A 60948-nucleotide genomic window follows, 5' to 3' on the forward strand; every position below is an offset into this window, starting at 1 on the left:
GGACATTGTCTGCTTTATTAGTTTTAATCAGAGCTGTATTGGGTATCATGAAGGAAAAGGCACGGCTTTCCATGTATCATAGCCAAGAAGCTGACATGTCTCATGCCTTTCTCTTCCATTAGAGACATGCTATGCCTCCAGATGCTTGAGTCTGGATTTAGGGGCATATACTGCTCTTTCACAAATAAGAGTTGCATATGTTACGAGTTAATTCCATTTTGTTGTGTTCTCCTGCACATGGCATTTTGAAACAGTTAAGTGGAAAATATTTTTAGTTTGCCATCGTGTACTGAAATATTCTTGCATTATTAAATACAACCTAAATCCCTAAGTGATACGTTCTATGGCTAAAATGCACAAATGCATAACATAGGCAAAATGCCCATGAGGGAACTGCAGAAATTCAGATGGAGTCTCCACGTACTGTATTTTGCATGTGTGTCTCAGGCAGCTGAAAAGCGTGCCAAAAATATACCCCTTATTTGCTACACAGCTGATCTTCAGCAAGTTCAAAGTGCTAGGCACTTTATGTTTGGAAAATAGGGGATAAAGAATAAATAGGCTTCATGATTTTATTGTGGGCATATACTTTAGATGAAATATAGGAGATAGGCACCAATAAAAAGAGGAATGTGGCTCCTGAGAGTCATTTGGTATGCCAAAGTCTGATATGTACACTTGGATGTTGTGAAGGCTCCTCAAAGACAGCCCCTGGAATGGCTTATTGAACCCACCGTGAGTCCTATCTGTATTGCCGTGCAAGTGTGATGCCTAACAAAGCATAATGAATACAAATATCTTGAAAAGGCTCTTTTCAAGAAGCGGTGCAATATAGTCACAGCACATCAACAAGGCTACATTTGGTTTTGTGAAAACAAAATAAAATAAATTACCCAAATAAATTTGTTAGTCCCCCTAAGGTACTCTGCTTGGACCATCTGTAAAGATACTGCAGAACTTCCCTAATTTTTTAAACATCAGTAGTATCACGGGCTCCAAAAAGCATAACTTCCTGAATACGATCATGTTTTTGAAACAGCTACAACTTCATCTTTTGGTGATCCGCCTCCAAATTAAGCTAATATTTTTAAAGGGAATCCAGCTTGCTATTTTTTCACATTTAATTTTTGGGTAAGATGAAACATCAGAATCTAAAATGATTATTTCAAAAATTGGTTACTTTGTATTTGGTTTCTCCTCTGCAGTATCTGTTATTAGCGTTATCTGACATTAAATGCTGAGGGCTACAATGCAAATATGCCTAAAAAACTACAAAAAGCTACATGTGATTTTTTTCTGTTTCCTACGGCTACTATTAATTACTGTCCCAACCCTGCAAATGCTTCTGGTCGAGCAAATCGCTGTGAACGCAAACAGGACTCTGTAAAAATGCAGGAGTACTCCCACGTAAAGCAATTGAAATGAATAGAGCCTGAGCTCCTCAGGGTGATGAATATCATTCTCTCCTGAATACTTGCTAGTTCTGGCTTTCTGCTCCGAGTCTAGAGCTCATCACACTGTAAATCACAGGCATATATACCTGTAGAGTAGGTGACATAATCCCAGCAGCTATTAAAACCTAGATACTGTGTAGTTATTTATGCTTGGTGCATTCATCCATGCATATGCGTCTTTTTCTCATTCCAGAGCTGAAAAAATTAGAAGTGGTGAGGAATATGTGCTGCAAGCTGTATTTTCCTCATTCACGTGCAAAAGAGGTGATGAAGATTAGGGACTTATCACACTGCTACCATCCTCCGATGGAAGCAGAATTATGAAATATGCCCCCTGCTGCTGGTCCTGGAAGGGCCCGGGAACATCAGCCAGGGAACAATAAATAGCTCAGGTAATGGTAGGATTTTTCTTCTTTACTTTGGTCTTTGCAAAGTGAGGACGCTGTTTATTTGTCTGGTAAGCAGGCATAAGTCTTAGTGGGAAACATTTGATGCACAAACATCTGAGTCAGCTGCATTGTTTATTCTGGGTAATCAAGTATCATCAGCAAAACTATTAACTGCACAGTAAGAAGTGCTGGTAAAATTTAAAGGGTTCAAAATGCACTTAGCTCTGTTTCCATATGCATCGGTGTATATTTTGATGGGGGATCTGGTGAAATGTCTTTTGAGCAGTTGTCAAAATCCACAGTGCAAACTACATTAAATAATGAAATGGACAATATGAAAAAAAACAAGGCTTTTTCCCTCTATGATTAGTAATTTTAATAGGAGAATTGACTGAGTATAATGTCTAACTGTCAAGATCTGAAGAAAACAAAATGGAAAACATATTTTTCAGGCATCATTGGCTTGCCTGCACATGCACTTCAAATACATTTCTAAATACAAATGAGAGATATGGATCATTAAAACACCCTACAAGGATTGAGATAACTGTTTTTTATGTCTGAGTTCTTAAGCAGATATAATACTGAAAAGAACCGAACAGTTAGTGAGCTGTGATGTAACATGCATATTGGGAAAGAAATGTCATTGTGCAAGACAGTTTAGTCTGCAAATAAATTATCATCTATTTAAGACATACAAGCACACACCATGGCTTTGAAGAGAAATTGTTCTGGGGCTTCTGAGTATCTAATGCGGAATGCAGTTTCCCCATAGTTTAAACTCTAAAAGCGTTCCTGAACATCATCATTCAGGTGTGAAGCCTCAAGTACATTCACCATTTTACTGTTTCATCGGTTTATTTAAAATAAATAAGAAGTGTAAGATATTTTACTGGCTGGAGTGGGTTGGCAATTCAAATAACTTTTAATGATGTAATGCAAAGTTGTAAATCATTTTCAGTGAGGGCCTCATAGTTCAGCACAACTTTTATGTAATACACTAAATTGCTGGCATAGCTTTAAAATTCGTAATACTTGGAGATCATGAAAATTAGAACGGAATCCATATGTATCCAGGAGAAGTAGCTGAAAATATGGATTTGGGCTTAACGTTTTTATAGATATGTTGTAGTCTTTAAACAAAAAATTGTGTTTGATAAGTGTTAAACCAATGCACATGTAAATGTTAAAGAGAGTGAACTGGAAGAACACAACAGAAATGCAGTGCTAAAGTTATGCGGTACACTTTGAGGCAGTATAACTTCTCAAAAAAGTACCCCTGTTTTTCTGGTGAGTCACCAAGAAGACACTGATATGCCACTGATTTATGAATGGTAAATATGATTATCAGTGTCTTTAACTAGGCAGGGATTAGGCATTTCTGACAAATCAGCCAACCAATTATTCATTCTCTGTGCAAGGATTTTCAGTTAAGGCATCCAAGCATCACTGAAATGATGCATAATCCCCTGGCTTTATTGCTGCTTGTATCTGTAGGTTTCCATCGCAGCACAGGTATCGAGAGAAACAAATTATATTGCCTCCATGGGACTTAGGCAGGGGAAATTTAGGAAAAAGAAAAGGCTGAAAATAAACATACATCTGTTGTGAATCTGGATTGGCTCTAAGGTTAAATAATGATGCCTGCCTTCACCAAATTGCCATGGAAAAATACGAACTGATCATAATTACAGTACAATAAAATCTCGTCCTCTTGCTCTGGTAGGCTCTTGAGTACAATAAAATCTTTGGCTAAAATAAACTGAATTCATATTTGTTAGCTTTCTCTTTGACAGCGAGGAGAATGTTCTCAAATGGCATAAATTGCCACCTTTGTGCAGACTTCAGCAAAGTTAGGGCAGTTTACCCCACCGGAACAGTGGTCCCCAAGTAGGACCGTCTGATTTTCTCGTCCTATGCGCACTGGAAAGAAATGTTTGAGAATCTTACTTACATTCTGGTATTGCTTGGGAAGATGGTGCGTTTAGCCTCCAACGTAAAGTACAGAGCAAGGCAACTGAAGTCCTGAAGCAAAAAATTGTGCGCTGGTTCATTCAGGTCAATTTTATATGATCTCTTTTGCCATAAATCGTAAGTTAAAAAAGGAAACAACAACCGCAACCAAAAAACACAAAGCAAATGCAAATATTAGCCCTTATATGAAAATATAAATGATGTTCCAAACTGCGTTGGCTCCAGATGTTTTTATGAGTTAAACGGTTTACTGTTTTCATATTTAAAACATGCTATTTTTTTTCACTTGATGTTATAAGCTTTGGGCAAACTTGCTGGCATTGATTTAAGTAATGCTTTTGTACCATATGTAGGTCAAACACACATTCTAAAAAGATACAGTATGAACAAGAATCCAACCATTTACATTAAGAGGTAATAGCTGCTTACACTTTCTTCAATAATTATTGCACCGAGAAGCTTTGCACTGAAGCTTTCTTTCGCTGAAAACATCACAAACGTTTACAAAGTATGGCATCGCGTAACCATAGTTATTCGATATCTCTGTTCAGAAACTTTCTGGATTGCTCCAGTAAATGTCTGTTTATTTGCCTCATCGTGAGTTGTCTGTGACTGCACTGTCCTTATATCGTTTAAAATGAAAGCACAACGCTTCACTGAGGTTTGCTTTTCCAGTTCTTGTGTGCTTCAAAGCGCTGACGGAAGCAGTGCTAAGAACACTTGATGTGGGACTTGTGTATGTACTGGGGGACACCAGCGCCAAAGGAAATGCAGCCCCACATATTCACGTTTGGTTCTGAAGCTGATGGCAAAGAAGTTGCCGTGCCATTATGGCTTTGTTACCGCATTCCTCTTCTTTTGTATTTCTTCACCTTTTCGAGCCTCTTCTACCTCTCCCTAAAAAGCGTGATTTGGCTCCATCTCTTACCTTCTCTTGGAAACACAATCTTTCTCCCTCCCCCTCGCACCCTCTCGCTTTGCTTCACTTATCCCCCCTTTTCTTATTCCGTGCGAGAAATCTTGTGCAGCCATGCCCTAGAATTAAAGGACAAAAAAAAAAAAAAAAAAAAAAAAAAAAAAGCAAAAAAAAAAAAAGCACTTTCACAGTACTTTGGGTCCGGGACTACCCCGGCCCCTTCGCATCCATGCCGGTGTCAAAGCTCCGGCAGCGGCCGCCCTTGCAGGACGGGTCCCTTCATTCCTTCCCCCCCCGCCACGCGGCCCCGACCCCGGCCCCGGCCCCAGCCCCCACGACGGCGTCTCGCCCCCGCGGCCGGGGCGGGCGGACTGACAGCAGCAGGTTGGAGAGCCGCAGAGCGCAGCGGGACCGGACGGCCGCTCCCCGCGCCCACCTGGGGCCGCCCGCAGCGGGGAGATGAGACCGGAGCCGGCGGGGCCGGCGGCTCCGTGCTTTGGTGGCACTCCCCGTTGCGGTGACAGAGGCATCACCGCGCCCACGGCCCGGAGGGTTCGCGGAACCAGGAGCACTTCAGCCACTGCGCTTTCTTTGTAGTCTTTTCTTCTTCCTTTTTTTTTTTTTTTTTTTTTTTTTTTTTTAATATTAGAGCACATATTGAAACGATAAACACAATGAAAAGCACAAAATATTTCATCAGTGTTGTAACTGTATATTTCCTTTATTCTGAAGAAATATCAAGTTTTGAACAGTGCACGGAGGCAGCGACTTCTGCTTTGGACGCCGCTCCCTTTTTAAAGACCTCATTATTACAGTTAAATCTAGAGACAATACTTAAAAAGCATTAGATGGCAGAAAAGGGGGGAAAGTCTTACCGTCGAAAGGCTGCTGCAGGTTCCAGCTCAGCCTGAAACTGCAAGGAAAAGCGGAGCAGCTGCTGAACAAAAGTTTTAGATTTTTTTTTTTTTTTCCCCCAGAAAGTCTGCAAAACTAATTTCCCACAAAATAGGACTCAATTTCCGTTTAAGAAACCAGCTCTTGCAAATCTCATACAATTCCTGATTTTTTCCAATGGCAATTCGAATTCATTTTATCTTTCGCACATGGACCCAAGAGTTTAGACTGAAATGACAGAGCGCGGTGCTTTTTCTTTTTCCTTTTATTTTTTATTTATTTATTTATTTATTTCCTTTTCACTTCAAGTTTGGTTTGCGGGGAGGACGAGGAAGGTAGAGCGAAGAGAAAGGGAGAAGGAACTCAGCGGGCATCTCTTTGGGCAGCGTTCTGTAAGCGCTTTATCCTAATATAAACCCGTATACAGCCTTCCTCGGCGCTACTGCTAATCCCACGACACGCGCAGCCCGGGCTGTCCCTCTCCAGGTTGTCCCACTATAAAGGCTGCAATGTAGCAAATGGAGAAGCAGAGAAGTTGGGTAAACTGCGCTTTTGGAGGGGCAAAAGGGGCGACTTGTCTATGTTCGAAAACACGTGGCGGCTCGCTGAGCGCCGGGAGTTTAGTTGTAGACCCACAGGCACTGGTGGTCCCTCCTGTCCTTAAGGGCGAGGTGTGCGCGGAGGTGACTGCGGGGCTGCGCTAGGCAGAACAGCCTCGCACAGCCGGGCCGTGCCGTGCCCAGGTACGCTGGGAGCTCAGGTGGGGCTGCAGCCCCGCGCCCTCCAGGTGTATTTGATTTCTCCCACACTTCGCCCCTGTGCACATCCCGCTGGGTGTCCTTTATCGCGCTCCCTTCTGGGAGAGGTGCGGTGCGGGGATGGCCCCATGGGGCCCAGGACGCCCCCCGCCTCGCCCCGCATCCGTCCGGAGGGGGGAGCGGACAGCCCCGGCGGAGCGGCGGACGCGCTCCTCGCGTCGAGGGGGAGGAGAAGCCGCTGCTCCCCTCCGGGCCGCCCCCGGCCACCCCACCCCACCCCACCCCCCCCCCCCCGCCGCCGCCCGGGGCGCGCAGCGCTGCCGCCCGCTGCCGGAGCCGCTCGGCGCGGGGATGGCGCTGGCGTTTTGGAGGGAGTTTGCATGTGGTCAGTGCTGTGCCGCTAAGCCAGCCCCCAGCTCACATTACACACTACTGTATTTATAACCTCTCGGAGCCGTTTCCCCCTTCAAGCAGTTCTCTGGGACCACCTTCTATTGGCTTCAACCTCTCCCACTTCTTGACATCCGAGCGGCTCTGAGAAAGGCTCATCTAGGTCCGAGTGTTTATGCAGCGGAGACTGGCCGCTAGGGCTAAAGACCTGGATTATCTGAGCTCAGTCGCCTGCTGCAAAGTCGGTCGTTGCCGTTTTGGAAAAAAAAATCCCAGCCCCGATCTGTTTACAGTGAAAGTTGACAAAGGGTGGTGAAGTTGGATCCTTCCTAAACTCTCCTGCCTGGAACCTGAGACTTGCATGCCATGGATCACACACTCTTTGGCTGCCTGCGCAGCCCCCATGCCACCGCGCAGAGCTTGCACCCTTTCTCCCAGTCTTCTCTTGCCCTGCATGGAAGATCCGACCACATGTCCTACCCCGATCTGTCTTCTTCTTCTTCCTCTTGCATAATAACGGGATACCCCAATGAGGAGGGCATGTTTGCCAGCCAGCATCATAGGGGGCACCACCATCACCACCATCATCACCACCACCACCACCAGCAACAGCAGCACCAGGCTTTGCAGACGAACTGGCACATCCCTCAGATGTCGTCTCCTCCCGCCGCGGCCAGGCACAGCCTCTGCCTCCAGCCGGACTCAGGAGGACCCCCGGAGCTGGGCAGCAGCCCCCCCGTGCTGTGTTCGAACTCCTCCAGCCTGGGCACTACCACCCCTACGGGGGCAGCGTGTGCGCCGGGGGACTATGGCAGGCAGGCTCTGTCCCCTGTGGAAACGGAGAAGAGAACTGGGAAGAGGAAAAGCGACAGCTCAGGTAACGGCGGCTTTCCCTGCGGGGAGGGAACCCCGGGCGGAGGGTGTCGGGGAGCTGCGCTGCCGGGCCCCGGCTGTCTCGGCTCGGCCCTGCTCCGTTTGCAGCGGGGCTGCCACCGGGCTGCCCTCGGCCGCGTTCTTGGGATGTCCGTCATTAAGGGCAGCTTTATTAGGGCCGCGGGGGGGGGAGAAATAAAAAGGAAAAATCCAGCACGTGATAGCGCATGAAGTAGTGAAGGTGGCGGTGGCGGGAGGAAAGTTTCCATCCGACAGGGCGAGAGCTTTCGTAGTTTCGGAATGGATTTTAGCATCTGGCCCCTCGTCCCCCTCCCTCTTGCCGATCCGCCACCTCTGCTTCGAAGCTGGGGACGGGACACGCTCGTTGCCTCCGCCCTGACCGCGGGCTGCGGCATCGCGGCGCTGAAGAGGGAGATCGCAGCGTGGGGCTGCACGGGACGGTCCGAAGCTTTTGCGCTCCGTGCGTAGGATCTGGCCGTGCGTGCAGCTCGGTCCTCGGCGTGGAAGGGGAGAAAACTGGGGTCCGTAGGCCAAACGGGTGATTGAAAGCTTTAGAAAGTTGCTAGTACCGGGGGCGGAGGGAAGGAAGGAGCTGTCTGACTTTTCACTACACCACAACTCTTGCTTAAAGACGAGCAGAAAAACATATAGAGGCGCAGTTATTTTAGGAGGGTGATTCAGGAGCTCTGAGCGCGCAAAAGCCTTGACATAATCTCTGCTTAAGCCGGCTGAGCCTGGCATGGGCAGCTCTGACCGAAGGCGTGCGGTGCAGGCGATGTGAAGATAGCACACACAAACCAAAGGGCCGTCAGGGATGCAGCGAGGGGGCAGTGGGCACTTGGGAAGGAAAGGACTCGGTGCTCTGAGAGCTCCTGAGCGGGCGTAGCGAATTGTATATTATCAAGGAAGAGAAAGTGAAAGGCTTTTCCACAGAGCTGTGGAGTTCCCAATCGAAACCGTGACCTCTTGCAGCCAAAATGTTGTTGGCTCAGTAGAGTGGTGGACGATTGGAACCGTTTAGGAAAATGACCCCAAAGGATACCATCATTACATTTATAAATTAATTTTGTCATTCAAGATAGGATTAGTTGAGTTTTATCTCATGTAGCCGGGCTGAAAAGTCTTCCAGGAATGAAAGCTGTACTTTGTCAAACAGCGGTGGTGAATTCCATCATTGCATCTTCCTTACGCTTTATGAAATAAAAGGAATTGTCAGATTTTTGTGCGGCAGATGGGGAGTGCTACAATTTGAGTCCCTGTTACTACTGAAAAATGCCTGTCGGTGTAGGGATTTATTGTATTTGTCAGTGTACTTAAAGCTGAAGGGAAAAAAAGGAAATGGGTCCCTTTCACTGACAGGGAAGTATCCGTATTGCTTTCTGTTTATTTAATTTTGTGATGCATACAAAAAAACACACTGAGGAATGTCACAGATTGTATCCTGAAATGACTGCAGCCTTCCATTGGATTTAGTGGACACGGGTGGGAACCTCAAGTTGCGATTGTGCTTACATTGATAGCACTGTGCTACACACCTCACTTTCTGAGACTTTCAGAAGACCAAAGTAGTTAACTGCTGATTGCCCCCTTCTCTCTCCGAGGAAGAAAGCGTTCTGTCCATTCACACATTGAGGAACTTCACAAACTGAAAATAGGCACCTTCTGACAGCAGCTGGGTAGCTCCAATGTCTTTGGTTTTTCTTCAGGAAAAGGCAGAATTTTGGACCAACCATTTAACCCCACCCCTTTATTAATCCTAAGCTCTGATGCTACTTAATGCCATCCTAATGTATGGCAGCAAGAACTGTTGTTAGTCGCTGCATTTCTATATTTGTAATCCATAATCGCCCCTCATTAGATTAAAAATCACTCCCTTTATTTCTCATTAATCTGCTTTTTTAAACAAATGGACGTCCTTTAAAGCATTTCATCCCCCCTCCCTAATTTTTGGTGACAGATTCATCACACTTGGAACCACTTCAATAAGTGTTTGTATAAAATCCTAATAGTAAATAACTAAGAAGTAAAGAGAGGCTGTTTAAGTTTCAGTGCCAGTATTCTGAGACAATTATTAATGCTCCTGCTTATTTACAGATATATTTCCTCCTCCGAAGCGTATCACATAAAGCCACAGAATGTTCAGGGTTTTCTTGAGCGCTGAATCTATTCCGTACATCAGATGTGCATTAACCTTAGGCCACCCCTTCCTTGCACTGTGCTGCTTTAATCGTAGCATGCTTAAGATCAGCAACGATGGTTCATAAAACCGAGTTTCTGGATGGTTATAAGAAAGTGAAACATCAATGGTACTTGTGTCATTTATCTCCCAAACTAGTAATTGTTGCTTAGCTATGTAGATACACCAAAGAAGTATCTTCTTTACCAGAAGAAGTGCCCATTTTTGCTTACTTGTTGTAATGACATTAGAGTAGTTTTTCAGTTAAGAAGGAACTCCAGAGGGCAGGCAGAATACCGGGCAGTGGGTCGTGTGCTTGTTCCTGTGTTTACTCTTTTTCCTTGAGATTCACATCTTGCAAAGGAATGGGAGGAGAGAGACACTGTTTGCGCTACGCTTTGTTACACTTATGCTTGGAAGCAAAAAGCCAGGTGAAATGTGCTTGCATAGTACTTCTGTGTAATCTGTCTCACTTACAGTTCTCTTTTGCCCTAACCCAGGTTTTAAAAATATCCTCAGAATCTATTGACTCGGCTGCTACAGGACAGGGTGACACTGCCAACTGTTCTTGTTATAGAGGACTGGGAAATACGGCTTGCGTAGCCATTAACTCATGCACACTACAGTTGTCAGTGTCTCCATGTTCTGCAGTTGCTCTCACTATCTCAGGACATTCCTTTCAACCTTCATAGGCACAGCAGTGGCTCCGTAGATGTGCAGACGAGCTGAAGGGATGCGCTCAGATCTATAGACACAAGATTTCTGCAGCGAGTATTGCTGTCTGCAGTCTTCCCAGCTCAGCTCTGCTTATGGCAAGGATGGCGGAGGAAAGGGATGATAGTAAAACTGAAGATAGGTTGCAAGTAAATCACTTATTTTAAAGCACACTAATGGTCAGGATTATCTGTGTGCTAACGAGGTGCAGATGAAAACCATGTTGAGTGTATGAAAAACATATTCTTGGAGCACTTTCTTGCTTTGTGTTGTGAGTCGTGTATGGTATATTTTGATTTATTGTTATTATTATTTTAATTTCTCCCCTTCTCATTAGCTGCTTGTGACTTTTAAGACCATTTTCTTTCTGTTTTCTTTATTGAGTAGGTTTTGTTTCTCAGAAGATACAGTATACATCAGATGCAAGACTACTACTGCGGTTGTGTCAGTTGGCTTAGTTCAGTCCCAGATTTCCTAAAGCTTCGCTCAGGAGAAAAGCCTACGTAGAAATGAAATCTGAGTTTACTGAGAAATGCAAAAAGAAAGTGAATGTGTCTTAAGAAAGCCTAAAATTCAGTATCGAGCTGCAAAGCTTAGTGGGAGGGTGAGTCCTAGTGAAGGAGTTCTTCTAGGCATTGCAACTCCTCAAACATGGAACTGCAATAGGTAAATATATGTTAAATATATGTTAATAGGAATTTTTATTCCAGTGAGCTAAAGTTTAATGTAATTAAACACACCTCCAGACATGAGAAGTCTTTTTTTTTAAATTTTAATTTAATTTTATTTTATTTTTAATTTGTCTTGGAAAAATGTTTCAGTATGGCATAATTTTCCAATGGGAGGCTAGCAGGTAATAGCATCCATTCCTATTTAGGCTGTATTTACAATAATGTCATATAGAAACACTACTGTTAAACCTACAAAAACATCTCAGGAATCCAGTGTTTCAATGCCTGTTTGGATGGGTTTTGTTCATTGAGAAATGGTGCAAAAAGAAAACAGTACTATTTTCTGCAGTGTTTTAACATCTTTTATAGCCTACCTATTCTCAACAAGCATGCAGTAAAAGTAACATCTCCAGGGAATTTATTTTAAACACAACTAAATATCATAAATCATATACACTTGTTTGAAAGGGCCTCTAAAAAGCAGGTCATTTTGATAAATGATTGTAAATACTGTGAAATCATTGGTTTTGAGGACTTCTGATTGGTTTCTGAAACACATCAGTAAGAAAAATGAGCTGCACACTTGTAGTCAAAAAAGACTGTGTAACTGATTCATCAATGTGTCTGTGCTTTTCAGCATGGTTGTAAACGGAAGCAGGAAAAATATATAATAAAGCACAGTTTTTCTGAAAAGAGTTAATTTACTTGGTATCCATTATCAGAGCATTGCTTACCATTGTACAGGAAAACAACAACAACCAAAAGATGTTGTAGATTTAATAAACGAAGCAAGTTCCAAATTTGGTGGACAATAATAGCAATCTTAGGAGAGAAAGAATAAGATGGAATGATTAGCAGGCACTGGGTTACACTATGGGGTACTTGCTCAGTCATTTACCTGATGAAAATTGCTATATGTTCACATTGTTCTCAAGAAATATAAACTTCAAATTTTCTAGAACTGTAAACATTTCAAACATTTTACTGGTGAATTTGAAAAAAACAAAACAAACCACACTTTTCCCCATAGTAATTTTGTCAGGACAACAATAAGTATGACCTCTAAATATGTATTTCTGTCTGTTTACTTATGTTATTCAGCAGGATTTACTCTTCCCCCTTCCATATAAGCACCGAGGTCTCAATGTAGCCGTTCTCTGGAGCACAAATGTTTTTGTGAGAAGGTCTATTGACTCCAGTGCAACTGCTTAAGCTCTGGAGGCTTTTTAAGCCCTTGGAGATTAACTCTGTTACTCTGGTTTGAATATTTTGGCACAGAAATGTAACTTCATGTTATTCTTTTATTATTTGGTATTAAGCACTATCAAGGATCCAGTCTTCAAAGCAAAGTCACAGAGGGGTCTGGATGAGTAAGAAACGTGGTGCTAGAATCAAATGCAGAAAGAGATATGGACACATGTGGATTAAAGATAGGAATAATCTGGCAGAAGAACTGCAAATTTCACTGAAACTGACTCAAGAAATTGTGACTGTAGTTATCCTTTAGCATTTTTAATCTAATGTTGTATGGTAGGGAAAAAACTTTGTAATTCTTCCAAATATTGACTGATAAAATACTGGGACAGTTTGAGCATTGCCAATCCTGCGCTCTATACATAAAGTGAATTTTAATTTCATTGGTATTAGCAGCATAAGGCAAATTTTAACCTGACATATTTAGCATAACTTCTTTAGTATTTTGCACACTAAGTAATCAGATTCCGGAGTTTTGTTGTTGTTTGCTCTCAGACTTACTGCCTTTTCATATAACGCTGGTTATTTCATAAGTAGATTTTAATTGAGCCTTTTAATCTGCGTAGATTTTGACATTCGTAAATGTTCATCCTTCAGTAATAGGGTGACTCAGTACTCTGTACTATTGAAATTCTCAAGAGTAGGACTGGGTTCTGTGTCTTGAAATATAAGGGAAGGTGACAACATTATCTTTGCTGCTGTCTGCTAATAATTTGATATTGCGCATAGGACTATTGCTTCCAGCAAAGACAAAGTTACATGACAGTATAGCGGTCACTGCAGAATGTTTCTTTCAGTAGCAGAATGAACTTTATCCAACCAGTTTTTCTAGTCTCCAGAAGGGAAGCAAATTAAGTCTGGTTTTATATACCAGAAAGAACAAAGTTGAAATCCAGCGATAAAATGCAGTTCTAGTGTAGTTGGGTTCAGTCTTTTTTTTTTTTTTTCCATGCTATTGTGTGTCCTTGTTCTAATACACTTAAGAATGCAACTTGAAAGAACGTGAAGGGAAAGTCATATTTTTAAAATATAAATACTTGCATATGTCGCTAATAAGGTTTGTAACTAAAATAGTGTGGTGTTAGAAAAGTTTGATAAACAGTGCTCGAGGCTACTTCATTACATCAGAGCACAGCTGGGCACCGAACCCAGCCTTAGGATCTGTTTGAGCCTGTGCCCCACTCATTTATTTTATGCCTGTGTTCCTAGTCCATGCAATGGCAATGCCAGTACCCTCCTTCCATTTGCAAAATGCTATAAGCTTTTATTAAATGAAAAGCTTTGTGTGAGTGTGCGTGTGCTTTTTTAGGAGGCTTTAAAGACTTCCAGATCTGCATCACCATTTCTCAAGCACTACTGGTGGCAGGGTGTAGCTATGAGCAGCACGGGGCACAGCCACCTCACAGAAAGCCTTTTGCCCACTACTCAGCAGGCGCTGACATCACTTTACCTCTGTCTGCATAGGTACACACAGCAAGAAGTCATTTAGACCTCTAAAGTTTGTGTCTGGAGTCTCTGGTGCCTCTATGGCTGCTTTTGAATTGGATTTGATGAAAGTTTAATTCAAAAATAGCCAAACATGATGATAGTGGTACATGTGCATAGTCCACTCTTGTATGCATTTGAAGCATTTGAATCACCAAAAAAATGTTAATAAAGTAAATGATTTATAAACATATGTGTCTAGTGAAATTTCACCTGGAAGAAACTGATGACAGAACTCCTACTGATTTTTGATAGGGCCAAATTTTAAGAAGCATGTTCTTACTGTGAACTTAGCTTGGGCAAAGGAGGCAGACCAGATAGCCATGGTTGTGCTTATGCTTTCTGTGATCTGCTGTGCTCCCATGGACAGAGAAGAGAGCAGTGAAGGAATATTCATTTAAAGAAGGACTGCTGCCTTGGGTCTTAATTTTCTAGTAAGGTGGAAAATATATACGCTGTCATTATTTAGTAATGTATATTAAAAATACGTATCCTGTGAGATGTTCACCTAGCCCATATTCATTTGAAATGATATTTTAGTAGACAAAAAGTTAAATATAATTTACAGCAACACTGGTCACTCTCTGCAATTAAATATATATACGGAATATCACAAACACGGAGTTATACTGTTATATCCTCACATTCACAGAGTTCTGCAAAGTGGAAAAAAAATCATTTATATAATGTGGTTAAACAGTAGACAGTTTGGTGCCATTATGTTAGGATCTGCTTCTGAAGCGTTCTAATATACATTGTAAATAGGCAATTTAGATTGTCAAAATTTGCCAGTGTTAAAACATGTATTAAATGTGCAGTATTCACTGTAGATGAGAGAGGATTTCCTTCATTATGAGATCTTGGAGCTCCAGCAGACAATAGCATGAGTTTATTGTCCATATAGAATCCTGGATTTTACAGATACTTTTAGGGGTAGGTTACTCAACTGGAACTTATGCATATTACTAAATAGGCATGCAATTTATATATCAAAGGAACAATCAGAAATCACATTTAGTAGTTAGTATTTTGTTGTTTAACAATTAATGTAATCCTTCAATACTATGCTGTCTGCAGTCAATTGAGCCTCCTGCTTATTACTTAAGTAAAACAACAGCTGAACTTTGCACTGAAAATTACCTATGCCAAACAAGCCTTGCAAGAAATAGTACCAAGGGTAATTACAATGAGTGAACAGAAGAAAACATACACGAAAACTTAATGTTCATCTGAAAGAGAAGTTATTTTGTACTTGAACCTATGTTTCCTTTTATCTTTCTTTTCAACAAATGGAAAAAACAAATAATTGACCAAACAGCAGAAGAAACAAGTCTCAAAGGAAGGAGGCAAATCTTTCATGTATGATAGAAGAGCATAGTTTTACTAAACCAATAAAATCTAGTGCATTATGAAACTTTAACTGCAGTCTTTTCTTTCTTTCTTTCTTTCTTTCTTTCTTTCTTTCTTTCTTTCTTTCTTTCTTTCTTTCTTTCTTTCTTTCTTTCTTTCTTTCTTTCTTTCTTTCTTTCTTTCTTTCTTTCTTTCTTTCTTTCTTTCTTTCTTTCTTTCTTTCTTTCTTTCTCTCTTTCTCTCTTTCTCTCTTTCTCTCTTTCTCTCTTTCTCTCTTTCTTTCTTTCTTTTTCTATTTGTTTCTATATTTTTCTGTTTATTTTTCTATCTTTTCCTGTCATCTTTTTCTTTCTCTCCCTCTCCCTCCTTCTCTCTTTTGCACTTTCCCTTTATTTTTTATAAAATTGCTTCTTGGACTGGAGAGAAGTTGGTTGAGTGGGCATTATTTTATAGCAAATAGGGTATGAAAAACTAAAACTGAAACTCATTACTGCAAGCTTTTAAAAGTCCTTCATTCTCTCAGATCTATAATAGCTATTTTTTATTTTTAGCAAATAAGTCCAAAGAAACACTGCCTTACATAAGTTGTGTTAGGTGCACTTCAGAGTCCTTTGCCACAACGGTGAGTTTTGTTGATTGTGATCATATAGTGATGCCAGTATGCATTTAATTTGGGGTGTTAGGAGATGAATGAAAACCTGGGTGTGCTGAAGTGGAAGCTAAGTCCTGACTGGAGCCAGGGCTTCACATCACGCATCAGTAGTTGGATTACTTTGATACGAACACACCTGATGTTAAGTGGATGATCATGCATTTTGTTGAACTGGGGGCATTAGTCACTTAAATTTACCAAGCAGAAACAAAACAAAACAAAACAAAAACACCAACCCACAACAGTTTCCTACTTTGGCCCTTCTAAAAATAGATACTAAAAATCTGTTGGACATATGTGAACCAGCAGTATAGCCGTGAAGGGAGTGGAGAGAACTGTGGGGCTTTCTACCTGCTATGGGGAAAATGGCATGTCCTAGAAGTCTGCAACGTATGGAGAGTATGTGCAGTGGCTTCTTTGGAAGGGGGGTTCTGAAGCGCGAGTATGGCTCGTGGGGCATGTGGGTGTCTCAGTTGCTTTTCAAGCCTTTCATTTTCTTTGGAAGTGCTACAGACCCCATCCTTTCGCTTGTGGACAACCAAATCCTATTGTTAAAATGTTTTCCTTTTTTTTTTTTTTTTTTTTTAAACTATGAAAAGAATGATAGAAACAGTGACTAAACGGCTCCTAAATTCACAGAAATATCAGTTATTTTAGTGAAAAGAACTGGAGTCAGATGCTTTAATAAACTGTAAGATGACATTTTGTGAGACCTTGGTACACTGAGCTGGTAACAGTGATGTGAAGGGAAACCTGTATGGCTGCGGAGACGTCAGCTACTCAGAGATGCAGCTAAATCCTTTTGCTTACAACAGCTGACAGCTTCTGTTGGAAGAGAAGAGCAATCTAGTGCAGAGTAAGGCTTGTTCACTCCTTTCAAACTGGTATTTTGTGAAGTAGAGTTTAAACTGGTATATTGAGAAGTAGAGTTTAAAAAATCTAGTACTGGTCTGCAAGGTGATCAACACGCTTGCCTTGTGTGGGACACAGAGAGAACCAAGAACACTGCAAAGCCTTTGAGCTTTGAGATTACCGTGATTCATGTAAAAATGACATAGATGACATAGTAGTGTAAGCCTTTTTTTTTTTTTTTTTCCCCCCCAATTCTTTTCCTATATTCTTGTTTTGAGAGTACCACAATGACCTCAAGTAGCAGTTGCGTACAAATCTTTCTGCGTTCCTGAGGACATCAGAACAATGCATACTGACGGTCTCAGCCTCGGCCCTCCCTGTGCCTCCCTCTCTTTTCCTTTTTTTTTTTAAAAAAAAAAACAAATCTATGTTTCTGAATGAGTGTATTCCTGCATATATTTTCGGTTTCCATTTATCCGTACAGAAAGAATGCCTGTTTTACTGCAAAACAAAAAATGCCACTCTTCTTCCAGATTTCCATTAGGTCTTAATCTAAACTAACTTTAAGAACCGCAGTGATCAGCTGTTATTTTGCTATTTTGTAAAATGTTATTTTGTTAGGCAGTGCAGAATAATCACCGGAGCTGGGTTAGATGAAAATAGGAAACTTCATTAGCAGCTGCTCATGAGGTGACCTGGAACTGTAGCATTATCTTTTCTTTTATTATTACCACTTAAATTTACATGATTTACATGATTTTCAATTATTGGCCAAGAAGAAGAGTGTCTGTCTATACTGTTTGGATATCTGTTTGTTAGCTGTGAAATAATATATTATTATTAAAAGTAGAAAATTGAACTACTTCAAATATAAATTAATAATAATAATAATAATAATAATAATAATGCAGACAAACACAGGGGAAAAATCTGGAGATTGGAGTATAAATGTTTTGATTGGTTTAAATTATGAGGAAAAGCGCAGCCAGACTTCCCTGTAGTTTTGGTTCATCTTTGTATTTTAATTTTTTCCTCCACTTGTTCTCACCCTCTTGTTTCTTACACTTAGATACATTGCTGCAACTTTATGAGGCTAACATCTTTATTACTTTAATACAGAAATCTAACAGTATTTGAACCCTATAAAGCTATCTTTATTTGACTAGTTCCAAACTGAAATTTAGCCATGCAGAGAGGCAGGCGTCAGTAGAGTTTGCAGTCTGCTGGCATGTAAAATATCAGCAATTTAATGATTTTGTATTTGCAAACATATCAGGAGAGCTTTGCCAGACATGACACTCTAACAAACACTTTTGTTTTTGGATAGAGATTGTATGTTTCAAGCACAGTAGCTAAATGTGTCCAGGCATTGTGGAGTACATTTCATGAGCTGTAACTTACAGAACGACCCAGTCTTTCACAGTTCTTATGAATGCCGTTTCCTTCCCTCCCGCTCAAATTCCCCATTGCTTTACCAGACTGAGTCCCTTATGATAAATATATGTGTTTAGCAATGCTCTAAGCTTAGCTGACTGTATATAATTCTGTTGGAGTTAACAGTATAATACAAAAAATCTTAAGCATAGATATATTGATTGCTTCTCAGTCATTGACTCCTTCAGCTTGATGATGTGAGGCTAAGACATGTTTGTTGTTACAAAACATATGGGTAGATACCACAAAAATATTATTTATGGAGACTCTGTCTCGCTTTGTGTTTTTCAGGCATGTTTCCACAGCTAATTGGTAGTCTTAATTCACAGAGACACAAACTAAAGCTGCACCCATGTTAACCTTGAAACATATGGTTGACTTGATTATGTAGATAAGTGGGAGGCTTGATGCTACCCATATAGTGGAGTCTGGCTGCATGTTATTGTTTGCCTATTAAAAAAAAGGACTTTGTTAATATATCAGCAGACTTGCTGCAAAAGGCAGAGTTGAGTTCTATATTGAACTAAATATAAAAGAAATACTGCTCTTTACTGAAGCATTCGTATGAATGTGCATGAAGCCTTGCTTGTTCAGGACTTATTTGGGGGAGCATGGTCACTGAATACCACTGCAAGTGCATTTTTTCAGCTTTGGGAAAAGGTGGACTGAATCAGTGCCAAGAAATGGTCTATTGCACAACAAGCAGAAAAAAGGGTCTTACTAGTCTTCCTTTGTACTCTCGCTACCATTACATTTAATGTCTCTTGATCTTCACAAAGCCTAGGAGGAAGCTTTGTGCAGATGAAGCCGATTTCTTTGTAAAGGGGGACATCATTTCTTCTCCCTCCAGATCAAGAATGCACAGATGTAAGAAAAATGCTCACAAACCAGACCTGGGGGCCATCACAAAGTATTTTTAAAAGGGGCAAAAACAGCACTGTTCTTGATTTCCTCAGTACAGGATGGAACCACATTCTGCTTGTTCTGAATAGGGTAAGAACTATGGATAATTTGCCCCTTGAGTTTGGTAGTTGTTTTTCTTAATCTTCTCTTTCTCCTCCATGTTTTCAGATTGTTTTGCAAATGACTCTTACACCACTCATCAGAAATCAAATCTAGTTTTTCTGCCACAGTGGTCTTTTGATTCCTGCTCTGTCCCCGCCAAAAAAATCCTGAACTAATCAAGTGATCCTATCTTTATTCATTCGCTTCTCAGATTCCTTTCCCAGAATTCTTCTTCTGATACCAGTTTATCCGCTTAGAACTAAACTGTTATTTCTCCAAAAAGCTTTGCCCAACTCCATCTCAGACAGTGCATCTGTTCTCTTATCTAGGGTTATCTGCTTAAATGTTTTCTTTGTACTGTCCTAATCATGTTTTCCCTTGTCCATTCACACTCCTCTCTCTTGCTGGTACAGCTCACATTCATGAAAGAAACGTCCAGAAGTTACGTTCTGTCATTACCTCATTGGTCCCAAATAATCAATGCTTTTTAATAGGAACGTACTTTGATTAACTGAGAGCTAACAAACAAAACAAAACAAAACAAAACAAAACAAAACAAAAAAAACCCAATAACCAGCCAACAAAAAACCAAACCAAACCAAAACAACAACAAAACAAAACAAACAAACAACAAAAAAAACAACTTTGTGTTCTCTCTTCTCGAGATTTTAACTTCATAAGAGTGCATGCCATAGAGCAGATTCTGTAAACGACTGTGACCCAGGCACTGCAGTGCCAGTGATGTACCAGTGTTGACAGAGCCTTGTATAAAAAGGGGAAACTAATCCAACAGGGAGAAAAAAAGAAAAGAGTTTGGCCTCCTTAAAATGCAATATTTAATTCCAAAATTTTAGGTAATAATTACTTTTGCCAGAAGGAACATGCTTCAAAGAAAGTAAAGTCTCATTTTGATGTGGCCTGTAAACTCTTTAAATAGCACTGGCAATTTGTCTTTTCACTCTAGTTTCCTGTAAGAAAAGTCCTGAAAGTGGTAAAACAGTTTTTTATTCCATTTCATTGATATATTAGACACATATATGCATTTGTTATGTGTGTGCGTGCATGTACGTGTGTATTGAATCTAAAATAACAGGAAATGAGGACCTGGGCTACACCACTGGATTTGATTGGACCAGCACTTGGTTACAGTGTGCTGCTTTATTCCTAAATGTGTTTCTAAAACAGTTTGGAGAGGCTAAAGGAGCTGTAAGCAGGGAAAGAAATGAAAAGGTACAGAAGTGTTTGCTGATAGCTTCTGAATGCTTGGGCTTGGCAATTTTGTTCTTACATTCAATACACAGTTTTTCAGTGCAATATCTGCAAATAGAGTGCAAGGTAAAATTACAGAAGATATTAAATCTGAAATCTGGAGGCATGAATTCACATGAGGATCAGATCATGAGGTTGGCTGCTTTCCGGCTAGTCTCTAGTGGGCGTTTATCCATATCACAAATATCACCATACAGTTTGGCACAACCATTCAGCTCAGTGGAGTGGATTCAGTTCCAGGACTGAAATAGCCAAAAGCACGAAATACCAGAACTGAGGTGCATTTACAGTGTAGTATGGAGACAGTTTTACAGCTTTCGTCTCAACTTTTCTTTCCCCTTGCTGGGGATAAAACTCTTTGATTTTTTGTAAGAATTCTATCAAATTTATAAGGGGGGGGGGGGGGGGGGAGGGGAGGGAAGGAGGAATGAGACACCAACCTTAAAGTTTGTGACTTTTATACAATCCTACAAGGCTGTTGTGTCAGCAACTCACATTTCTGCAGCACACATCAGAATCTAATAGATGGTGTATGAGAACACTTCAAAAAATTGGTAAATAGATACTTGTCTGGTCAAAATTAGAAAATTTAAACAAGAAAGTTTCAGTCTTCAGAAAGTGATGGAGTTTTGCTCCCTTCCCCCCCCACCCATCAGCAAGCTGATGTTTCCAGCAACTTCAAAAACAGAAGACTTCTCTGTAATCCTAAATGTACATAAGGAACAGATTAAAGTCCTGATTTGTAAAAAAAATTGAGCATATGCTTAGGAACCATTGACTTCAGTGGGAGTTAAACATGTCCTCACACACGCTTCTTGAACTGGAGACTAATAAGGATATTAAAAAGGATCAAGAGGCTGCCCCCCTCCAGGAAATGGTGCAAAACTGTCATAGCTGAAAGCTTTTTTTTTGTCATAATCATACTGACTTTCATCACTACTCTCCTCACTTCACTTCCAGCCTTCACAGAGAAGAGAAAACCTTTTTCTCCCCTCTCTTCACCTCCCTTTGCTTGTGTCTCTCCATGCGTTCTCTGGTCCAAGAAGTAAAAGAACTACAGTTCCTTTAAGGATGAATTGTCCATTAATGATGCCCTTATTCATAGTGAAATGAATGCGGAAGATGATAGGATGGTACAGTGGATAGCGTCTAAACTCCAGGGAATTAATCACAAAAACTTTACTCTTTAGCTACGAGGACCTAACAATGATTGAAAGAACAGAGAATATGGTATAAAAATGTACAAAAAGACGGAAAAAAAATCTTGCAATAAATAAATAAATAAAATTTGCATATAATTTACCTATAGCAATCCTGTCGGTACTCCCACTCCCCAAACAGAAATTCATATTTATATTCTGTTACTGATGAGTGACAGATGGAGTGAAGTAGTGGTGATAAAAGGGTTGAGTGTGGGCTGATTTCTTTCGAGTCAGTATGACAATGTGGGTTATGTATATGGTTCGTGAGTGTGGTACTAATTTATCAAATGCTCATTTGGACTTTAAAAAATAGCTTGCCTTCATTAGCAGTCTCAGGAAACAGACTCCATGGTGTAATAAATCTCACTTGCAGGAATTTTGGCCTGATACTCATCTAAAAATACTCCAAACTTTCTTTTCCTGAGCCTTGTCTCCTGCTCTAAGACAATCCTAAGTAATTCCTCTTTGCTTTTCATCCTCTAGCATTAGGAGGCAGTTCTCACGCATCCTTGTACACAGGGTTGGTTAGTCTCAGGCAAGTCTTTGTTCGTACGTTTGAGTTACTCATTCTAAACTGCTTGGTTTCTTTTCTCAATGAGCATTATTTCTACAAATTAAGACTGGGGGAACTTTGACATAATGGCTGTTTAGCACAATATCACAAAAAATTATTTAAGAATCAGAAAGCAGTAGAAGCATTAAATCTGAATATAGTTTAGAAAAGAACAACTGAGGAAAATATTCATTACATGTAAGAAAAGCTGAAAATTGTCTTTATGCTTTTTTCTTCCCTCAAATTTTATTAAATTAGCTCATATAAATTAGTAAAGATGCTTCCTGCCAACTCTGTTTACATGCTTCTTGGAGCAGCTTTCATTCTCGACAAAAAAGGAGAAAAAAAAAAAAAAAAAGACAAAATTTCCATCTGTGGTTTTGTTTTCATTGGTCGCTGTTTCCTTTACTGCTATGTGTGCTGTAAAATTGAAATGAGATATCCAGTTGTTCCTTGCTTTTGTCCAGCTGTCTGCCTATTCACGAAGCTCACTGAAAGTGTTGAAGGTTTCAGTATTCGATGTGATAGGTCTGAAAAATATCTCTGTTTAACAGAGTCCCCAAATATTTGGATTTACTCATGTCTGCAGGTTTTCCCATTGTGGGAAGGAGTCTGGGCCCTCCTAGGTTTAGTTTTTGGTAATGCTGGGCATTTCCTATGTCATGTATTGTATCTGCAGACCTGTGGCACTGCCACTTAGTTATATTTGCCTGTCTGTCTATTTCAGTTGCCCTCGAACATTTAATACAGTTTTATAACTAGCTAGCATAGGTTTCATCCATCTTAGAATGTAATGGGGACCACACATCCTGGGCTCCTGTGGAGCATTGCAGCTCCTACATTAACCACTGCAGCACTGTAGGATGGACACAGTTGCCCTGAGCAGTAGGAACTGTCAAGTCTTAAAACTTCTCTTAGTATATGTGGCCCATCACACATCAGCTTATTTTCTACTGCCACATGATGTTGTGATCTCTCTTTTGTTTTCTTATACAATTAATTAGTAATTCCCTGACCGTTGTTTTGTTTTAAGCTGATTTTCAATTTGTACTGTCTTCAAACCTACGAGCCAATTGTGACTAATTTTTGCTAGACAAGTAATATGGATTTATACTTCTTTAAAAGTACTAAGACAAAAATCTTGATCCAAAGATATTGTTTTGAAATATATATTTTTACAATGACTTTATAAAAACTTCAAGTCTGCTACTAATAAAAAAAAAAAAATTGCAAATAGTCCCTAACTGGGCAGTGTGCTAAGTTGGTGTTTTATTCCTTTTATAATGCTAAGGAATTTAAAAGCTAGAAAAGCTGGCATTAAACTGAAAGGGCAATGGAAAGTTGGTAGCCTAAACATTTGTTTTTATTCATATGGAAGGAAAAATTTGGACCAGATGCTTGAAAGAGCTCAGAACCCAGCAGCCCCCATTGTTCTTCATTTAGGTGCCTAAATGGTAACAGTTGGGTGTGCAGCTTTCTTGAAAACTGATCCTTTTGTGTTGAGGCAGCTTTTAGGCATCAGCCTATCTCTTCCTGACTATAGAATTTAACTGTAAACATTTTATTCCAGAATTGTCCCTCATCTGTATCCTTCAAGCATTTGCTTGTAGTTAAGAGATCTATTCTTAAAATTGCAGGACTGCAACCCCTTCAGATTGTTCTGAGTTTTAAAAAAATGTCCTACTCACGTTATTTTCTTGCTGGAGAACTACTGCTCTGCACCTTACGTTTTTTTAATGCATTTTTGAGGAGTTCAACCAGGCCGTGGACTCTTAGAAATGCAGTGTTGTCATACGTTCATATGTTTCATGCTTAAAATTGTGAAAAATATAGAATACTTTGAAAAACAAGGGCCAAGCACTTTCTTCTATGCAGTAAGCTCTCGGTCACAGAATGTTTACCGTGAGGCTACTATGTAGGTCATTCTGAAAGTAGTACCTCCTGTTTGTTTCTATGGAAACTACAACAGATACAAAGAGCATCATAACACTATTTGATTAAGAAAATCTTCAGCTACAAAACACTATTTTTCAATGGTCAACCACCATTAGCTAAGCATTTTCACCAGTGAAGAACAAGAGCTCTCATGCCATGCTAGAAAAAATCTGCATAGGCCTCTGGAATGTTTTTTGTCTTTTGTGTTGCTGTCACCACTGTTAAAACACACCACTCACTGACTCACTGTGCTCACATCCACTATTTGGTCTCCATGAGTGTCCAGCTAGGGTCAGTGAATGTCAGTAGGTGCCATTTTTTCCACATGGAGGAGTTCAATGGCACCCTCTGCTGCCATCTGTTGCATGGCAACAGAACATATTGGCAAGAAGTTTCAGCCTTTACTGCCATACCACCAACACCTGCCCCTGACATCATAATAAAATAGGAGGCATTACTTTCAGGGCAACCATCACGTATGGGATGCTTGCAAGTCCATAATGCTTATGCTTCAAAGTTCATAACACATGGATTATCATTACATACATAATTGCAAGACCAGGTTAAATCATTGTCAAACATAGCATCTAGTGTGCTTTCTTATAGTGAAACATATTGGCTCTTTATAAGTTTACATAACTTAATTATATATTACTTTATATATATATAACTTCATTATATTATATATATGTATGCATATAGTTAAAGTGACATTTGAACTTCCATTGTTATGCGTGTAGAGTACTTTATTCAAATGATCATTTGGACTTCATTCTTATATTACAAGTTCTTTAAATTTAGAAATAATAACTAGAATGAGAGGACTGTAAGTAGTCTTCAAAGAGATTTTTAATAAACAACCCCCCATGCTATTCTGCACTTCAAATGCAGAGAAGATAGGTGGCTCTGAATAAGACGTTGGAAAGAAATAAAAATGTTGAATTTCCAACTCTGCCATAGACTTCATGTACAAATTTGCCTGAAAGAATTTTGCATGGAAGCAGCCAAGCAGTCCACTGTGATGAAAGTTAGCACATACAGGCCAGCACAGTGCTCTTGTCAAGTAAACTGTCCCTTTTGAGAAGCAAATATATTATTTTGCACAGATCACCCCTGCTGTACTCCTTCTAGGAGTTCCTGTGTAGATCCACTTGTTTCATTCCCTCCAGAGTCCACTCAGAGTGGTTACTAATTGCTGGGTGAAAGAGCAATCAAGTTATTTTTGAACAGGTCTGGGAGTTGGAACAGTGAAAAATGCTTTTTATTTTTTCATTTTAAGTAGAGACATTTTTATTGTTTTGTTGATTTTTTATTTTTTTTTTTGAGCCAATTATCGGCAGATGTGCTTTAGTGAACCATATGTATAGAGGTGATGTACAGATATATTTCTCTGCCTCAAAAAATATTCCATCTTCTTTCCAAATGCTGTGTTTGTTTGGCTGATGCACAACCTCAGCCAGACATTTTTATGAAATTGAATCCAGATCAAATGGAATTGCCTGCTAACTGATTGGATCTCAGTGCTTGCCTTGATCGATGTTCCTCACCCTTATAGAAAATGAGTAGTTGTCAGGTTATCTGGGATTTTCTACATAGGTTCCTAAATGCTATCCATAAATCTATTTTACCTTCTTTGACAAATGCAAATACCACATCCTGCTAGCATTTGAAGACTATAGAAACATAAGTTTGGTAGCATCCTGTTCTAGAATATTTTATTTATTTATTTTTCACGTTGAGACTGTGCAGTTCTCTAAGTAAGTCTTCATGCATTGCCAATGAACCAGCTGCTGAAAACCCTATACCTTCCCTTCTTACTGGACGGAGTTTGATCAGTCATATTGTCCAATTTATCTCGGCTCCCATCAAAGTTTCATATCAATTTTTGTGCTTTATTGCTCCAGTGTAAAATTCTCCACCGTCTCATTCCATAACGCTAGGAGCTATTATGAATTGCCATATTGTGAATTGTCTCTCCAAGACCTAGGAACTTATACCCTGAGACTGAACTGGAAGAGATTGGACACCCAAGTTTTTTCTTGCATGTCACTGATTGACTCATTGCCAGGAGATATTGAAGTCTGGCTTCTTTTGCTGTATTTTTCAAGTCTAAATGTAAGCCATTAATATACCTGGATATTTTTCACTACAGTTGTTATTACATTTCTGTACAGAGCTCTAGGAAATTGTGTGAAGGGTGCTATATTAATGTACAGATTAGAGTGGAGTGGATTAAATAGGACTGGATTTCTGGAATGCACATCATCCCTTTACTATGAGTTCTCATAGTGTGGTTAGAGCCAGCCTGTACTGCATGAAATTTTTTTTGTGATGTCCATTTAACCAATAAATCTGTCATCACTGACTGGTCTCCATTTCCTCTGAAATAAACAAATCACTATTAGGTTCTTTGAAGCAGCAGACTGCCAGGAAACACAAAAGTCACTTTTGCTTCATCCACGGAGATAAAGTAGTTAGTAAGTGGAAATGAGCTGCAACTGAAGGAGCCTCAGTGTTCTCACACCTGCTTGAGAGTACAGTAGATTTCCACACAGCAGGAATTCAAACAAACCTCAGATCACTGTTTTCAGTGAAAGTGAGCTTACTTAGCCAAGAAATGAATTGCAGGCCCTTGGAAAGTACTTAAAGAAAGCCAGTTTCATAGAGACGTAGGAAATTTGAAAACAGAGTCCAGGATGTCTGTGACATCCATGGAGTCAGCTGCTGTTTGCCCTGTGCCATGCTTCTGACCTCCACACTTCTCTGAGTCCCATTTTAAATCAGATACTTCTCTCCTTGCCGCTCCTGGTGTTTCATGCCGTGGAGCACATCTCTGTGCCTTAACTTCCTTTACCACCAAGTGTTTTCACATGTAACTTTGCATCTGCTTTTTCTTTATACTTGAGCTGTTTTTTTATTTCAATGCAGTCTCTGTTTCCCAAAAATCTGTGCCCTAAGTCTTACCTTTTCTTCAGTGTGAAACATTAGTCTTAATGAGCTAAAAAGTCCCTAATTCACTTTGGTTTATCTCTGCTGAAGTATTTCCACTGCTCTAACAGTTTTTGGAAGTTAAGTTTGAGACAGGCTAGCATAGTTGTTGTGAAGGCAAAAAAATAAATAAATCTTGTTGCTGGGTTATGTGAGCCATTTTTAGGTTAACTAGGATAGTTGTAGTTCTTCATAAAAGTGAGGGAAAGCATTCAAGTTAAAGTTTGCAGTTATTTTCAGCAAAGTAACATTAAGCTTTATTCCTAATAAAACCTGACTTTTGACTTGTACAAATGCTTGTGAATATGAAAAATATTAGAATCTGATAAAGGAAGCAGATCTCCTGAGAGAAACAGTTAATAGTGGGAGAAAAGTTTCTTTATGAGGAGGGGGCGGGGGGAAATTTAATGATTCTTCATTAGAGATGGAGCCCTGGCCCAGAAAAATCTAATAATAATTTTTAAATAAGGAAGTATTACAGCACTGTGTATAAAAATTGTCAAAAAAACTTTTCAAATAACTTTATCCATTCCCTTATTTATGCTTGTTTCTAAATCATTTGATGCTTGTTAAGAGTTTAACATCAGTAATTTGTCCTTTTTGGAAAGCAGTGTTGTTACAGTCTATACTCTATCTCAGATGTAGATCCTCAGCAAGTAATATTTTTGCCTTTAGTCATATAAATAAAATATTCGTTCTATTCCTCTTCACATTCTTTGAAGTGACTTATTTTCAGATCTGTGCTGACATTCTACCTTACTTTTTACTGATAGCAAATACTTTGCATTTTGAACATATGATAAGGTAGAATCTACTCATGTAATTGAAGCATAAACATAGGCTGTATCCTGTCCAGATGCTTATTCTAACCTCTACATTTGGATTACCATTTGGCACTTTGTGTATATAATAAGTTTTGTGAGTTAAGATGGACTTTATTAGAAACAAAACAAAACAAAAACATGTTTTTACCAGTAGTGACTTAAAGGGACATTCCTCTACCTGTCCTTTTCTTGCAAGGAGTTTGGCATTTGTACACTCCCAGTGCAGTGTTGAAGTGTCTTGGTCTTCCTTGATGGGAAGATATGGGAAAGGAAATGGACAGAAAGACACTCCTGGTGGAGCCATAGCAGTGTATTCTGCCACACAATCCTTAGCCAGGACCTTATCCCAGGATATTTCCTGTCAGAGTGGGATGGAGATGTTCTTCCTTTCTTGTTTTCTCCATTGATTGCACCAGTGATGGTGAGGTATAAAAACTTCTTTGGTAAGATAGCATAGAACTAAAGCAGAAGGAGTATGGCACTTGCTGTGGTGCCAGATGCCAGATCTGATTTGGAAAACCCCTATAATTTCAGTGCTTCATTTGACTGCTTGTATTTATGGACTTTCATTTAATCCCACATATTTCTGTCAATAACATAAAGAGGAGAAGAAAGGTCTGTAGCTGCCTGCCATACGTATGACAGTTCAATTCCTACAAAATATAGTTTGTTTATAAAACTGAGATTAGTTTCCAAATTATGTTTGCCAAAATAGCCTGAACTGAATCCATACACTTTCTCAAAAATTGCTTAGAGATTATTTTGCAAATGTGATTTTAGTAGCTTCAAGTTGTTAAAAGGACCGTTTGTTGAAATGGTACAACTGTTAAGCTCCTGATATATCACAGGCATAATCTCATAATTAGGAATAAAGAACAAAAAGGTCAGAAGAATAAGAGACAATAGGACAGACTATAAAAACTGAATTTGCTGAGAATACTGTATTCCAAATCTGTCTGGTGGAAATTAAAGAAATATGAAGTAGAAAACTAAAAAAACTGTTTGTGCCTTATCTTTTTTTTTTTTTTTTTAGTTTTTTTTTTTCTTTTAAGTTTTTTTTTTCTTTTCTCCAATTATCATATTTTTCTTGTTTCCCAGAGACTTATGGTCCATCACTAATGAGAAAGGATGATGGTTGTTCAGTTGTATCTATGTGAAGAAACATCTACACATATGTAATTGGATGGCATGTAGTTTATTGAATGGCCAGAAATTCTGTTTTTGCCACAGTTGATCTCTAAAAGAATACAGGAAAAATAGAAGATTAATAAAGAACAGGAGAATGTGAAAGCTAACACTTAGCTCTACATTACATTAACTTTAAGGAATTTTAGTTATATAACAACTATAAGGGATGTTTTTACATTTTACTGAGTGTACATGGCATCCATTTTCCCTCTTTATTCATGCGGTATCTCCATGACTGTAAAGAATGCAGTGAAGATACAAATTTCTTTTCCAGATTAAAATAATAATAATAATAATAATAATAGGGATATTTGAACAATTTGATATAATCCTGGGACTTGAAACATTGAAACTTCTGCCTCTGACTTGATAGGTAGTTTTGTAAAAATCAAATGATTCATGTTTGCAGTATAAATCTGATATGCAAAATATTCTTTTCTGAGAATGAGTCCAATAATACAAACATGAATTTGGAATGATGTGGGCAAGCTTCAGGTTAGCACTATTAAATTTAAAGATTTTCAGTGCTGGTTTACTATTTTTACTTATGTTTGTTGGGTATTTTTTGTGTGTGCTAAAACAGTAAATAGTATTTGTTATGATTTTTAAGCTGCATTACAAGAACCTGAAGATGACTTATTCACAAATTCTGTATATTTATATTCATATTGCATAAAAGAATGAATTTCTTCCTGCATGCACTGTACAGCTTTTGTTTATGCTTATTAAGTTATGTTAAGTTACCCAAAGTTATGGGTACTTTGAATCACTCCTTTTAATACATGCATGCTGGAGCCATGCATATCTTATGCGGGTGAAGATTCAGTCTTGCTAGGAAAAAATGTTCAGGCTATACACTTTTTAGCCTCTCACACTCTTCTATTTTGTAATTGTTTCAGTAGAACACAACTCTGTTAGAAAAGTAGCATCTTGGAGGGAAAAAGTGGAAAGGTTTCTAAATCTGTTTCTGTGGTGGGCTGGAAACAGCTGTAGAGACCTTGAGGTGGATTCTTTCCTTCAAGGGGGAACCGGTGCACAGAGCAGAGAGGGAAAGTAATATGTCATGTGAATCTTCATGCTAAGCAGACTCCTGGTGTGTTTATATATCAGCTCAAACTTTCAGGACGTTTTTTCAGGACGTGTGACTTAGTAAGTGCATATGCATTACATCAGTTAGCAAATTCTGCTCATTTCTGCCTGCTTTGTTTCGGGTAAGACGGGGCATAATCTTCATCATCTGGAGTGAGAGTTAGAAACAGCGAGAATCAAGGCAAGTGAATACACAGAGGCTAGACAGTGACAAGGGCATCTGCCTTCACGTCTTAACATCGGGAGTTGGGGGGGGAAGGGGGTTGGGGGTTGTTGAAGCGGAAGGCATTTAGAAAGAAGGAAGCATTTCAGACAAGTACTTTGGTCCTGTCTAGAGTCAGCAATGCTTTGTCCAAGTGATGATTTGTACCGGATATAATATTACCATCTCTACATTTTTCTTCATATTGATTTAGAGTAAATGAGGAGCTGAACATCATTTTTGGCATCTCAACATTATTGCCTTTCAGATTCTTAAAGTACTTTTGTAGAAATATTGAATGTTTTTAGTAAGGAGGGGTAAAAATATCCCAGGATATTATATTCATCTTGATTCACAAGGTTTTGGGTCTGAGGGGAGAATCTCTGTGTAATAACCAGTTGAAAATGGGGTAGAAAAAAAATGATGATCAATAGCAGCACAAGCTGTAGAGAAATAGCTAATCCAGAACAGCCTTTTGGGTCACTGTAGTTCATTTTCCTTAGGAAAAAAAATGGGTACAAAGGCAGTAGCACTTCCTACCACTTCTCACTTTTCACATACACGTTGCTGAGAGTTGCAAAGCAACTTCTTGTTCACACCTGTGTGAGTGCTCCATGGGATCATTATTTGTAAACAGGTTTTCAGAACTGTGTATTCTTTTACCGGGTTTAAAAAATGGATATGGTTCCCCTAAACATCTTATGTGTGGAAAGGATGTTTCAAAACATCTGTTTCTAAGTATGCCTAGGAAAATTACAGTCTAAATACTGATAAGTGATTTTGTCCTTGGGCAACCTGATGTAAGTTTCATAAAAATAAATGTCTGTTTTTAATAGCTTTCTTAGTGATAAATTGTTATCTTGCTTGTGCAATGATGCTTCTGTAATTTCAGAAATTGCTTCCACTCTGAAACTAGTTTTGGGGTTATTGTGGCTTGTATTCATACTTTGTAAATATAATTCTGGGTGTTAAGGTCAGATGTCTATGACTAAGGATGTCTTCACCTGATTAAATCATTCAGTTATAAATTGAATAGCTCATAACCACTTTGCAGTTTGTCATGTAGAAGATATGCTGATTTATACCCAGTAAAAATTGTATATTCAGGTATTGAAGCATCTGAATTACTCTGTAGCTCAATGGATCTGAGTATCTCTTGACAGCTTATCTTTTCATAAAGGCCAATAATGTTTAAGAACTGTATATATTATTGTTTCACATTGTTTTTGTCCTTTTCTTCTTGGTTTAGAACCTAGCACATTTCTTCCTCAGACTTTTGCTGAAAATGAGTCTGAGGACAGTTCATAGTTTGTTTTTTTCCTATAATTTTTTTCAATTAACACAGCCATTGAAATAAATTGTATTTATGGTTTTAGTTAGTTTGTTTATTTTTGCATAAGCATACTTTAAGAAATTTCAGAATTATTCCAGTTAAGAAGACTACTTCGAATTAGAGAAATGAGCCGCATTGTCATGGTATACCTCAGCGAGAAGAGACCTGAATATTGTCTTATCACCCTGTCTGCATACCTTTTGCTGGATCATATACAGTCTGACTCCTCCTTATCTTCCTTATTGTCCAGATCTGTTATTTAAAATGCAAAAAATATTAGGATGCTATTCATATGCAAAACAATATGCAATCTATGTAAATTTGGAGAGCTCCTATCACACTTTATTTGAATAGGGATTGAAGTCTTGTTCAAGATAAGTACTTCTGTTTACAGCTAAATAAATCTGGCGACTAAGTTGAAGAGTATAGCAACAGTGAGTTTTTTGCTCAGACTCACCTTAAAATGTGCTTTGGTGTAATACCAGTGATAGTGATTGCTGATATGCAGTGAACAATGCACTTTTTTTCAGTGTCACAAAGAAGCAAGTTGCAGTGTATTTAATGCATTATTAGCTCTTGGGGGCATAGACTTTCATTTGTAAGAATGCAGAGTCTTGTATAATAAGAAGGGCCCTTTAAGTGACATTGCTACACTAATACTGAAGAATTGTATGTTGGAATCTTCTCTGACATTATCCATTTTGCATACATGTTTTCATTGAAAAGGATAGAGATCCTGGGCTCTCCAGATTGTTTGAAGCAAATAAATGTCATCTTAGTTGGGGAATTAACCTACCTACCCAAGGCAGGTATTCTTCAGTGGTCAGTTAAAGTTTAGCCTTTTCCAAATAGTATTATAAAAATGTATGCATTTGTTTATCTATTACCATTGAAAGTTTGGTAAGGTTATGTATTAGTGGTCTTATAGTGTCCCTATCAGTGAATTAGTCCCTAGTGAATTAGTGCTCATTACTATGTTGAAGGATGATGGGTAATCTGAATTTCTTATCTGATCACCATTGATGCAGTCCAAAAAGGAAAGACCAGAGGTTTTTGTTGTTCCCGCACTTGTGACATAACTACTCATTTGCCAACAAAACGGGAGGCTGAATTGCATGCAAGTTAACTGCAAGACAAGTTATATTATTTGAACGGCTTGAAATCACGGAAGTGAATGAAGAGAGAAGGGGCTGGTATTGAGACTTTCAACAGAGACTGGATTAGCTTGGAAGAGGTGAAGTCTGTTGAATCATAAGTAGAAGCCATCATTAAAAAAACGATCTTATGTATATGTTTTTATGGACATGACTTAAAAGCTAAGGGAGCTAAAATGAGAACATCCTGTTATAGTTGCATGACTGTGAAATTTTCTTCTTCAGCTTTAGGTCTGGATAAGCAGCTGAGTGCCAGAACATCAAATTAAGCAAACAATTTTAATCCCAAAATAGAATAGTTAGATGAGTTAAACAGTGAGGCCTTTTATGACAATGGTAGACCAAAGTCTGCCTTGGAAATAAAGTAGAGAAATAAGTTGAAGAGAAACTTTTAAGGGAAATCACAACAGGAGTGATATACTGAGATTCTCTGGTGAGTTAGTTAAAACAAATGATAAGCTTCTTCCACCCCTCTATTTTTTTTATTTATTTTTTTTTTTTCTGTTCTGCATTTTGAGGCATGAGAAGATACAGATTTCCTGCTTTCAAAAAGAAAGTGAAAATATATGGGAGTAGGAAGGCACTAAATTGTGTTTAGATAAAGCTTAGTGTTCAGCTAAATGCACAGATGCATAAACACTTTTTATGCCTAAACCACTGTTTATACAGCAATGAGGATTTTCCATCAGTTTCTTCAATTAAACAGTAGCTCTTTGCTTTTTAATGGAAACAAGGCAGTACTGCATAAAAACATTACATACATCAGAATGTTATGCATTTTTATGTTTTATATAAGTGTAGCATAGTCATAATTCTAATAGTCCAACATTTTAAAGTCTTCCCTTTTCATTTCTGCCTCAGATTTGTGAATTGGGTCCAATTTTGTTTAATAAATCTAGCATTTTGGATGATGGCACAAGTTGATATCCAGTTTTTGTTTTTGTTTAGAAAGTTGGAGAAAGCTTGTTTATGACCAGGAACATCCGCCAAATACTGTGACATCATCATAAATTAACTATTTACTCAGATCCATGTTTACATCTGCAGAAGAAACTGTTGCTCCATGTTTCAGTGCCCCAAAGGCCTATAAATCCCCTGGAAAACATTGCAACAGTGGAAAAAAAAAAAAAAAAAAAAAAAAAAAGCCCACAAAAAACCCCCAGTGCAGTTACTCAGCAAGTACCATTTTTATAGGACTGTGCTGTAGCAGAGCATGCTCAGTCTGACATCTAAATTAAATGCAAGCCTCTGGTGACATTTATTCTACTTACTGGAGTCACTAGGGACCACAGAAAGGAAAGAAAATGCAAGGCATCCTAGTTGGATGTCTGAAGCAATCAGGCAGCAAACAGACAAGTCCTAAATGTGCTTTGTTACTGAGTAGCTTCCACCAGAATAGCGGGTAGTAGAGGGAATAAAGTTCTTCATCACTTAACTGTCCAACCTCTTCATGACACTGTGTCACACTATGGACAGCTGAGGCTGGAAGTTCAGTTTTTGTTTTATATTGATAGAAATTCTAAGTTGATCACAAGGATGGCTGTGCTGTCCTGAAGTCATAGGCTTCCCCTTTGTCTCAAAATCCTGTGCAGGAATGTGAGAGGCCCATATTCTGGGGCTATGAATGGATAAAAGAGATTGGAAAATCTCCTTTCTTAGCACTAAGCTATGTAATTTTAAAGTAAGATACCTTAGATAAAAATAATATAATGTCCAATTATCTTATTTAATTGAGCGGAAACCCAGTGACTGAGTATTTTAAAATTAGATGGAATGAAGTTTTATTTTGAGTAGAATAACACCCCAGAACTCATGTTGAACTGCTATAACTCATTTTGTTGGAAAGCTGCAGGCCTTTATTCCACTTCTTAATATATCCTTTGAATTTGTGCCATTTTGGAGCTGCTACATACTCTTTTTCCAAGAAGCCAAAACAGAATTCAGAAGACTTTTTTTGAGGTTCAGAGGAGGGGTTTTTCTACCTCCCCTTCCTCACCCCATTAGAAGTGGCAAATACAACATGTGCCGTTGCACAAAGCCCAGACTTCTAGTTGCTGGTTTCTGGGATATCTGCTCGAATGCCAGAATCCCAGAATGTGGGGACTAATGTAGCTTGTTTTACAGAAGAATTAAATAACATTTGTATTTTCAGTTTTACAACTCAAAGGATTGAGGAAGAAGTCATACTTACTCAGCTAGTATCTTCAATTATAATGAATGTTTCTTAACTTACCCCAATAGGGATAGGTATTTAAAATGAACTTTGTTTAAAAGAGTAAAACAAACACTGTCTAGGACTGTAAAACTTATATAGGATTTACTATGCTTTGACATGCACTGTCAGACTATTTCACTAGCACATTACCAGAAGAGCCGTTTCTCTCCAGCTTATATGCAGTAAGCTGTATGAAATGAATGACGGAAGAGTCAGGACATACTATTTAACATTTGTGTGCCAAACGGCCTCTCTTATTTTGGAAAATAATACTTTCTACTTTAGTATTAGTGTAATGATCACAGAAAGACTTTCCATTACTGAAAAGGAGCTGGAATTGAAGCTGTTGACAAAATGACCTTCTGATTTGATTAACACACTGTGAACCTGTGGTCTAATAATTGGGCTTTAAAGGATTCCTCTCCTCTCCTCCTCCTAGCTATGAAAACTTGTAAGACAAAAATAGCTGATAATCGGGACTTTAAAAATAGTCATTCGAAGGTTTTCTGCCTAACACTAACAAATATGTAATATGTGAGAAATGAAAAATGTCATGGCTGGCCAGAAAACCAGTAATTTTAAAAAATTTATTATTATTATTATTATTATTATTTAACCCTTACTACTTTAGTTTCCTCTGAAAGACAGGTCATTCCATTTAATTGCATGTGGAAAAGTACTTTCCACTGATTTTCCATTTTTATAGTTAGTTTTATACTTCAGAACAATGTTGTAAAGTAAACTGTGAATGAAATAGTAGAATACACCCATAACAGTACCCCTAGCTGGTACAAGAGTGTACGTGTTTTTCTGTCCTTAAAAATGTCTGGATATCTACTAAGGTATGTTATAGGCACATCTGGGACTGTTGGCTTCCTTTTAATGCTTTCTGAGGGATTTACAAAACCTGTCACTAAAACATATGTGGGCATACACATTTAAACAGAAATCTCTGATATTTCTTAAATAACCAGGCAAGGGTTACATTTGTGCCTCATACTGGGTGCTCTTATGCTACATAAACTGAGCCATGTCCATCAATAACAGCCAGTAACTCAGAGAATGACCACATGGAATTCCTTGTGAGGACTAGGACACTTACCCAGACTGAGATGGGTGATGATCTGTGATCCTGCAATTCTGTGAACTGCTGTAGACACAGCAGTTAAGTGTGTTCCGGAAGGACAGTATTTTAAAAGGGGGGGAAAAAAGAACACTTGAGGCAGAAAAAATGGAGAAAAACAAAAAATGGAGAAAAATCCTAACATAGGATTAAGTAGAAATACTGGATATTAGATTCGCTCCAGACACTTTTTCTTTCTGTCACATGCTCAGCATATATAAAATTTTCATTACATCATTAAGGAGTCCCCAAGAAATCTGTTCCATGATGAAAGGACAAAAAACACAGCCAGTGTAACACACATGGAAGGATTGCACTAAAAAATACCACTGAAATGGCTTCCTTTTTCACATAGCAGTAAAATAACTCTTTGAAAGAGTTAAGTAGAATTGTTGTTATCCATTTATAGTTTCATAGAATCAAAGAATCATTAAGGTTGGAAAAGACTTCTATGATGATCTCCAACTGTCTACCTGCCACCAATATCACCCAAAATATTTTCCTTTGTGTAACTGTATCCAGAAGATCTATTTTGGAATGGGTGGGTAAAGCAATACAGAGCATTAAATAAACTACAACTGTGTAAAAATTCTGCATGTTTTTCTACTTTTATTGCTAAATGTAGGAAACTAAAAGCCTGGATTCTTTCTCTATTTTTGTTGTTGTTCAGGAACTTACATATTCACAATAAAATTTTCAAAAAAAGCAAACTTATGCCAATATGATTTTGACTTTAAGTTCTGCATATGTAACTTGAGAAAATTTATACATCGTATATTAAGAAAATAACTTCATATAATCAACTTAAGACTTCTCATGATCATACACAAAGCAAGTTGGGGCAGATAATGGGATCAAAATCAGCTTATCGTGATGATGGAGAACCAGTTTCACTGAAATTCTTGATCTTGCACCAGCCTTCCCTCACTGTAACCTGGGGAAGAATTTGTCCCATACTTACAAATTGTCCTAGACGGACACACACTCAGTTCTGTACCATTTGTTCCAGTGATAGTACGTGTTGCATCACAGTGTGGTCTATTACAAAACTACCAGTATTACTATAAATATCTAATGTGTGACAAGTGGGGGCAATTATGATATTTCTACATAACATCTGTATACCTAAGAAGGAAAGAGCATCAAACATTATGCTCAGTCAAGTCTGGAGATGGAAGTCTGGAGATAGAAGGTGGAAACACCTTGACTTCAGCAAAGTTTAGATAAGGTGAATATAGTCACTACATGTAGAAAAGTAAAGTCTATCCGCCTATGGTTATGACACAACAATGATTTTTAATTGGGATCATACTTGGGAATTCATAGAGATTTATTGTAGTGTAATTTGAAAAGTGAATAACTGAAATCTTTATAAGGAATAACTAACTTTACACCATCTCAGTGAAAGTGTTACTCACAGATGTCACAAATGGTATTTTGAATGCCCACATTTCTAAGAATTTAGTAATCATTAGTAAGAGCCAACTGCCATTTGGGAAACAGACATCCTGGTCTTACAGTGGAATTTCCTGCTTTAAATGCAAAAGACTATCAAGGTAAATTTGAAAACATGTAAAACTAATGACCATTCATATAAAGAAATTAATTTAGAGTCCAGATCTCTAAAATGCATTGCTCAACATATGTTTCCTTTTCAATGTACTTTGGAGTCGTAATAGTAAGAGCGTCTGCCTAGATTTGTAGAGAATAAATACAATATAACTTTTTGCATGATATTTCAATTCCAAACAGCACATGCAGGACTTACATTGGTATAATTTCCATGTATATGTCCTAATGGCTGGTCACTGCAACATATTTTTCCATTTACCAGACTTACCTACACTACTGCTGCTGTTGGTGCCTTCAAGCAAAATATTTGTTTTTTTCTCACAATGGAATTCATACAATGTGAGACAACTTGAGCTATATTTTAACAGATATGTTATACACATGCTTGTAAGAAAGCATCCCTGCAAAAAGTTCACCTGTTGTATTATATTACTATCTGATTATATTATACATATATATTACGTATATATATTATACTATATTATCATCTTAATACATTCTTTGTTGTTTGAATATTTTATGGTTTTTGTTTTGTTTTGTTTTGTATTTCCAGACAGAAATTAGAAATGTTTGTTTTTTAAATATGAATCCCAAAATACTGGTAGCTCCTCCAGCATTTTTAGGGGCACAAAGCTTTTCCTGCATCATAAAGCTAAATTGAAAACTATAACTCAGTGTTTTTCGGAGATAAGATCTGCTGAGAAGTGATTGTCTGAATAAGTTCTCTGTGTCATATATTCTTTTGTCTTAAGCAAGCACTTCCATCCAGTTTGTTTTGCTTTAGTACTTTAGATCTTTCATGTATCATCTTTGCAGGAAAAAAAACTATTTTCCTAAGAATTTTTATACAATAAAGTAGGGACCAGCGGAGTATTATAATGCTTGCTTTACAGGAGGTACGGCTGCTTGTCAAGGGAAAGGCTTTGATCAGGCTAGTACTGATGACTGAGGCATGCACTTGTTTGCAGTGGACTTAATGTCTCTTCACTTTTATTCTGCTTTCCTGGAGTAGGAAAGAACCTTGGTGGGAGATGTCTAGGAAGTGAGACAAAAGAGAAGGAAGATTACATGAGCTCCTATCTCAACTACCATTTTCTCCACTTAGATGTCTTTCTTAAAGAAAGATGTGAGGAAGATTTCCTGTTTTATTTTTATAAATTAACTCTTAGGAAGTCTCACTGCTAATCTGTGAGTAGGTGATGATGCCCTCTCTCACCTTCATTAATGAAACTCTTCTGCATGAAAGCTAATTAAAGAAATGATTCTATAAATAGACAAACAATCTACATGCATATCCAGTGCTGAAAGTAAGAGCTGAATCTCCAGAACTCTGAATGGGACTTGAAGTGCCACAAGATAAAATCCAATTTAAATGCATACTGAAAGGCTTCTGAAAGTGAAATATTGAGATGAATTTCTAAACTGGTTTTTAGGTTTTGTAGTTTCTTAAAAGATCTTTTAAGTCTCTCATATGTTAATAAGCTGTAATTATAAAGCTTATATGGTTTTCCATATTAAGATCTTCAATGGCTTCCAGTTTTACAAGGCTTGAATAGTAAATGACTTGTATATTCTATAGAGTGATATGGATCAGATGACCTGGCAGAAGCATATACTTTCCAGCACAGGTATCTTCAAAAACCTACAGCACTTGCTATCACAGTATTATGAATCAGTGTTTTCAATACTGGAGTATATTTCCTAGACTTGTAGTTTCAGGAGGCTGAAATAACAACAACAACAACAACAACAACAACAAAAACTGGCAACACCAATGAGTAGGTAATGGTTTAGGGTGGTATATGGTGTGTTCCAGAATATACACAGGTCTTTCTGTGCCACTTCAATTTATTTTATTTTTATTTTTTTTAGGGAGTGGATATAAGGCTGTTTTAAATTGAAAGTTGTCACATATTGGGTTAGAATGAATTAACTCAATAAGCAAACAAAAATGTGCTTTCATTAGAATGAAAAAGATTTCATGTCATTTTGACATCATACTTGTGCTACTGGGTTGTTTGCATAGGCAGTATTGTGAATTATGGAATTGAATATGCTTGTTCCACTTTTCAGAAGAGATTCTCTAAACACATTTAGTGAATTGTAGCCACAGATTGACCAATTGTCAATGTTCAGCAATCTGGAATTTCATTTTTAACTGAACAAAAACTCCAAGGGATGCTGAAAAGCATTGCTGGAGAGCAATGTTTTAAACTCCAAGTAAGTTTACATACGAAGTCTAAGGAACTTTGAGTTGAAAATTTAGAAAAATAAATGTAATGGAAGAACTGCTTAGCATTCTCTATTAAATGTAAAAAAAATGTTTGAAACTGGCCATTTCTGGGTAAATCTTGTTCTCACATGTAGTTGCAGGCAAAAGAATAGGAACCATATGGAGGACTTTATGCCAACTTGTGTCTGTGTGTTTCATTTTGCCAGAAAATATAGTTAACTGTGAAGTATCACAGAATCGCCAAGGTTGGAAAAGATCATCCAGTCCAACCATAAACAATCAGGTCAGGCAGTTCAGTTGTATACCAGCATGTACTTCATACACATAAAAAAATATATTTTTTCCCTCTTTTTTTACATCCCCTTGCTAAGGTAGCAGTACAAGGTTGCTTTTTCATCAGTGTATCTCAGATAAATGATATTTTGCTAGATTATTGCCCTGACACTAAAGCACTTTCTCCTAAGTTCATACTGCAGATTTCTTGAAGTTTAAGAAAAAAAGCTTTGGCATTTAATCACATGCCATTATTTTATCTTGCTGATGTTTAGGAGCTTGAAGATGTTTGTTTACATTAGTTATTTAAACGAATGCAGAGGACTTAAGTTTCAAAGAAATGCTCACAAAAGTACTGATCTACTTAGAAGTGAGAAGTTTCACACATTGATTTATTTGCATAGATTATTTCATTTTGAAGTGAAATACCATCTAGTAGTTGTTTGTAGCAAATGCCTGAATATCGTTTTTAGGAAGGTATGCAATTAAGAACGTTTAATTTATCCATCTTTTCTATAAATTTATAGTGACATAAATTTAGAAATATTTTATTTATGGTAGGGTCGTTCTTTGAAAAATGTTGGAAAATGTGAGGGAAAGCTGAGAAACTGGTCATTGAATGACAGTTCTAGGACTGGAATTCTGATGGCCTGTGTCACAAATTATTGATGATTGTCACCACTCTTTTTCTGAAATTTCTTATCTGTGATCTTACATTCCAGCTGTTGACAGAAAGTTAATTTTTTTTTTTTTTACTCAGAAGGTTTTTGAACTATTATAAGAAAAAATAGCAGACATATTTTACATCTGATTCTGAGCATACTTAGCTGCAGATCTTTGTATCACCAGTCTATTATTGATTGGTATTTTTTTCCCAGTTCTGTGAACAGGCCTGTTTTCGTTTGTTTGTTTGTTTGTTTGTTTGTTTTTGTTTTTGTTTTGTTTTGTTTTTCCTAGGCATGTATCAAAAACAAAATTGCCAAAATGACCTATTCCACACTCTGATGCTGTGCTTGCTTGGAAAGCTTTATCTTTCAGTGATGTACAATAAAGAAGCAGGAATTCTGACAGGACAATACAAATGTTGGAATTAATATCAATCATTTCTTAAGAGTACGGAAGGAATAATTTTGGAGGATGAAAACTAGCACAATTAGCAATCTTTTTTTTTTTTTAAAAAAATTTTTTTGAGCTAATGTTGAGATTAGTAATAATCTAAGCTTCTGAAATCCTTTCATGCAGTCATTTTAAACTTCTAATGCCTTTTTAGATGGTACTTTCTGCATCAGCTATCAACAAGCATTTTTAATTACCAGGAAACATTGAAGAGATGTTGGAAACTAGTAAGAACAATTATGAGAAAGTGGTATGACCTGTCCCCCTTGAAGCAGCATTTAACTGCTTATATTATGTGACATCCAAAGAACAAAGGTTTGCAAAAAGAGACTGATAAGGTACTAATACCTGCATGTTAGCTGTGTCTTCTGAGGGATTGCCAGAATTCGTCTGGGAGAAAGCAGAAGACAGACAACATAGATTGATATATTTTTCATTGTGTGGTTTTTACCATCTGCATTTATTTTATGTGTTCCTTCTGAGAGGCAAGGACTGTAACTTAGATCCCCGTAGGCTTTGTTCTCAGTCTCTACACCTACCATTTGGCATAAGATGTAGCCAGTAGAAGAAAACTAAGATTTTTGGGACTTTTTTCTTTGCGTTAGTTGCAACAGCTGCAAAACAGATGTAAGCTGACATTAGTTCTGCCAAAATTCTCTTCCAAGTCTCCCACCCATTTTCCATTGAACAGAAACTAGTCAGGTGATGCAAGCAGAGACCCAAATGTCAGGAAGAAATGGGAGCTCCCAGTCCTGGTTCAACAGAGAGGGTAAATATGAACACCAAACAATAGAAAAAATGTATTAGTTCATGACTGAGCTCTTCCATGTATTTTATGAGGTCTCGATGTGACTACAGCAATGAGCTTGAAGAGCTGAACTTGCAGTTCTGTCTCCTGAAGACAATTATGTGGGCACCCAAAGCTGTGAAGGCTGTTAGTAGCTGTAGTGGCCCTGACACAGAGTTTCTCTGTCAGGTTTCAGAGTTACTAAAGACAACACAGTAAAAGTAACACAGATATGAAAATTCTTTTGTTTCAGGAAAGGTAAGCAGGTATACTCTCTAGTGAAAATACATTTCTAGTGAAAATGTGTTGTTTGACCTGCCTGTCCCATGAAGAGTAAGGAGCTCTGTAGTAGGCCATGGCAACCCAAGACAGGTGTGTGTGACAAAATGAGAAATCACTTAGAGATTTATGCACAGAAGAAATTTCCAGCACCTACGGTAGGCTTTGTCTAGCAAGCAGCATGGCAAATGCATTCAGTGGTATGCATCGAAAAGAAAAAAAGTACTTGAAACTTTGCCACTGTGTCAGTCTTCTGATGAAATCACACTGCTGACAGAACTGCAGCTGTCAAGTATTTTCAACCTGGCATTTATTTAAAGGTAGCATCCAGCAATGTCAGGAATGTCTGAATAATCAGATGTTTATGCATGCTTATATTCACACAGGGTCTGTGTGGGCTGTTGTCACTAACAGTGCTGAATTCTCTGTGCTAGCAAACAAGAAGGACAAATACTACTGTTGCAGTTACATTTCCTTACATCAATATCCCAGGAACCTGGAATTTAGATTCCGAAGCCATTTATAAATTGAGAACACAGAACTATGAGTGTGACCTCTGGGTATTAGCCTAAAGAATGACTTGGTTTATTGGGGTGTTACTGGTGGAATATTAATTCTGGATTCCTCTTAGAACCCTTCACTTGTAGAAAAAGTGTTTGTTTCAGTAACTTACAGATATTAGGATCCTCCTGAGGGATGCTTGATTGAGCACTTGCAGAAGTTAACAGCCATTTAGCCACAAGTCCTGTTGCTTTTCATGAGTTTCGTCTTCATTTGCAATAATGAAATTTCAATGTTGACATTGTCATCTGTAGATGTATTACTTTTATTTAAGGTCACAACTATTAACATGGAAAATGGTGATCCATGGATATTTGTTATAATTACCAACATGGGAATACTGTTTGGCTCATGGCCGTACATAGGCACAGGTTTACCCAGGATGCTAAGAGGATTTTAACAATCATTTGCATGAAATACATTCCTGTGTCATTCTGTAGGAAAGCAACATACACATCCACCTGCTTTCAAACATATGAAACTGCTGGTATAAGGAACAGCAAGTCAAAATGCTAAATAAAATGGTTCAGAGATATTTTTCAGTGGAAAGCTAAAATAAGAGCATAAGTATCCAAGGTCAGGTCATCTATATATTATTTCGACCTACATAGGCCCATGATGAGGTGGCAGAAGAGGAAATTTTGGGGAATTAAAGCTGTGTGCATATTGTGACAAGTGAAAAATGAAGTTACAGTGACAGTATAACTAACTAGTATAAAGGAAAAGTAGTGGTCTTGGTTTGAGGTGGTTTTGATCTGTCAAGTTTTCTGTGCCACATCTGGATAATAAACCTTGACTGCATGCTTACCCGGTGGGTGTGCCTTACAGTGGGGTCTTTCCTAGAGAAGCCCAGCTGTTGCTAGGGCTGAGCAGCTCCCATACCCACTCAGCCACTTTGGTATATGCCCGCAGTACAGACATCAACAGTGCACTGCATTTGAAACAAAGATCCGTGACATATCAGCACAAATTAAGAAATTAAGGGGTGATTCAGTCTTCAATGATTTGAAGCTATCAACTTTAAAATATGAATTAATAACTCTAGCACAGAGTCAAGTATCAACAACTTCCTTGACTGAAAAAAATCCAGTTCTCATCTACATGGCAGACTAACTAATAAAAAGTAAAACCTTTACAGAATATCTTTACACCTTTACAGAATGAAGATAGTTGCCTGTAGTTCTGAAACCAGACTCACTGGCCAGTTGGACTATCTGAGGCATGCTGATGATGCATTTGACACAGAGTTCCAGGGAGTGATTTCTTATGGGCCTTTTCATTTGGATGTTGATGCAGGTTTCTATTTAAATAAGCAGCTGAAGTGTGAATTTATCTGTGACATTTTTAAGACGGTTCATGAAGCCAGAATTTGACTAATGATACTCCTACTGTTCTCTTGCTAATTTTGGATTTATACATGTTGTATCATTCCCAAACACATAAATGTCTGGTCCTACTCTGTTTTTTTCTACTCTCTCTTTTCTTTCTTTCTTTCTTTCTTTCTTTCTTTCTTTCTTTCTTTCTTTCTTTCTTTCTTTCTTTCTTTCTTTCTTTCTTTCTTTCTTTCTTTCTTTCTTTCTTTCTTTCTTTTCTTTCTTTCTTTCTTTCTTTCTTTCTTTCTTTCTTTCTTTCTCTTTCTCTTTCTTTCTTTCTTCTCTTTCTCTTTCTTTCTTTCTTTCTTTCTTTCTTTCTTTCCTTTCTTTCTTTCTTTCTTTCTTTCTTCTTTCTTTCTTTCTTTCTTTCTTTCTTTCTTTCTTTCTTTCTTTCTTTCTTTCTTTCTTCTTTCTTTCTTTCTTCATTCTTCCTTTCTTTCCTTCCTTCTTCCTTCCTTTCCTTTCCTTTTCTCTTTCCTTTCCTTTCCTTTCCTTTCCTTTCCTTTCCTTTCCTTTCTTTCCTTTCCTTTCCTTTCCTTTCCTTTCCTTTCCTTTCCTTTCCTTTCCTTTCCCTTTCCTTTCCTTTCCTTTCCTTTCCTTTCCTTTCCTTTCCTTCTTCCTTTCCTTTCCTTTCCTTTCCTTTCCTTTCCTTTCCTTTCCTTTTCCTTTCCTTTCCTTTCCTTTCCTTTCCTTTCCTTTCCTTCCTTCCTTCCTTTCCTTGCCTTCCTTCCTTGCCTTTCCTTTCCCTTTCCTTTCCTTTCCTTCCTTTCCTTCCTTGCCTTTCCTTTCCTCTGCCTTTCCTTTCCTTCCTTTCCTTCCTTGCCTTTCCTTTCCTTTCCTTGCCTTTGCCTTTCCTTTCCTTGCCTTGCCTTTCCTTCCTTGCCCTTGCCTTGCCTTGCCTTGCCTTGCCTTGCCTTGCCTTGCCTTGCCTTGCCTTGCCTTTCCTTGCCTTTCCTTGCTTTCCTTGCCTTCTTTCCTTTCCTTCCTTTCCTTTCTTTCCTTTCTTTTCCTTTCTTTTCCTTTCTTTTCCTTCCTGCCTGCCTTGCCTTTTCTGCCTTCCTTTCCTTCCTTTCTTTTCTTTCCTTCCTCCCTTCTCTCTTTCCTTCTTTCCTTCTGTTTGTCTGTCTTCTCCCACTGTTTGATCTCTTTTATTTATATAGCCTTACTGATAGACATTGCTATCACTGAGTTTGGCTCAGGACTGAATGTAACTCCTTCTGAGAAACCTGGAGGGTGATTATCAAACTTTGAAGAAAGCTCCTCTGTCACCAAATGTATTTTAGGTGATCAGCTGCAGCAGTAAGAAATTTCTTGTACTGATACCAACTATTTCCTAGCCTCCTTACCTACGCCTTGGTTTGAGTAGGAGAGGGTCCCCATTATCACATGGGACATGCTTGCTGTTTTCTTCCTAAGGTTTTATTGAATTTCTTATGAATTGTCTGTTTCTTTTCACCAAAAACATAAACCTTAAAGTGTATTCTTTAAAATGCTCGAGCTTAAGTGAAATAATAAAACAATTCTTGAGGTATTACTCATTAAAACAATAATCAAAAGATGTTTGGATGCACTGAGTGTTGCCAAAAATGTAAAGAGATGAAGCTTTGCAGAAATTCTACAGAGAACCATTACGGAAATGAAACACTGCAAGGTTTTAGAGCTAATGTTTGACATGCATGAATGGAAGTAGCAGCTCATATCTGCCACAGTTTCTGCTGTTTTCCTGATTTACAGGGAAGGATCCATAGGTATGAAGACAAGTGTGTGTTTCTGAAAGAAGAATAAAGTTTGAAGAATTTAACTTATGCAGAAGGCAGATGTGTTGTTAAATTTGAGATTGTTTCCTATTTAGCTGTACAATTCCAACACTTCAATGTGTCTTTTTTTTTTTTTTTTTTTTTTTTTTCTTCCAGATTCCCAAGAAGGAAACTACAAGTCAGAGGTCAACAGTAAACCCAGGAAGGAAAGGACAGCTTTCACCAAGGAGCAAATCAGAGAACTAGAAGCAGAATTTGCTCATCATAACTATTTGACCAGGCTGAGGAGATATGAGATAGCAGTAAACCTTGACCTCACTGAAAGACAGGTACTGATGCAAAACAATGAACTTCAAATGCTTGCTCATTATTTGTTATGTGTAGTGGTTAGTAACTCTTCAAAACAGAGCTCTTGCTTATGTTGTTTACAAATATATAAATATACCAGATTGAATGTACGTATCAAAGAGATACACATCTATTATCTGTTATGCAAGTAACCTTTTTTTTTTTTTTAACACGTGCCACCTACAGATTAGATTCATCTTGGAGGCAGAGAAGGTAAACAAAGATAAAAGTAATGTGTATATTAAACTGGTGCATATCTTTTCTAATCTTTCCATGCTGATGTGGATGAGAGTGGTAGGACCCAAGTATTGTATGCACAAGCAGTCAGTTTGCCTGCATGCAACAAATATGAGCATCTTGTTTTAGTCTATTAAATGTACGCAGTTGCCATTTGTCCTGAGTTTCTGAACATCCTGTTTCCAGATGACAGCAGAAATGGGAACACCAGCAAAACTGGAATACAGGCATTTTTAACCACTTTATCTTACCTAGTGCTGTGAAAGCAGAGGAGATGATGGAATTTCTTATCGCTGTTATTGGTTTCCTGCTCACCAAGCTCTGGTCCGGGAAACACTTCTGCACATGCTCAAGTTTCATTGTGCATGTTGTCACATTGATTTCTAATGGAAATATTCATGTTAAATACGTTCAGAAGTGTTTCAGGATCTCATCCCAACATGCTGAATGGGTGGTCAAGTTACCTTTCAAATAGTAATTACACTAACATATGCATTTTAAAGATGTGTTTTATTAAAAGCATTTAAGATAATGGACCTAAGAACATGAAATCTGATTAAATGTTACTTACTGTTATATCACTGAAGTTGAAAACATTTTGCACACTCATAAGCAGTCATTTTTTTCTTCAGAAATTGATGATAGAGTGAGAGAATGCTTTAGATACAGTCAGTAAGATGATGTATTAAAGAGACAGCATTAAAATATCACTGAATAGAGATAACTATCCATATGTGTGTGTAGAGTCATCAGATCACCCTATTGTTACAATAAAAGCATTTGAAAATATTTGGAGAAATACTATATATGCAAATATTTTCACTGACCATGTTTGATGATAAGAATAATACCATGAACACTGTATATGAAAAATTATTAAATCAGTTGCTTTGAGATTTATTAACATCTTCTATAAGTAGACATCTTAGAATCTGTCTATGTGAACACATTCACTCAAATGTGAGTGAAGTATCATTTTCCTTGAAGGTTTCTAGAGGAATTTTTTTTTTACTTCCAGCTTGGCAAGCAGGAGCCAACACTTTTTTGTTTGACATGAATATGATAATATGTTCACTGGGTCATTTTCCTTTATTGAAATATGTCTGTTTATAAACCATACAATTTTGTATCAAACAACTGATAGCTTTCTGCCCTTTTCTTTTTGAATCCACGAGACTCAGGTGAGCCTCGACAATTAGATTATTTTCCACACCTAATTTTGAAACCTAAGAGGAGGAGGAATGAATTCTTGCCTCATTAGCAAGTTAAAGTCTGTGTAAAACTGAGCAGCAGCAGCAAAATTTTATAACTATTTGCTGTGCAAGCTTACGGGAAGTGATCTGCTGAATTCTGAAAATATATTCCCATTTTCAACAGTAGCTAATTTGACCTGGAATTTAGCTGTTGTCCCTGATAAAAGTTTTTAGTCTTTAATTTGAACATCAAGTTGATGAGGAATGAGATAGATTAAAAGGATCTAAGATACTGTAAATGACAAACATCTAATAGCATCTCTGGAGGAGAAAAGGCGTCCTATGCAAGACCAGTACAGAGAAATAAGTTATGGGTATATTTGTTTTCTGGTTGTCACATAATGTCAGTCCTTTGTATTATCCTGGTAACTGTGATAATTTCTATGGAATTATAATTAGTCTACTTAATTATCTGATCTAATTCTTTTGTGCTTCCCCAGATTGTCACAGAGTGATAACTGAGCTGCTAGAGACACCTCCCTTCCTTCCTTCCTTCCTGTTTCCTTGCTTTCCTTCCTGTCTTCCTTTTTAAAGCCACTCTTACTTAGAAAATAAAAAAAAATCCATTCTCATAGAATCCAGTTTAATATCTTGATGAAATAAAGTAGTATTAAAAAAAAAAAAAAAAGCATAGCGTAAAATCTATATTGTTAATCCAAATCAAAAGGAAAAAAGGAAAATTGAAAGGAAAATCTAGGCATTGTTTTTGGATTCTGGATCACACTGACCCAGGTAATGGGGTCATTTCTAATGTAAGCAGTTAGAAATGTCTTTTTTTGAAATCAGGTATTTTGCTTTGATGCAAAAATAGTCTAGGATCTGGGCATAGGTTTCCATAGTGTATGGCAGTCTTCAGAAGCTAAAAGCAGTAAATCAAAAGGCTTAATCTTCTTACATACTTATTTTACAGTATTGCTTCAGTGATTTAAAGGATGTCCAGAGAAAAACTCCAGCACAGATCTGCTCTAATTTTTCTTTCTTTTTCAGTGAAGAAACTGAACTCATATTCAGGACCTGTCTTTTTGTCATTAGCAGAGTGAATGATTATTCTTGAGTGGGATAATGATAATTGCACCTATTTGTTTACATGCTGTTGTTATTCCTTTCTTTTACTAGCTGTTCCATCTGAGGATGTCAGATTTTATACCTATTTTAAACATATACAAGAAAGCATTCCTTTCTCTAAAAAGCATTATTACCAAATAAGAATACAGTGGTGGGGTTCCCCAGATCACTCTCTCCAGTGATGAAGCCTTTTTAAAAAAAATTCTATTTCTGAAGTAGTTTCCATATCCTGTATTTCCAGAAAAGCTGCAGTCTAAATAAAATGGTACCTGGTTGGCTATCCTGTATTTCCAGAAAAGCTGCAGTCTAAATAAAATGGTACCTGGTTGGCTGTAGTTCCTTTGTTTGAAATCTTCAAACATGCAATTAGTTATAACCTCTGTTTCATCACAGACTGTATAACTGTATAACTGTTTATGATGCAAGCTCCTGAAACACTGAATTTGCACAAAGAAAATTGAAATTTGCTTCAGCAGATGACAAAAAACATCAGTGTATATCATATGAACTAATGTATCCCTTCAGAAACTAGAATTCAGAACTAAACATTTAGCATTTTTGTTTTCTGAATTCTTTCTTCTTCTATATTGTTTCCCTTCCCTTCCCTTCCCTTCCCTTCCCTTCCCTTCCCTTCCCTTCCCTTCCCTTCCCTTCCCTTCCCTTCCCTTCCCTTCCCTTCCCTTCCCTTCCCTTCCCTTCCCTTCCCTTCCCTTCCCTTCCCTTCCCTTCCCTTCCCTTCCCTTCCCTTCCCTTCCCTTCCCTTCCCTTCCCTTTCCTTCCCTTCCCTTCCCTCTTTCTCTTCCTCACTCTTTCTCTTTCTTTTCTCTCTCTTTCCTTCTTTCCTCTCTCTCTTTCTTTCTTGATTTCTTCCATTATTTTTTCTTCCCTTCCTTCTTTCATGACATTATATTCTTCAGAGGGAAGATGAGCATAAAATAATTAGGGAAAAGTACTGTTAGGTTACAACTTTCAGTTATTTCCCAATATGTGAGATAAATCATGGAGTCTATTATCCCAAGAAAGCTTTATCTTCCTCTTGACTATAGTGGTAATTTCAACCATACGTTGCAGCTTAAAAGAGGCACTGACCAACTAACACTTCATAATTACCTTTCTGGCATTTAATCAAGCTGTAGAAAAAACGTATGTCTGACCATATTAAATGCTATATAAGGGTATTAAAATTTTCTGCAGCCATCAAAGTAAGTCTCCATTTGACTTCTGAAACAATTTACAAAATCAGTTCAAACATAAATGACTCATGGAAGGCCATCTCACAAAAATAATAATGAAAAAAAACACACAACATATGGATCAGGGAAAGGAATTAATCCTATCTCTCCCTCAAATGGAAACCTGAGTTACAGGACAGGAGAAAGAAATGAAATAAGTACCTCAAATGCCTAGATATTAAGAATGCACTTTTAGAGCATTATAAGCACATCTGGTGGTAGGATGGCTCTATTATGGTATTGTAAGGATTCCAGAAGTTTAGGTACATATAATTCCTGCTCCATGTCCTATGGAGTGCACTCACAATCCCTGCTCAGTCAGCAGTTAATAATTTTCAGCTGGCAGGCCTCTATAATATTTTGAAGAGCCAGTTAGACTAAAAAATATCTTAGCTCCCTAGATATTTCTAACCTTGACAAGCGCATTCTTGGCTTTTTTGTACATCCAGATAAACTTGGAGAAGGTTCCATTCAGGCTTTTTAATATCTCGCTGTGGGATGAGGAGAGGAAGCAGCTGCAGTGGGGTATCAGAGGCGTGGTAAAATGGACATTTTTATGGAGTTGATCTTGCCAAATATAGAAAGAGTAGGAGATCTTTCCACCTCACAAGATCTTTTTGCATGGAGCTAATCAAAAGAGCAATATTATAGTTCTGCAGGCTAGATAAGGTTACCGGAATAAACAATCAAAATACGTAATGCTTCTGTTTGCCAACATAAACGGAAAATCCCACCTAGACAGATCAAGTTCTGCTGATCACAACAAGAAAGTTTATTTCTCGTTAACTTTAATTTCCAATATCCACCCAGAAGCTACCAGTCATTTATAAAATGCCTGAAACCTTTGACTGTGCGTTGACAAGGGATGCATTTTGATCAAAATGAAGAGCACTTTTCTGTTTGTTGTAGGCCTTCCTATATGTAGTACCAATATAGACAGAGTGAGAAGTTTTAAAATGCTCCTTTCTATCAGAAAAAGAAGGAGACAGCATCATAAATTAAATGCTTTTAGGCAATGTTGATATAGTACCTTGGGCAATGAGGCCATAACCCACACTGGAACATTAAAGTTTTTCGGTTATAAAGATATTAAAGAAGTTTTCTACGAGAAAAGTTTCTCCCATACAAATGGAAATGACTTGATTAAAATCCTTTTCAGCATCAGTGAGCTGAGGGGAATTTAATCACAGCATTTTTTAGGAACTGAACTTGACTAATAAGGTAACAGCCAATGCAAAGAAAGGGGTTCCGTCAGAGAGTTCATAAATTGATAAGACATGGTTGACCGTGTCTGTCTGATTGATTGTGCTGTCACATTTTCTCTGAAAGGAAGCTGCTCATTCCAAGCTTCCATGTGCTAAACACTCTCTACACACACTATAATAATGAGCCTTCATGGCTTGAAATCCTTTGGATTGTTTGTTTTATTTGAAGTAACACCATTAATAAAATAAAACTCTATAATACTTTTACATTTGTCTTGAGCAATATAAATACCAGCAGTAAGAGTCACTGTGGTAACTCAATTCATTCTCAGGAAAGAATGCAGCTAGCAAACTTAATTTTAACTAGTACATAATTTTGATTTGCAAGAAAAAGAATGTACATGGCAAAACTTCAAATATATATTTACTTTTGCAATATTGACTGAATTATGTGCACAAAGATCCAAGTGCTTCAAGCTGTTACTTGTGAATGGACTTTTTACACCTGCAGAGAAACCCCATAGAGTTCTGGGTGGGGAGAAACGTATGTTTGTGATAAGCAAGATAAAACAGTGTATGTAATAATAGATAGAAATATTAGTACCTCATATGGCTACTTTTACAGAGACAGTAAGGCTCTGCTATAATAATTTTTACTATTTTCAAATGTAGAATCTCTTTCTGATTTCACTAGCTCCTTCTCAGGGAGTCCCTGCAGAACAGAGCTGCAGCTTCTTGAGGCTTACTAACTTTAAAACCAGATGTTAATTTTGAGTTTGCCATTAAAGGCTTAAGATTGGCTTGTTTTGGAAGGCAACTGTAGAACTGCTTTAAATAAATACAAGTGATGGTGCTTCTTTCCTGAACAGGAGTAATGGCTTCTATAGCCACAGAGTCCTTTAGGGACAGTAGGTTACTTTCTGCTGTGTCAACTTCTTGATGTTTAACTTTCCTCATCATTATGTAGTAACTTAAGAGAACAACTTAACAGAAGAGAACAACTTAAGAGAATAGCTTAAGAGAACAACATTACCATACTCAACTAAGGGTCAGTCTTGATGACCCACTACTTTTTAACTTTCATACTCATTTGTCTCATGCAAACTGAGTGTAGAATTGTGAAAATTATTTCTTTTTTTAAAAAGAAGTAGAATGTTCTACATGTATTCAATGCAAGTAGGTGTTTATGCAAAGAAAATGTAGTTTGTCTCAAGGAGACGTTCCTCCCAAGATAGTTTTTCACCATGTGTTTCTTTTGTAGGTTTCTTTTATATATGCAAAGGAATGTAATAAAGGCAGATCCCCCAAAAGATATGTTATAGAAGTGTAACCTCACAAGCTGCCTGTCTTTGCCTCTGGACAAAGAGAGACTAATTTTGTCAAAAACACCCCTTTAGCATGTCAGGAGAAGGAAACAACCTGAAATGCATTGTGTCCTATTCTGTTTAAAGTGTGTAGCCCTGAAACCTATTGCAGAAAGGCTTAGAGAGGGTTAAATGATTCACTCTGATTGTGAAAATAATTTCAGAGAGCACTGGTGGGGAAGCTGGAATTTCTTTGGAGGGAGTAGAGGGAGGTAACTGACTGCTGTCAAAGTTTTCTGAAAGGAGAACAAAATACTTTTATCACTGCTCTCTTCTGAAATATAATGTCTATTCCATCCTTTTCGAAATGTGGGAGGTAGAAAAGGAGAATGTATCACCTAAACAGTAACCAAAGCTCAACTGACTTTTATGTAATGAAAATCCAGAACTCCCTCCTACACCTTCCTGGGTGCCAAAAGTTCCAGCTGTCCTTTGTGCACCTGCCAAACTCCCCTTTTTCTCAACAGCTGCTGCAAAGTACTTGTGAGTATTTGGTGCAAAGCTCTGTAATGTAACACTGAGTAGATTATGTGATATCACTGAGAAGGTGACTAAAGCAATTTTAATCAGAAGGCTTTGGTACCACTCGTTTATTTGGAAAAGTTAGTTTTCTCCAAATGATATGTTTTGCTACAATTTTATAATAAGTAAGAAGGGATTTAATACCTAGGTATATTTATTTAAATTGGTTTTAAGCTTAAAATATATTTTAAAATACCAAGTTGGGTTTTTTTGTTTTTTGAGGTTTTTTTTGTTTTTTTAATTAAAAATATGAATTATATTTGGTCATATAAGGAAAAAATTAAGTTCAGTTGAATAAAACTACTCATGTATCAAGCTGATTAAAATCTCATGTTGTCTTTATTTCTGAAAATATTTTAAATTGATAATTTCAATTGTAAAAATAAATTTAAGTTAATGGTTTTGATTCTTACATCATGATCTAGTGGAAGGTCTCCTTGCCAATGGCAGAAGGTTGAACTAATGAACTTTGAGGGTCTGCTCCAGCTCAAGCTATTCTATAATTCTCTGATGCTGACCTTATTTTTTTTTCAATAGACAAGATGAGGAAAAGAAACATGCCTGTTTTTTCCATTCCTATTTGCTTTTATAAGTCTTGTGAGTAAATTATTATGAAAATGCTATCTCTGTGTATGTGAAGAAGGTAAGTTTCAGCTATAGAACACCAGTGATTTCTATAAAGTCTGGGAATTTGACTTTCTTTAAAATTTGGCAAGATAAATGTACTGTCTATCTAAAAGTAACAGGAAGATTTTCAAAGCCAAAGAAAAACAAGAAGTAAACATTTCTTCCTTTTTAATTTTGAAAAATCAAGATTATTTTTTCTTGTCCATATTTTTAGCTGCATTAGAAGACATTCAATTGATAGACTTAAAAATAATAATAATACAAGAAAGAGGACAGTGGCTGATCTGGGACAGAATGCTTAAAAGGCTTGGTGATCTGTTCTTCCTGACACATTGGTTAGGCATAGAATTTGGGATACTGACTTCTAAGGCTCATACTTAAAAATATGCATCTCTTATAGCAAAATAACAGCTTGAAGTGGGACAGCCCTCTTGTTTATACTACTTAAGTTTTGTGCGCTATCGGTGCCTTATGTTTTAATCTTGTATGGAGCTCGTGCCAATAAAATCTGGAATAGAAATAGTAATTAAGTCATTTTAGATAAGATTTAAGAAAAGAGCTTTTTGAAAGAGAAATATCTATTTTCATGATTGAAGTATCACTATTGTAGTTGCGCGTTTTGAATTCAGTCTCACAGTTTTTCAGACAAAAATGTCTTTATTAATGCATAATCATTACTTGTAGAAAATACCTATTAATCTTTTCTCTGTATCTCTGTATTTGTCAAAAGGAAATATCTGTGTTCTGTGGAGTATGATATAAGTTAACTATTCTTAACATTTATGTGACTGAAGGGCTCCACTGAAGGATTGTTAAATAAGAAGTTTAGGTGGCATGCTTTTTTGAAACCAAAACTATCTGTTGATTTCCAGAAAATGAAGTTGTACTGAGGCTATATGTAAAAGACAGAACAGTGTGGTTCCTAAGCTTTCTAAGGACTTTTACATCTCAGTATATACTAAAACTATAGTAGTGCAGACTAACAATATCAGCTCCTTTGTTTTGAATCTTGTTCTGTGATCCCAGAGTACTCCTTAAAATAAATTGGTCACAGCAAAAACATTTCTCTGGTACATCAGGAGAACCACTATGTGATATCATTTACTCAAATCTTAAGTAACAGCCTAATCATCAGATGTGGAGATGCAGATGCTAAACAACTTGTTGACTAAGGGAAAAGAGGCTGTGCTTTCGTGCCAGTAAGCAGATGTGCTCAATAGACTGGCTCATAAGTGCTGATGTAGAAACAGCTGTTAATGCTACCATCATCTTTAATATCATTCATTTCCGTCTACTTCCTTTGTTTTCCATATATACATATGTTTGCTCTATATAGTTACTCTGTGCTAGTCAGAGGGAGGAGAAGAGGGAGCGCATTTTAATAAATAATAGGCAATCAGACCCTGATTCTGGGAGGTGGTGAGCACATTCGGCTCCTGCTGAAGCTAACTAAAGCAGTACAAAAGGACTCCTACACTGTCAAGGTTGTCATAGCTTTAGCTTAAGCTGTAAATGGGACAAACTAGTTCTTTCACTGAGAACAGAATTGTGAGGTTTTCAAATTCATATCTTTGAACCCCCTTTCTTTCTCTTTCTAAAATTTATTTATTTATTTTTTCATTCATATTCTCCCCTCTTCCCTCCCCGCCCATATTATTTCTCCTGTTGTGCTGTTCTGATGTGTGCTTCATAAGTTTCAAATAATCTGTGCAACTGAAAGGCAGTTTTCCATGAATTGAAGCAAATGATATACTTCACATAATTTGCTTCAACTCCTTCCTGTTACGAAAATATGGATGGATCACATATCAGAAACTACTACACCTGCCATAACTACTTTTGAGCTCCAAAGGAAGTTCAGAATTCCTATATCTGAATTTGATCTTCAGAGGAAATAACAAGTGAAGGACTTGTCTCATATTATTAGCACTCGAGCATAAGAGGCCTCATATAGAGTTCACTGGACTTGATGGAAACACTCCCACTGATATTAGTGTGCTTTGAATTGGGATAAAAGCAGATTTCAGTGTTTTAAAATGGAGGAAATAAGGATGTGTGTATACATATATATATATGTATGTATGTGTGTATATATACATATATATATATATATATAGACAGAGAATGCCCAAAATAATACCTATTCTCTTATATAATGTACCCCAGTACATTAATACAGCAAATGATCTAAAAATAATCTCATGCTATTATTAATAACAAATTTCACTGTAATTATTTTTATTACATATGTATATAAAATTATATAATATTACATTATATTATAATAAATAACCATTGGCATACCAAATAATGAAATTTCTTATTTGATATTCTTTAACTAAATCAGATGTGAATTATTTGAAATCACTAAAAAAAAAAACCCTAAGTCTTTTTCTTAAATTTCTTTTTTTACATTATCACCAGTTAGGTAGATTATCTGAATGAAGAGGAACTCCCCAGAATGACCTCTTCTGGACATTACCTGGAAGTTGGTGCCACTTACTTCTGATATTTCTGTTGAAAGAATCATAGAATATCCCAAGATGGAAGGGACACACAAGGATCATTGAGTCACACTCCTGGCTCCACATAGGACTACTACACAAAATTTAAGCAATATTTACAAGAGTGTTGTCCAAACACTTCTTAAACTCAGGCAGGTTTGGGCTGTGACCACTGCCCTGAGGATCATGTCCCAGTATGCATCTTACTCTGGTGCAGAACTTGTCCCTTACCCCCACCTGTCCGTCCCCTAACACAGCTCCATGCCATTCCCTCAGGCCCTTTTGCTGTCAGCAAGCAGAGCTCAGCACTACCCCACCACTCCCTGTGAAAGCTGCAGCTGTCATGAGGCCTCCCCACAGCTCCTCTGCTCTGGGCTGAACCAACCTAGGGATGTCAGCTACTCCTCACGCATCTTGCCCTCTAGACCCTTAACCATCTTCATTGCCCTCCTTTGGATTCTCTTAGCTTTATGTGTTTCCTTCTATTTTTTCTTGAAGCCACTCATTGCACACACCATTATTTTGTTTCTGTTCAAGGACATAAAAACATTTTGAAAATTGCTTAGATTTTTAAAACTTCTCACTAATGCTGTTATTTCTCCTTATGAAAGAAAATGTTATGGGCCACTATTTCAGAAGAAAGACGAGAGTATTCTGTTGTACCAGGCTGAACTCAAAGCCCATTTATTTTTGGTGTTTGGATTGTGCCTGTGGTTGCATTTACTATACTTCACCACTGTAGTCATGGCTTTTGCAAGAGAAACTTCACTGTCTTAAAAAACAAAAACAAAACAAAACAAAACAAAAAAAACAAACAACCCACAAAATAAACAAACTGACATCTTCCCCCACATTGCTGTAAGTGCTGCACTAATGCTGTAACCTTTTGAAGACTGCCTGGACACAACTGATATGTGGTCTGATTATGATAATTCCTAATATCACAGCAGCCTGCAACAAATGCCTTCCCCTTTACACTTATTTCACTGTACATACCAGATGCTTTGTTTCTAATGAGTTAACTAAACTACAACTAAGGATGTTCTGGGCTTTAATTCTTTTAACTAACCTGGAATCATTTTGCTCTTTTCCAAGCAACTAGCTTTAACAGCTCACATTGGCTTTAACAAGAGCATAGAGTATAAAAAAATAGCTATACTTTTCTTCCTTCCCACACACACAGGTACAAATCACAATGCCATCTATCAATTCAGTTGCAGTAAAGTTTTAATATAAAATTCAAAGTGATACTAAAGGTTAAACACCACAGTATTTCCTGGACGTATAAGACAGATTCAGCAAAACAGCATTCTTGTGGCTCTATTACTCATGTTGTACAATATGTCCTGCTGTGACTGTTCCTTGCTGTTTCTTTTAAAACTCTGAAACACATTCTGCTAAGCACAGCAGAGAATACACCGGCATTGCAAGCCTTCTTGCATTTTCTCCAAGGGAAATGTTGCAGATATTGTTTATTTTTCTGTGGAACTCTCTGTATTATGTGTTACATAGACACACATGTATCAGATTTTTTAGTAACATTAACTCTAAATGGATCAAACCCAACAATCTTCCCTTCATTCACAAATAATGTTTTCAGTGACAGTATTATAAGCTGATTTGAAATCAGCCTTTAATCTGGTCGAATATATTTGACAGATGCTATGCACATCCTTTTTATTTTTTTCTTCTGGCTATTGAAAAAGAGTGCTTGTGGTTTGCAGAGCTGGTACTTTAGAACTGTGCAAATAATTTAGCTTTACTTTTTTCTTTTTTGTTTTCCATATATTTCTATACAGAGAATGGGGGGAGGGGAAATGGGTTTCAGCTGGAGTAAAATCTTGGAGTTTAATGTGACTTCAGATGTACATATACATTTTTAAACTTTCATGCCATTAATTTATTTTCTATTCTTATCTGAAATTATTTGGTTGTGTGCTGATTTTGATTTAGATTTATAACTGCTTTGCTGTCTGCCTTTGTGGGTGTTTATTTGTGTGAAAAATGTGAATAAATGGAGTAGAATTAAGGACTTATCAACTAAGTTTATTTAAACATTTTTGTAATATAGGGAAGTCATAAGTTTTACTGTAAGAAATACTCTTTCAGTCACTTTGCTTCAGCAAATTGAAAGGAAAAAACTTTTACAGTGCTCCACTCAAAACCACTAGTTGACAAAAAACACTGAAATTTTTTCAGTGGAAGTTCCTCTCTGAAGTAGTTAGCTTCCTTTAAAATGTAATTAGAAAAGCATTATAAGTAGCACACCACACTGGGCTACCCAGGAGCTGGGTTCTTCTGTTCAGTCCCTTGTGGGTTCAGTTGTGTCTCTGTTTCTTTATATGTGGAATGGCATTAATGCATTTTTCAAGAGCATGTTGAATTTGCAGTGTTTCCTAAAGGGCTCTGAGGTCTTCCCATTGAGGGTATGACAGCAGTGATGCATATTGCAGCTGGGCCTGCAGCCTTCTTGCTGTAACTCTTTTCCATCCCATGCAGTCATTATCCTTACATCCCCAGGGCACTCATTCCATCCCAAATTTGATCTCTTGACAGTCAGGGAGCCCTTGCTGTACTTTTAACAAAAAAGACGGGGCTATAGTACAGCTAGGAAGATGGTTATCAACCTTCAGTGACACCATGTCTATTTTCTTTTTTTTCCTTTCTTCTTTTACAAAGGTAAAAGTTTGGTTCCAGAACAGACGGATGAAGTGGAAGCGGGTAAAAGGAGGCCAGCAAGGGGCAGCAGCCCGGGAAAAGGAACTGGTGAATGTGAAAAAAGGCACGCTGCTCCCCTCTGAGCTCTCTGGCATTGGGGCAGCTGGTCTCCAGCACACGGGGGACTCACTAGCGAATGATGACAGCCACGACAGCGATCACAGCTCTGAGCACGCGCACTTATGATACACAGAGATTGTCCCAGATCCGTTCTCAGGAAAGATGCTTTGCTGGCAAGCCTTACACAGGCATCGTTTACGTATGCAAGTGACTCTGGCAGTGATTTTTAAAGTTGTTATGGAAGATTCAGGCTTATTGTGTCTGTTTTTCTCAATTTTTAGATGGTTTACAGTAAGTGCCATGTCTTAAAGGTGCCTCAAGATTGGAGAAGTGGAAGATGAACTTTGAACATTCCAGATTTGTTTGTCATGTTTATGACAGCGGGCAGGTATTTTTGCTTTAGCTTGCACTGAAAATTACATTGCTCTCAACAGACATTATATTCTGAAAACCACAGTGCCACAAAATCACTATCTAGTGGATAAGAAATGTATTTTAACTCTGTATATATTTACCTTACAGCATTTTCCTGTCTTCACTAATTTTAGCAATGCATTCATATTAGCTGATGGCAATAGTCACTCATGACAATAAATGGCTTTTTGTCTCTTTATTTTTGTTTTGTTTCGCCAAAGACATACAATACATGCAGATACTTTTGTTCAAGTAGAGAAAGTATCTGCTAGGACACGTCCTTGTATGACAGACAAAACAAATGTTATGTTGCATTTACTATCAACTGCTGCTAATAGGGTATTATTAAACTTACCTAGCTCCTCAATTCTTCTTATCTTATAACTGCAAAAAAAAAAAAAAAGATTTTTAGGATCATAAGGATAGTCCAGTAACCTGCCAGAAAATGTTCATATTCAGTGGAAACCCCAGAAAGGATTATTCATTTCTACTTTGTCATCACTGAGTACATTGATTAATACTGACTCTGTGGAAATGTTGCTTCATCTTCAGTTTAAAAAGCAGTAAGCTGGAAGTTATTATCAACTGCTTATGTTGGTAGGAATCAAAATATGAAGGTAACTCACTATTGTGTCCCATGTATAAAACCAAGACACATTTTCTGTTACAAGCTTTTGTGTACATACAGGCAAACACCAAAACTCAAAATTTAATGCAAACCATTGATTGTACTTTGTAAAGAAAAATGTTTAATAAATAATCCTTTTTAAATACTTCTGGTCTTTCTACAGTGATTTCATAGGAAACTTAAGAATATTGTTTTGTAAAAGTCCTAAGGAACTCTGACTTTTTTGGGTCTTTTGGAACTTCATCTGTGAACAACACAAAGCTACATTTTCAAATTTAGGCTTTTAATCTTGGATAAACTTTCCACCTTGATCCATTTGGGAAACTCTTTCCTTCAGCAGGAAAAAGGCATCTAGCAGCTAATGATGTCTTCAGCCAAAAACAACAAGAGTCTGTTCAACCATTTTTCCAGATCTAGAGTGATTATAAAGGGTTATTTTGTTGGATCTTGTTGAAATGAATAAAAATGAATAAAAATCAGGAA

General features: G+C 37.6%; 1 protein-coding gene across 1 annotated transcript; it reads left to right on the forward strand.

The window, feature by feature from the left end:
- The first annotated feature begins 6679 nt into the window (after positions 1 to 6679).
- MEOX2 (mesenchyme homeobox 2) lies at positions 6680 to 60610 on the forward strand. Its single transcript, XM_015853864.3, has 3 exons — positions 6680 to 7652; positions 46445 to 46617; positions 59325 to 60610. Exons 1-3 carry the CDS (start codon positions 7142 to 7144, stop codon positions 59547 to 59549), a joined length of 909 nt encoding a protein of 302 aa, XP_015709350.2. The 5' UTR covers positions 6680 to 7141; the 3' UTR covers positions 59550 to 60610.
- Positions 60611 to 60948: the final 338 nt, after the last annotated feature.

This window comes from Coturnix japonica, chromosome 2 (assembly GCF_054131305.1).
Source record: "Coturnix japonica strain WE chromosome 2, WE-NBRP24, whole genome shotgun sequence".
In the NCBI taxonomy this organism is placed as follows: domain Eukaryota; kingdom Metazoa; phylum Chordata; class Aves; order Galliformes; family Phasianidae; genus Coturnix; species Coturnix japonica.

Coding starts and splice junctions, on each gene's coding strand:
- MEOX2 (XM_015853864.3), top strand. CDS start 7,142: ATGGATCACACACTCTTTGGCTGCCTGCGCAGCCCCCATGCCACCGCG. Junction 7,653..46,444: donor GAGGAAAAGCGACAGCTCAG/GTAACGGCGGCT, acceptor TTTTTCTTCCAG/ATTCCCAAGAAGGAAACTAC. Junction 46,618..59,324: donor TTGACCTCACTGAAAGACAG/GTACTGATGCAA, acceptor TCTTTTACAAAG/GTAAAAGTTTGGTTCCAGAA.